This window comes from Crocuta crocuta, unplaced genomic scaffold (genome assembly GCF_008692635.1).
Source record: "Crocuta crocuta isolate KB4526 unplaced genomic scaffold, BGI_CrCroc_1.0 scaffold31, whole genome shotgun sequence".
NCBI classification, from domain to species: domain Eukaryota; kingdom Metazoa; phylum Chordata; class Mammalia; order Carnivora; family Hyaenidae; genus Crocuta; species Crocuta crocuta.
The window spans coordinates 2,253,759-2,325,847 of NW_027528362.1; positions in this window are offsets into that span (position 1 = coordinate 2,253,759).

Here is a 72,089-nt window from a genome sequence, read left to right on the forward strand (position 1 = left end):
CCACTTCTGTCACTAAAATGTAAGCTCCCTGAAGCCATGTTTTACCTATTTTTGAATTCACAGTGTCTAGCCTGTGCTGGGCAAGGGTCGGGGGGGGAGCTCAGTAAGCGTTTATGGACCAAGTAAGCAAATCAACAGAGGAGTAAGAATAGATCTTATAAACAAAGTGCATCTCCTACAGCTTTGCAGATGCTTACTCAGACCAAATGGACAGCCAAGGAGTTGCAAAAACTGTAGACCTACTTACCTCGACTGTGTGCTGAATTGGGCTTAGGAGGTTTAGCATGAATAGAAATCATCGTGGATGGGTTTATTTAGCATACTTTTCTATTGATTTAATACCACATCCACGCACAATTCTCCTAGTACACAGGCTACGAATCAGCAAATCCAAAGACCACAATTTGGTAAGACGTTGAATAAGTAACCATATTAACCTACCAGTACCAAGGTAGCTCAATAAGCTATCAATTAATGCAACAAAAGACATTTTTTGGACAGGTATTTCCTATAATTGATTTAGATATTTGTAAGTTTTACCAAGTACCTAATATGCACTTGACTCACTAGTAGGCCCTTTTGTGTCTATTGAATTATCACAGCAAACAGACGATTCCGTACCATCCCAATATCATAGGCAAGGAAACAGGTTCAAATAGGCCACCTCCCTAGTTATTCAAAGTCCACACACACTGCCTAGGAAGCCAGAAGCCAAGGGTTAAGATGCAAAGCCTCTGGCTCCAAGCCCAGTGCATGGCTCAGGACACTGCAGTCGCCCGAAGTGGCACGCTGCATGCCCTATGACCGTTTCCACCTGCTTTAGTGTGTGCATCACTGTGTGGACGTGACCCTTCCAAGAAACACAGGGTTGGTCAGACACTCCCACCTGCATACAGGGTTGGTGCTAAATGTCAGTGTTTCCAAGACATGAAATCAATAGTTAGATGAATGGTAAACACACACACACACACACACACACACACACACACACACACACACACCAGGAGAAAGCATTTCTGTGCAAAATAATGCAGAAGAACAATTCTGTCTCCTCTTCTAATCAGTGAGATTTGTAAGAAAAATTACTTCTAGAGGTGCTTGACTGGCTCAGTCGGTGGAGTGAGACACTCTTAATTTGGGGGTTGTAGGTTCAAGCCCTATGTTGGGTGTAGAGATTCTTACAAATAAAATCTTACAGAAAGAAAGGAAGGAAGGAAGGAAGGAAAGAAAGAACGAACGAACGAGAAAGATTACTTCTAGTTTGAATAATGAAAATGGATTCTAAGGTCTGCCGATTTCCGCTTGCTTATTTCCTGGTCACCAGGAAGAGAGATTACATTTAAGAACTGGTACTTAACAACAGTGATGTCAAGGATTTCAGGGTTTTTAAAAAATTTTTTGCTTTTGTTTTGTTTTCACTAAATCTTTTCAATGCTGTACTAGAGGCAGAAAAATGTTTTTGTTTTGTTTTGTTTTTAAGAATCATGAATGGGGTGCCTGGATGACTCCGTCAGTTGAGTGTCTAACTCTTGATTTTGGCTCAGGTCATGATTCCAGGGTTGTGGGATTGAGCCCCATGTCAGTTTCCACATTGAGAATGAAGTCTGCTTAAGGTTCTGTTTTTCTCCCCCTCTGCCCCTTTCCACCACTTGTGCACTCACTTGCTATAAAATAAAAAATAATTAGGGGTACCTGGGTGGTTCAGTCAGTTGAGTGTCTGACTTTGACTCAGGTCATGATCTCACAGTTTGTGAGTTCAAGCCCCACGCCAGACTCTGCTGACAGTTCAGAGCCTGGAGCCTGCTTCATATTCTGTGTCTCCGTCTTCTCTCTGCCCCTCCCCGCTCACGCTCCATCTCTCTGTCTCTCAAAAATAAATAAACATTAAAAAAAATTAAAACAAATAAAATTAAAATTAAACAAAAGAATCATAAACATCCAGAAAGTTAGTTGTTGGCAACAAAAGTTGATTGGTGGAATTTTGTAGGGATAAAATCTGATTTCTTACAATAGGTTTTACCTCACTGAATATTCATAGTGGTATAGTGGATCCCCCAAAATAGTTGTTTTTCTTCTGGAGTTCAAGAATTACAATTGGCATTATAATTTTAATTGTGTGAAAATATATCTATATGAGGTTCATTATATCACGTGGAATTACAATTAGTGAAACTGTGCAATCCTGACCTAAGTAAGGTTTAAGTACAAATGCAAGTTTTCCACCAAGGATGATCATGTCTTTTTTTTCACCTTCATATCATCCCTCTTCACCATGGGTAGACCAAGTCTGGGGAAGGTGTTCCTGGTTGCTGTTGTTCTAGGACACCCAATGTCATTCCCCTGAGGGTGCATGGCCAGTGCTTTCCATGATGCAACACCTCCAAGGGGCAGTTTCCCCTGGCTCCCTGCTGGGCAGATTCTCATTAAATTCCACCAGTGTGAAACCTTAGTAAACTTCACCACATCCAGCCGCATGGCCATGGCCATACCGTCTTCCACAAGGTCTGTATCTCAGCCTTTGCTGGGGAGGTTGGAAAGTAAGGGGGTGGCTTTCAGTTTTCTTGCTTTTCTATAAAACTTTTTTACATTTATTTATTTTTGAGAGACAGAGAGAGACCAAGCACAAGTGGGGGAGAGACAGAGAGAGAGAGGGAGACACAGAATCTGAAGCAGGCTCCAGGCTCCCAGCTGTCAGCACAGAGCCCGACGCAGGGCTCAAACTCATAAACCAGGAGATCATGACCTAAGCCGAAGTCGGATGCTTAACCGACTGAGCCACCCAGGTGCCCCAGGTTTCTTCCTTTTTTAGATGACCTACCTCCCCGCTGGACGTAGTGACTGTCCCCTACACTTTCTTATCCTGTATTCTTTGGTGTTCTCTCTACCTCTTAGTAGGTAATCCCCCATTATGGTTAATAATTCTTTATATTCAACTCGCCCTGTTCAGTGTGGTTTCTTTCCCCTGAACGGACCCTGATGGACACAGTGAGCTCTTCCTATAATAACTGACAATAAAGTCTACCATTTGTTGAGTGTTTCCAAAGCAGAAGACTCTGTATTAAGCATGTTGCAAACATTATCTGCCCGAATCCTTCCAATCATGCCACGATGTCAATATCATTATCTCCACTTTGAGATGAAGAAATTAATGTTTGGTGTTGCTTAGGTAAGAAATGACAAGCCTGGTCTAGTGGACTCAAAGCCTATGCTATGAGGAAGCGCAATTAAGAAAACAACACGATCTGATGTAAGTAAGACATAGGTGCCTTCCACATTCAGCCACAGCTGAAATCACAAGGTTTCTTGGAAAACCCATAAATAACTAAACTTGTCTTGCCTTGTAAGTATGTCCATCTGCTCCAGGGCAAAATGCTTCCTTGATAGTTTTCAGCTTTCCAACGTCTCCAAAGACAACAGAATAAGAGCAATCTCTGGTCCACAGATGGTCTGCAAGTTTTTACTTTCATAAACCTCGCCCTGACTTTTCCCAGTGACGTTTGATTTACAGATAATTGATTTCCCTTGTACACAAGTTAGGTTTCAGCTGGGCTTTTAACTGTAGTCATTTTTCTGAATTACTGTTGACAGTAATTTCTGGAGATCCCAATGAGATCTGCTCATCGCAATGTACCCGCCGGAGCCTGTAGAAGCCCGCAGCTGGTGTGTGCCTCTCATCTGGACCCCTTGAGTCCTGGCTTGCCCTGTCTCTGTCCCTCTGGTGAGTGTAGGTGTGTGCCAGTTAGGTTCTTCAGCTCTTGAGTATCAGTTATACTTTGGCTGTGCCCGTGGCTATTGTGTGTGGGGGGAAAGGGGGGACAGATGAACTGCCAGACAGATCACACAGTGACAATTCCCTGGGAATGTGGCGTTTCTGGGGAGCTCCATCGCCATTCTTCTCCCTCAAGTGGCTGACAGGCTGCTATTCCACACTGACTGATTCCAAGACTATTGGGTTAAAAAGGCTACCATGGAGTTTCAGAAAGGGGATGTGCAACGGGGCAAATGAAAATGCCGTTGTTCCAGGGCGTCTGGTTCAGTCGGTGAAGGGCCAACTTCAGCTCAGGTCACGATCTCGCGGTTCATGAGTTTGAGCTCCGCGTCCAGCTCTATGCTGACTGCTCAGAGCCTGGAGCCTGCTTTGGATTCTGTGTCTCCCTCTCTCTCTCTCTCTGCCCTTCCCCTGCTTGTGCTCTCTCTCTCTCTCTCTCAAAAATAAATGAACATTTAAAAAAAAGAAATAATTAAAAATAAATAAATAAAATGAAATGCTGTTGTTCCTACCAAGATTCAATCAAGCCTTTAGATTACTGCAAGCCTTTGGTTAATTTCCAGACTGCTGAAAAAGTTGATTTTGACTATTTTTGCTGGTGTTTTTGTTGCTTTAATGGAAGACTGGATTTTCAGAGGTTCCTACTCACTCGTTCTAGAAGTGCTTGGATAACAAAGTTTAAATAAACCATAAATGTGAGCCCTTAATGTGACTGACATGCTTTCTAAGCAAGTACAACGGGAAATGGCACAAAATGAAATAGCAGGAATCAGCTACAAATACCTCCAGAGCTACCTTATTTGGCCGGAAAAGCTTCTTCCATCCTGTGGATCTGGAGAGATTTCTAAATGGGCTTTGTATCTGGCTACTTTTGGAGGAAGTTAATAAATTGGACTATAAAAATCTCTTACATTAAAAGACTACCTATTCTGACTGATTTGTAGAGCTGGATAAAAATGTGTACACTTTATCAAGTATTTAAGCTTTTCCAGAGGACTAGCATGTGAAGTTAAAATTTATTTCTTCTCTAAGTATTCTCAAATTATGCAATCTTGATTTATACAAGCATTTGTTAATCTCCATAAATTAAATTATTGGCCTTGGTTGTTAAATTATAAGATAAAAAGCAAGACAAATTTAAGTTGTTACCAGGCATAAAAAGAGAGAACATACTAAGAAAATGTCAGAGAGATTCAACAAAATGTAAAGGTTTTTAGAATTTAGGTACAAAATACAGAAAAATTATACAAGAGTAAGTACCTGAAATATTACTAAACATGATTAATCTTTGGAAAAATTAGGGGCGCCTGGGTGGCTTAGTCGGTTGAGCGTCTGACTTTCACTTAGGTCATGATCTCGCGGTTCGTGGGTTCAAGCCCCACGTTGGGCTCTGTGCTGACTGCCAGCTCAGAGCCTGGAGCCTATTTCAGAGTCTGTATCTCCCTCTCTCTCTGACCCTCCCCTGCTCACGCTGTCCCTCTCTCTCTCCTAGAAATAAATAAAAAAAACATTAAAAAAAATCTTTGGAAAAATTATACTGCTTTCATATGTCTTATTTTAGATGAACTGTGTCTTCTCCCTGATTTTGTAACAGTATAAAAAAAAGTTCCCCTCATATTCTAGCTGATGTAAGACCTGTTTATTTTCACACAGAAAGCTTAATTAATTTCAACTTCTTATATTTCCTATTCTGTTTTTAACAGTCAATAATACTTTCACTAAGTGTTTATCTTCCAAAAGAATTTACTGTTATACATTTCACGTAATACTACAAGTTATACAAATTTTATGTTTCCATTTGCATTGTGTATATAAAATTTTTGATGCCATATTTCTCTTATGTACCTTTTCTTCAGAAAAATATATTATTGTCTGTACCCCACTCCATCACATGGTTTTATCATACTTAGCCATTATCCAACAAATGGATATCACTGATCCCAGTTTTTCCTATTTCCCTATTAAGGAAAGCTAAAAATACCCTTAATCTCTGACTACTTACTAAAGGTGAGATTTTTAAATGTTTATTTATTTTTGAGAGAGAGAGAGATCATGAGCAGGGGAGAGACAGAGAGAGGGGGAGAGAGAGAGAGAATCCCAAGCAGGCTCCCCACTGTCGGTGCAGAGCCTGACATGGAGCTTGAACTCACGAACCGCAAGATCTGAGCCGAAATCAAGAGTCCGAGGTTTAACCAACTGAGGCACCTGGGGTGGGGGGGCCCAACTTGGCGCAGTATTTTCCTCCATGTTATAGCTTGTGTCTGTACTCTCCTTTCCTCTTTATGGATGAACAATGTTCTGTTCGATGGTCAAACCACATTTTCATTCCTCACTTCATGATCACATTGATATTTTCAATAGATTTTTATATAATTTTGAAAGTCCATTTTACCAAGGAATGACTTACATGTAGTAAATTCACTCTGCTTAGTTCTACGAGTTTTAACAAATATATATAGTTCTGGAACTACCAGTCATCCGCATAAATTCCCCAGTGTTCCTCTGAAGTCAATATCTTCCCCATCCCTCGCTCCCCAAGAAAACCACCAATCAGTTCTCTGTTCCTATAGTTTACTTTTTCTAGAACGTCACGTTAATGAATTCACAGTATATATCCTCTTGAGATGGGCTATTTTCACTTAGCTTAACAAATTTGAAAAACTTGATCAGCTCTTCTCAGTCATAGATATTTTCTGATCCCTGTTAGTGATGCTCTACACACCCTGACTCCCACCTCCTTGTCCTCCCTGAGAGCCCCTGGCAGGATACCCCCCAATATTAGCATGTTCTCCCTCAGGACATCATGAGTCACAAAGCCCATTACGGTTTGCACACTGACAGCTGTGCAAATACCAATGTGAAAAGTGTTTACAGGCTGAAGTCCAAGCAGTTTGTGGGACATCAAACTTGAAGTGTGAGTGCCATGTCCATTTTGCTGCTCTTTCTATTTGTGAACGCTTCGAATTTTTTTTTTAATAGTTTTATTTGTACTTATTTTCAATTTTAACTCCAATGATGCATGAACAGAACTGTTCACTGTTGAATAGTATATAACGCTTGTGATGAGAAGCAGTAGTTCCCGAGCCTGCTTACCCCTGCCAAGCTCTTGTTCTCTGGGATCACTACTTTTATTTCGTTTAACTGGTTTTTTCCTCCATCTCTTTACATAGCACATTTATATTGATCTTTCTTGATTTTTCCACATTAGGCAGTACATACTGACTTCCTGCTATGGAATATGATGACTGAGCTCTTTCTTACAGCCCTGTACCTCCATCTGCCTCATACGGCAATATTATAATTAGGTTAGAACAGTATTTAGTGTTCTGTTTCTGGAGCCACAGAAATGCCGCTGACAGGGGAGCTATGCAATGTGCTCTGCTTCTTTTTTTTCCCTATACAACTTTTTGTTTTCTTTGAAGATGATAATGGTTGTTTATAATAACTTAGGTTTTCTATATTCTCATCACCGATTTACCTCCAAATTTTCCCCAGTTTGTGTAAATCACCTCTCAACATTCTCTATTTTTTAATGATTTTTAATTTTTTTAAGTTTATTTATTTATTTTGAGAGGGGAGAGGGGTAGAGAGAGAGGGAGAGAATCCCAAGCAGGCTCTGCACAGAGCCCAATGTGCAGCTTGAATTCACAAACTGTGAGATCATGACCTGATCCTCAAGAGTTGGATGCTCAGCCAACTGAGCCACCCAAGCACCCCATTACTTTTTACTTTTATTAAATTTTATTTTATTTATTCTTCATGACCAGCATGGAGCCCAATGTGGGGCTTAAACTCAGGACCTTGAGATCAAGACCTAAGCCAAGGTCAAGAGTTGGACACTTAGTGGACTGAGGCACCCAGGCATCCAACCTCCCAATATTTGCATACACATGAGGTTTCTTCTTATTAAAAAATCTCACCATTGACCTATGTGTCTGTTTTTGTGTCAGTACCATACTTTCTTGATGATTACAGCTTTGTAATACAGCTTGAAGTCTGGAATTGTGATGCCTCCAGTTTTGGTTTTCTTCTTTAACATTATTTTGGCTATTTGGGGTCTTTTCTTGTTCCATACAAATTTTAGAATTGTTTGTTCTAGCTCTGTGAAGAAGGCTGGTATTATTTTAATAGGGATTGCATTGAATACATAGATTGCCTTGGGTACTATCAACATTTGAACAATATTTGTTCTTCCAATCCATGAGCATGGAATATTTTCCCATTTTTTTGTGTCTTCTTCAATTTCCTTCATAAGCTTTCTATAGTTTCTAGCGTATAGATCTTTAATCTCTTTGGTTAAGTCTATTCCTAGATATATTTTAGTAACCCAGTAATGCACCCACAAATGTATGGCCAACTAATCATTGACAAAGCAGGGAAGAATATCCAGTGGAAAAAAGACGGTCCCTTCAGCATCTGGTGTTGGGAAAACTGGACAGCAACAATGCACAGTGAGGGACACTATCAACAAAACTAAGAGGCAACCATTGGAATAGGAGAAGATATTTGCAAATGACATATTGGATAAAGGGTTAGTATCTAAAATCTACAAAGAACTTATCAAACTCAACAAGCAAAAAAGTTATAATCCAGTGAAGAAATGGGATAAAGACATGAACAGGCACTTTTCAAAAGAAGACATCCAGATGGCTGACACATGAAAAGATGCTCAACACACTCATCATCAGGAAGATGCAAATCAAAACCAGAATGAGATACCCTTCACACCTGTCAGAATGGCTACAATTAACAACTCAGGAAATGACAGATGTTGGTGAGGATGCCGAGAAAGGGGAACCCTTTTGCACTGATGGCGGGAATGCAAACTGGTGCAGCCTCTCTGGAAAACAGTGTGGAGGTTCCTCAAAAAAATTAAAAATAGAACTACCTTATGACACAGCAATTGCAATACTAGGTATTCACCCAAAGTATATATAAATGCTGATTCAAAAGGGCACACGTACCCCAATGTTTACAACAGCATTATCAACGATAGCCAAATTGTGGAAATTATGGAAAGATCCCAAATATCTATTGACTGGCAAATGGATAAAGAAGATATGATATAGTATATATATAGTGGAATGTTACTCAGCCATCACAAAGAATAAAATCTTGCCATTTGCAACAATGTGGATGGAACTAGAGTGCATTATGCTAAGCAAAATAAGTCAATCAGAGTAAGATAAATTTCATAGGATTTCCCTCATGTGGAATTGAAGAAACAAAACAGATTGACATGGGGAAGAGAAGAAACAATTAGATAAAAATAGAGAAACAGGCAAACCATAAGAGACTCTTAAATACAGAGAACAAAATGAAGGTTGCTGAAGGGGCGTTGGGTGGGGGGATGGGCTACCTGGGTGACAGGTGTTAAGGACACTTATTGGGTTGAGCACCGGGTGTTATGTGTAATGAATCACTAACTTCTACTCCCGAAATCATTATTACACTATATGTTAACTAATTCAGACTTAAATTAAATCATAAACAAATAGATAAATAAAAATGAGAAGGTCTCATCATGGTCCTTCTAACCTGCTCCCAACAAGACAGGCCTACCTCTGGGCCAGCTACACAGCTGCCTAGCTAGACCCTCTTGTCCTGAGAATTCCCTTAATTTCTCTTGGTTGAAAGTCTCATGTTTTTAATTGTTTGCTTAACTATTGTTTCAGGAGAATGCATCTTTCCATAGCTTCCTGAATAAGGTACATGAAGGTATATTATTTTAAGCCTTAAAAATTCTTGATTCTGTCCTCCTACTGGCCTGGTAGTTGGGCTAGAATGAGTTTCTAAGTAGGATGTCATCTTCCCTTTAGATTCTTATTTTTATTTTTTTAATATNATCCCTATTTATTAACTTTTTAAGTAAGCTCTACGCCCAACATGGGGCTCGAACTCAAGAGTCATATGTTCCACCAACTGAGCCAGCCAGGCGCCCCCTACCCCTCACTTTTTAACTCAGAGCCCTAATTGGCCTTAAGTCCCCAGCAAAATCAAGAATCCTTGTGAAAGTACCTTATGACCTTTAGCTATGTTTAATGATGCCTTTTTAAAATTACAGAATTGGAATACTTTTTGTAATATTTATGTGATAAATAATTCCGTCTAATAGCAATTACAATTAGTTCCCTAAACCAGTTACTAACTCCGGCTCACCACTGTAGAGAAAGATATTTTAATACTTACTTGTACGTGGTGTATCACAAAAGCAGTGTACAAGTTGCTGTTTTGCCTGTGATAATACCCAGTGGAAACCTAAATGTGATCGACAGCCTTCTAATTTCTGGGCTGTGATAGATCATAGATGAATCGGTCCTGCCTCCAGGGTCCCATAGGAGAAAGGCATTAGTGGCTTCTATACTCGCTAGAGAGCATTCAAAGCTATTAATGAATGAGCCGCCTGAATTATGTGACAATTGGGCAGTTGAAAATTGTTTCAAATTGACAACTAATCCAAAAAGTTTCCTGGGAGTTATGGAATCAGATTGTAGTAAGGGATCTCGAGTCTGCTGGTGTAGGCATTCCTGAATAGAACTGGTCACCAGAATCATCTGGGGGTCATTTGTTGTTGTGGTTCTTAATACAGATTGCTGGGTCCTCCCTAAAAATTCAGTAGCTCTGGGATGGGACCCCAAAATTTGCGATCTATCACCACTTATTTCTGCAGCTCAGCCAAGTTTGTAGATCACTGATGTGATTTATCCTAATCTATTTTCCTACAGAGTTTTGACTCATCTAATTGTGCTTTTGTGAACTAGCCAAAAAATGACGAAATGCCTTCTGACACATTTAAAGATACATCGAGCTGCATTTATACGGACTGTGTGAGTTATGATACATAAAACAATAACTCATATGTGTGCAGCTTTTTATAGTTAATAAAAGGCATTTGCAGATATTGTAATGGAGGCAATGACATGTAGTGGTCAAGAATAGAGTTCAGGGTCAGACTTGACTTAGCTTCTGAAGGAGATCAGGATCTTCATCCCAAAAGATGCCACTTTGGGATAAGGATTATTTTGAGATGAAGGCAATTGAGAATCAACAGAGGCAGGAAGTGTTTTCTGCCTGCCTTTATCTGCCTAAAAGCAGGGCATAAATTTCCCCTTGTGAACATATCTCCACCCTGCTTCATTCTAGACAAAAAACAACTCTTTTATTATTGAGATACAATTAATAGGCAATATTATATTAGTGTCAATCACACAATATATTGAGTGGACAAGTCTATATATTACTCAGTGCTCTCCATGATGTTTAGTCCCTATACAAAGTTATTATAATAATATTGACTATGTTCCCTAGGGTGTACTTTTCATCTTGGTGACTTATTACTTTATGGCTGGAGGTTTGTACCTCTTAATCCCCTTTATCTATTTTACCTCCTGCCCACCTCCCCTCTGGCAACCACCAGTTTGTTCTCTGCACTTACAAGTCCATTTTTTGTTTGTCTGCTTTATTTTTTATACTCCACATGTAAGTGAAATCATATGGTATTTGTCTTTCTCTGCCTGACTTATTTCACTTTATGATACCCTCTAGGTCTATCTATATTGTTGCAAATGGCAAGATCTCATTCTTTTTTATGGCTGAGTAATACCTTATCACATCTCTGTCTCTGTCTCTGTCTCTGTCTCTGTCTCTCTCTCTCTCTCTATATATATATATATCTTTATCCATTCATCTATTGATGGATACTTGGACTACTTCCATATCTTGACTATTGTAAATAATATGACTATAAACATAGGGGTATATATATCTTTATGATTTAGTGTCTTCATTTTCTTGGGGTAAATATCCAGTAGTGGAATTACTGGATCATATGCTAATTCTATTTTTAATATCTGCATACTGTTTTTCCCAGTGGCTGCACAGTGCACGAGGGTTCCTTTTTCTCCACATCTTCGCCAACACTTGTTTCCTGTGTTTTTGATTTCAGCCATTCTGACAGCTGTGAGGTGCTATCTCACTGTGGTTTTGATTTGCATTATCCCTGATGATGAGTGATATTGAGCATTTTTTCATGTGTCTGTGGGCCATCTGTATGTCTTGTTTAGAGAAATACCTGCTCATGTCTTCTGCCCATTTTAATTGGATTATTTGGGGGATTTTTTTGGTGTGTGCTGAGTTGTATAAGTTCTTTAGATATTTTGCACATGAATCCCTTATCAAATATATCATTTGCAAATATCTTTCCCCATTCACTACGTTGCCTTTTTGTTTTATTGATCATTTCCTTTGCTGTGCTAAAGCTTTTCATTTTGGAGAAGTCCCAATAGTTTAATCTTGCTTTGTTTCCCTCGCCCGAGGAGACGTATTCATAAATCTGTTGCAAAGGGTGACATCCAAAAGATTACTACCTCTGTTTTCTTTTGGGAGTTTGTGGTTTCAGGTCTCTTATCCTTAGTGACTTTATTTTTGTTTTTGATGTGTTTGAAAGAGTGTGACCTGGTTTCATTCTTCTGTGTGCAGGTGTCCAATTTTCCCAACACCGTGTACCAAAGAGACTGTCTTTTCCCCATGGAATATTCAAGAATGGAGACAGAACTCACACCAAGACAAGTTTGCATAAACAGATCTTACTAAAAATAATGCTTCTTGGGGCATCTGGGTGGCTCAGTCATTAAGTGTCTGAATTTGGCTCAGGTCATGATCTAGTGGTTCCTGGGTTCAAGCCCTGCGTCGGGCTCTGTGCTGACAGCTCGGAACCTGGAGCCTGCTTCAGATTACGTGTCTCCCTCTCTTTCTGCCCCTTCCCTGATTACACTTTGTCTGTCTGTCTCTCTCTCCCCCCAACATAAATTTTAAAAATAATAATAATAAAATAAAAATAATACTTCCCTTCCTTCAATTCTTTCAAATATCTCTTCCCTCTTCCCCATGATTTCTCCCTCTTCAAAGCCCAAGTCTCCTTTCTTTTGTTAAAATGGTAGATTAGACCACAAGTCCGCTTTTTTGAGTTTTGATTCTTCATTGTAAACTCTCATGTATATAAATGTCATTAAAAACTTGCATCCTTTTTCTCCTGTTAAGCTATCTGTTGTTAGTTTAACTTGTAGGCCCTCAGTGTTTAAACATAAGACAATAAAGGAAACGTTTTCCTCCCTTCCCTTCAAATCTCAGTTCTCCAATTTCCTATCTATGTGACTTTAGACTGGTTTTCTTTTTTTAATCTTCTATGTGCCTCGTTTTCTTTATCTACAAAATGATGATAATAATAGCCCTCTCATGGGGTTGTGAAATTTGAATGAGTTAATACTTTTAAGCCCTTAGATCAAAGTCTGGTATTTAGAATGACTTGGCAGATATTAACTGTTATTTTACGTGATCTTCAAAAAGTATAATAACTGCAATTTTATGATTGTGGAAATTGAAGTTTGGAGAGTTTATATTACTTGCCCCAGGCCAGATGAAAAATAGTGGATCTGAAAACCAGATCTTCTGACTCCAGATTTTATGCTGTGTCTGGCTTTTAAGTATTTATTATTTAACATCATAGAGTTGTTTATAACTTTGATTCTTGCCAAGAGGATTGGGGGTGAAGATTTAATATGATTGACCAGAGGACTCTAGAAATATAAAAAAAAAAAATGGAAAGACATAAAACAGCAGAGAGAACTCACGTCAAAAACAGCTATCAATACTGAATAGGAGAGGCTTTAGACAACAATGAATAAATGACATATGTAAGGGCAAGTAGGGGTATGAATTTGAATTAGAAAAGTGAAATTATAAGAAAAATAAAAGATCACGTTTCCTTTTGCCAAATCCACTATAAATGAGGTTAATGGCAAAGAGCAGACGAGAGGAAGTGAATGAATACCTTTTCACAGTGGCTGCTCCCTATGTATCGTTCACTGGAGTCAGAAACTCTGCCTAGACCATTACTGAAATACTGTCAAGATACAGCCCACTCAACAACGCGGTGGATTTTAGCTCCACACAGGGATGAAATTGAACAGAGAGCCAACAAGTGTTATTGGTCACGTGGAAACAGAAAATTATAAAGCCCATATTCTTTCATGCACACTTGATAAGAGATTATAACTAAAGCCAGAAACTACAGGCCCTGGTTGGCAATTTAATTTTCTTTAAATGATAAGAAGATGGCACCTGAGTGGCTCTGTCAGTTAAGCCTCTGACTCTGACCTTTGGCTCAGGTCATGCCCTCACAGGTAGGTGAGTTCAAGCCCCACATCGGGCTCTGTGCTGACAGTGCGGAGGCTGCTTGGGATTCCCTCTCTGTCCTTCTCTCTCTGCTCCTCACCCGCTCTCTCTCTCTCAACAGAAATAAATAAAACTTTTTAAAAACTTATAAAAATGGGGCAGCTGATAGAAGTTCTTTGGGATGACAAGTTCTCAGCCAGCCACTTGCCTCTTTAAATAGACAAGGAGGAGTTACCAGTTTTTCCAAGCCTGTTATCATAAAACCTAAGTTAAATCTGTATTTATTATGTATCTTGTTACCTTAACATTGTACTTCTAAATTGTTCGTTAAGAATCACAAAGGTTAAGGGGCGCCTGGGTGGCTTAGTCGGTTAAGCGTCCGACTTTCGCTTAGGTCATGATCTCGCGGTTCGTGGGTTCGAGCCCCGCGTCGGGCTCTGTGCTGACTGCCAGCTCAGAGCCTGGAGCCTGTTTCAGTCCGTGACTCCCTCTCTCTCTGACCCTCCCCTGCTCACGCTGTCTCTCTATCCTAGAAATAAATAAAACATTTAAAAAAAATTAAAAAAAAAAAATCACCGAAGAAGTAGCCCACGAACATTTCCCAGACTACAGAATCTAAGTTTTCAGATTGAAAGGTGCTCCCCAGGACGCAGGAGAGTAGAGAAAACTAGACCTACACTAAGTCACTGGGGACAAGGAGAAGATCCTAAAAACTTCCTGCAGGGGCGAATAAGGTTACTACCAGAGATAAAGGGTCAGAAGAGCAGACCTTCTGAAGGGCAACACTGGAACTTTGAGACAGTAACGAAATGCCATCAGAATCCTAAGGGAGGGGCTCCTGGGGGGCTCAGTCGGTTAACCCTCAGACTTTGGCTCAGGTCATGATCTTGCAGTTCATGGGTTCGAGCCCCATATCGGGCTCTGTGCTGACACCGAGCTCAGAGCCTGGAGCCTGCTTCGGATCCTGTGTCTCCCTCTCTCTCTCTCTGCCCCTCCCCTGCTCATGCTGTCTCTCCCTCTCTCAGAAATAAACATTAAAAGAAAAGATGAAGCACTCTTTTATATATATTTTTATATAGTTTTATATAATTATATAAAATTTTATATAAATAAAAATTATATTAAAAAAATAAAAATAAGAATCTAAAGGGAAGATGACATCCTACTTAGAAACTCATTCTAGCCCAACTACCAGGCCAGTAGGAGGACAGAATCAAGAATTTTTAAGGCTTAAAATAATATACCTTCNAAGGTATTTTTAGTAGATTTAAGGGATAGTCACTTGTGATCTAGAATTTAAACATCTGTTATATGAAACTTGGTTTGCTAGAATTTTTGGTTGAGAAACCTGTTTCTTCTCTTCAAGTTTATAGTTGATATGAAGTTCACGATTGGAGCAGACCTTCATTTGACCTACCACCTTTATAATAACGTCCTAAGTCCTCACTAATCTATCTCTATTAAACTAAAGATCTGTGCAAACTCTCTTAAACTGAGAAGCAGAAAGCATTTAGTACTTGTAAAATTCTGGGTTTTCACAAATATAAATAAAAAGCTGAGTAAAAATCTTGACATGTGCCTCAGTGACTAGTCAGACATCACCTGGAAGTCTTGGCTGGAATTTGAAACGCCCGTGTTTGGGTACTGAAATCAGTGCAAGAGAAGGACAGGGGGACACTTGGGGTCAGGGAGGCGACGTCCTGGCGATGAGGCTGCTAGAAAATTCCGCGCAGTCTCAGGCCAGATCACCAGATGTGAGCAGAGTGGGTGAAGCAGGCAATAGCTTGCTCTCCTTTTCATCGCCCCTGAGTCGCAGCTTAAGACTCAGGACCCTATTTCGGGAGGGCCCATGAGGGCATAGGTTGTGCCCCATGTGGCAGCCATGGGGTACACAGCCGGCATCTCCCTTCAAGGAAAACTGGCCATCACTGTGCAGCAGCAGGGAATGCAGGTAACCTTCAGATTCTGCTCTGCTTTCTGACCGAAGCCACTCTGCCCAGGCAGCCCTCCAGCCCCCCACTGAGCTCAGTGGGGGTCCAGGCGCCTGGTGGGGTCTGCCTGGAGCAGGACTGGCCTCTTGCACAAGCTTTGAGCTCCTGGTTGGGTGGGCAAGACTCTGTGGCTGGCAGCATGGTCTGAGCTCCCTGCACAATCTTGCCTGTTTTCTCACTCCTTCCCCAGGGGTCAGATGAGCATTGGGGGCAGGGGAGGGGGGGTTCCTCGGAAGCTTCCCCAGCCTCATGCTCATCCCTCCCCCTTATCCCTCAGGCATGACTCCCACCCCACCCCCAATGCCTTGCTGACACTCCTCAGCGCCATCTTGGCCTTTGCTTCCTGAGTCCAAATGAAGGACCAGGTCACCACTTCTTAATACTTACACCCTCCAGTCACTCTATCAAAGGACCAGGTTACAGCAAGACAGAAACCAAAATTCCATTGTTGTTGTTCTTGTTTTTTAAGAAGGCTGTTTACGTGTTGGCGGCCTCCTTATTAGACTTTGATGGTTGATACAAAAACCATAGGTCTCGCCTACCGCCTTTACGTACCAGCAGAGGGATGTGAGCCTCTGGTGAGCCCCGCTACCGCACCTCTTCAAGCACTTTCTAGCTTTAAAGTTCTTTGGTTCTGTGAAAAATTGAACATTTTCACATAAAGGTGGAAGCTGATTTCTTCTGGATTGTTCTAACAAGCAGAAATAAAAGTAGTTCAAGGAGGAGGATTTTGTACCATAGAGAGAAAATTTCAACCACTGGAAGAGGCCAAAAATGGGGTGTATTGTCATGAGAAGGTGTAGACTCCTGTATTACTTTGCTGGGGCCACCATAACAAAGGACCACAGACTGGGTGGCTTGAACATCATATTTATTTTCTCACAGTCCTGGAGGCTGAAGTCCAAGATCAAGGGGTCAGCAGCTTTGGTGTCTTCTGAGGCCTCTCTCCTTGTAGATGGCCGCCATATTGCTGTGTCCTCATGTGGTCTCTCCTCTGTGCCCATGCAGGTGAAGCATGTCTCCGTTCAAAAATTCCCTTTTCCTGGGGCGCCTCCCCTGCTCATGCTCTGTCTCTCTTGGTCTTTCAAAAATAAACATTAAAAAAAAATTTTTTTTAATTTCCTCTTCCTATCAGGACACCAGTCATGTCCTATTAGATTAGAGCCTTCCCACCTAATGACCTCTTAGAATTTAATTACCTCTTTATTTATTTTTTTTTAATGGTTTTTTTTTAATGTTTTTTTTCTCTCTCTCTAGGAGAGAGAGAGAGAGACAGTTTGAGCAGGGGAGGGTCAGAGAGAGAGGGAGTCACAGACTGAAACAGGCTCCAGGCTCTGAGCTGGCAGTCAGCACAGAGCCCGACGCGGGGCTCGAACCCACGAACCGCGAGATCATGACCGAAGCGAAAGTCGGACGCTTAACCGACTAAGCCACCCAGGCGCCCCTTTAATTACCTCTTTAAAGATGCTGTCTCTAAATACAGTTACGTTCTGAGGTACTGAGGGTTAGGGATCCAACATATAAATGTTGGGAGTCACAACAGCCTCTCCAAGGACATTTTTTTAAGTTAATTTACATTTTTTTTTTCTTGAGAGAGAGTGCATGTGCACAAGCATGGGAGGGGCAGAGAGAGAGGGAGACACAGAATCCGAAGCAGGCTCCAGACTCTGAGCTGTCAGCACAGAGCCTGACACGGGGCTCGAACCCACGAGCTGTGAGATCATGACCTGAGCCAAAGCTGGATGCTCAACCGACTGAGCCACCCAGGCGCTCCCAAAGACATTTTCAATTAGAGTCCTGGTATGACTATCACAAAGGTATAGACTGAATGTGTCACTACACCGGCATGCCACTAGCCTGTCCCAGGTGTGCTTGTCTTACGTAGGGTCCCCCGGAAACAGGCCCTTCCTTAGACAAGGATTCACGTACAAGTAGTTTATTGGGGAGGTGGTTCTAGGAAATATTGGTGGGGTGAGGAGTGGCAAAATGAAGCCAATCAAAAGTGTTTTTTTAAACCAGTTGTCACTGTGGGAAACTGAGGCCCACGCCTGCTGGGTACAGTGCAGAGATGCACCTCAGAGGCAGAGAAAGGGCTGGAGCATTCGTCCACTGCTTCCACCACTGAGGACCGCTTTCTGGGGACATTCACTCCCTGGCACGTCAATACTGCGCAGGCACAGAAAGGTGCTGAAGCCCAAGAGCCTCCTGGTAAAGAGTTGCAGGTGCTAACGGTTGGAAGGCAAACATTTTTGCAAATGGTTCCCGCCGAGGAGACACAGGCACGGCTCTGAGGCCTCTCCCACAGAGTAAGCTTTATTTTAGCCATGCCTGTGGTGATTCATAGCAGAGAGAATGTGCAGGAAGCCAGTCACCACTTGGTCGAGAATGGGCATTGCCTGCCCTAAGTAGGAGGTGAGAGGCAGAGCACAAGAGTATAAAAAGAACATTTGTTTCTTGGAACAAGCCAGAACTTTCCTTCAAGAATGTGAAGGAGAGGGGTGCCTGGGTGGCTTAGTCAGTTAAGCGTCCGACTTTCGCTTAGGTCATGATCTCGCGGTTCGTGGGTTCGAGCCCCGCGTCGGGCTCTGTGCTGACAGCCAGCTCAGAGCCTGGAGCCTGTTTCAGTCTGTGACTCCCTCTCTCTCTGACCCTCCCCTGCTCACGCTGTGTCTCTCTCTCTCCTGGAAATAAATAAAAAAAACATGAAACTCATGAAGTTTGCAGCAAAAAGCCCACCAAATCCCGTTCTCCTCAAAGTGGCCATGATGAATCCCCACTCATGTGGCATTGGAACTGGGGGGAAATGAAATGGGAAGAAATGTTTTTCTTTCACCCTACACATTTTTTTATATAAACAAATTTTTTTATTGTGGTAAAATATACATGACAAAATTTCTCAGCATACACCTCAGTGGCGTTAAGCACATCCATACCATTGTACAACCTTCACCACCACCCGTCTCCAGGACTCTTTTCATCTTTCCAAACTGAAACGCCATGCACATTACACAAAAACTCCCCTTCACCTTCTCCCCCAGCCTGGTGACCACCATTCTCTTTTCTGTCTCTGTGAACTTGACCACCCCAGGTACCTCATGTAAATGACACCAGACAACATTGGAACTTTTGATTCTGGCTTTTTTATTCCACTTGGCATAGTGTCTTCAAGGTTCATATTGAAGCATGTGTTAGAACTTCATTCCTTTTTAAGGTTGAATAAATACTCTATTGTCTATATATACCACCTTCTGTCTATCCAACCATTCATCACTGAACACTTGAGCTGCTTCTACCTCTTGGCTATTGTGAATAATACTGCTATGAACGTGGGTGTGCCAAAGTCTGTTTAGGACCCAGCTTTCAATTCTTTGGGTGCATCCTCAGAGTGGAGTTGCTGGATCATATGGCAATGCTATGTTCTACTTTTGAAGAAACACCATACTGTTTTCTCTTACTCCGTATCTCTTTAACCCCACCTGCAAATCCTATTTTTAAAAACTATTAAAAATTATTAAGCATACTTAAACACAAAAGGAAGGAGAACGCACAGAAAATGGATAAAACAACCTAAGTTTTCTCCTGTGACTTGTCTTAGAGGCGCTGCATGGTTTGGGACTTACAGGGGTGCGTGGTGTATCCCTTGTCTCTGGATGTCAATCTTCCTCTCTTGGTCTCTTCCTTCTGTAACGTACTCGAGTAAGCACTGCCGTGTGGCCATCATTGATGCTCCCAATTCAGCTACCCGGCTATTCCGGCTCTGTCTCTCCTTCTAGTCTCTAAGCTTTCCTTTGATCTGATCTTCTCAGAGTTCTGGTTCCTTCCCCTCCCCCAGCAATTTCATCTTTTTGCAAAGGGCTGCTTTGCACATACACTCTGTCAACCAGAGGACTCCTGTGCTTCCTTGGGATGCACTGGTCCATTACAGTCCATCAACGGAAGTTCTGGATCTTCAGTACTTCGGTGCTGCGTTCACTTAATGTCTTGTTGGAGCTGCGGCTCCATGTGTGGCTACCCAGGATAAATCCAGAAGAGTCGCAGCTAACTAGCTAGCTATACATGGTTTTGCCTTATACGACACAGCTCTAAAGCCTCAACTTCCCATAGGTATACTGAATCTCAAATAAATATGAGTCCATTCTGGTCATGATGGCGGGCCATGATAAAAGATGAAAAGGAATTTCAATAACTACGAAATATTTATTCCAGAGGACGGTAGCAATCTGCTCCAAGGCTCACCATAAGGTGAACGTAGTCACCCTCAAAAACACTCACTGCTCTTGGCTCTACTTCCACGCTTCTTGAGCCACCTTCTGGTTACTCGCGGGCTTTCCAAGAACTTAAGTGCCTGGAAATGAGTACTCAGGCTGGTAAGCCTTCTCGGGGCATAAGAAAAGGGATGGCAACAAATTGCGCTAATTATCACCAGAAACCAAACAGTGGCATTCTGATTTCTATATTGCTTGTCTCTTCTAAATGTGGTCGGCACCAATCTGACCAACTGTGACACCTGACAGCATTGTGCTCTAAATGTATATACAATGGAGCGCAGGACTCGAGATCCTTGGTGGTGACGAATTACTAAGATGATGCGCAATATACATGCAAACTTCTGGGGGCAGTCCCCACCTCCCCCTGAGGGTTCAAGATATGGCAAATATTTCACCTGTCTCTCTCCTTCTGTGAGAAGGCCAGGGTTCATGCAACTTACACGCCAAATCCTAAATCCCAAGTTCCTTTAGGTAACATTCATAGGACTTCTCAAACTCACACAGTAAAAGTAATATTCCACAAACATCTGGGACACGGTCCGAATTTCTAATGTTATTCCTCAAGAGGAAGTTTGTCCTTCATTATTCTGCATATCAAAAATCATTGGATTTTATGTAACATCTAGGAGTATTAATTCGAAGTCAGAGGAAACGCTGGCTTGTATCTCTACCCTCTGCTTATTTATATAAGTATATGCTGCACAGAACATGATTCTAATATGAACATTTGTTCAAGTTTTCCCCAAACATCAAATGTCTTAAAAGGCCCCCTAACTACTGACTAGCCTATTCCCATTTTCATTTAAATTGGGTAAGTGAGCTACATTATAGAAAATAGGTAGTAATAAACATTTGAATTCTATTAAAACTGTTACAAAATAAAAACGTTATTGAAGAAAGCTAGTTTCAATGCATCATCATAATCTAATTATTCTGAAAGAGGGAATCTGACCTAGAAGAATAATTAAACCATTTTCAAAAGGGCCTTGCACCCCCTGTTAAATCTCAGCCCCTGGAAATTTTTTGCTGCGTCTTACTTCAGGGAAAATTGCGCAGGGTTCATTTCTATGAAGGGAAAGCAGCCGCATTCGGTCTCTCTGATTCTCACTGTTGCTCATTGTCCCCTGTCATTTGTAGTTTCTCCAGAGACAAATGAACTCTTAACAAGCTGAGGTGTTTCCAGTCAGCTGGTTATTCCTCCAAGCTTCTGGAATATTCTGGAGAGCCCAAGAATGTTTTAGTAGAACCCGGCCTTCAGATTATTATGAAGGAGTATTTGTCAAGGTAGCAGGCTAGGACATGTTTAACTTGGCACTTTGTTAGCATAGCTTTCACTCTGCAGGGTTTCGGTCCTGTGGACTGTGGGCTTGCAGGTGTATCGCTCTCATCTCTGCCATCATTTTCTTTCTTTCTTTTTTTTTTTTTAAATATTTTTATTTATTTCTAGGAGAGAGAAAGAGAGACAGCATGAGCAGGGGAGGGTCAGAGAGAGAGGGAGATACAGTCTCTGAAACAGGCTCCAGGCTCTGAGCTGGCAGTCAGCACAGAGCCCGACGCGGGTCTCGAACCCACGAACCGCGAGATCATGACCTAAGCGAAAGTCGGACGCTTAACCGACTAAGCCACCCAGGCGCCCCTCTGCCATCGTTTTCATATGGCTTTTTTTCTTCTTTAAGTCTACAAGGGTGGACATAACAAAATACCACAGACTGGGTGGCTTAAACAACAGAAGTTTATTTTCTCACAGCTCCAGAGGCGATAGGTCCAAGATCGAGGTGTTACCAGCGTTGGTTTCTGTTAAGAAACCTGATTTGCCAGTGGCCACTTTCTTGCTGTGCCCTCACATGACCTTTTATCTGTGTGCACCCAGAGAGAAGGGGAGCTCTCTGGGGTCTCTTCCCCTTCTTTTAAGGACACCAACCTGATTAGATTCGGACCCCCACCCTTCTGACCTAATTTAACCTTATTACCTCCTGAAAGATCTCCAAAAGCAGTCACCCTGGGATTTAACACATGAATTTGCTGGAGGTACAATTCAGTCCATAACAATTCTGTGTCTTTCTGCTCTTCTGTAAAGTCACCAGCCCTATTAGATTTGGGCCCAGGCTACTCCAGTACAAATGACCACATCTTAACATAATTACATCTGCAAAGACCTATTTCCATATAAGGCCACACTCATAGGGCCCCGGGGTTAGGACTGCAGCACCTGTTTTAATCCTATGAATGTCAATAAGTGTTCATGTTATGTTGGATGACTCAGCCCTCCTTCCAACCCATGCTAAGCTGGGATTCTGTGGTGTCTTCAGGAAATGGTCTACACTGGCGATGGCTGCTGAGTGGCCTTCAGGGTTGTGCCTTTTAGCAGGTATACCCGCACAGTGATCTTCGGGACTGTAAGGCTGGGTTTGTCTGCTCAGTGAGGACGGAGACCAGGGTGGTACACAGTGTACAGACTTGTGCTGGGTAATTGCTTTCCTAGCCTCGCCTCCTGTCCCGTGATTCCTGGTGTAACAGAGAAAGATTCAGCTCACAGCCTGACTCTGGGGTTTGGGTCGGTTTTGCCAGCAACTAAATGTACGGCCTTAGGCAACATATATACCAGTGGTTTTCAAACTGCCATGGGCAGATTCCCCGGGGGAGGGGGGAACTTGAAATAACAGACTGGGGGCGGGGGAGGCACCTCTGAGCTAGGAGGCCTGAGGCTGGCTCAGGTATTTGCATCTTTTTAAGAAATATTTTTTGTGATGTTTATTTATTTTTGAAGGAGAGAGAGAGACAGAGGGTGAGCAGGGGAGGGGCAGAGAGAGGAGACACAGAATCCAAAGCAGGCTCCAGGCTCTGAGCTGTCAGCGCAGAGCCCGCTGCAGGGCTTGAACTCACAAACTGTGAGGTTAAGACCTGAGCCGAAGCCGGAGGCCCAGCCCCCCAGGTGCCCCCCAGGCATCCTTAACAAGTTTGCTGGTGGTTCTGATAATGCTGGCCTGGGGATTACACTCGGGGACCATCATTACATGCCACTGCCTACAAATGAAAATCCAGTCAATCAACAGCTTTAAAGTAATTTTATCATTGAAAAAAAATTAAATATAACAAAGTAGAGCAAAGAGCAGGACGGATCCTTGTGGAGCACCCTGTGGCAGGGCCAGCCTCATGGGTGCGGGAACTGTGTGCACGGGGCTCTGTGCTCAGAGGGACCCCAGGCTTTGGTTAATGCTCTGCTCTTGCTGTCTGGGAATTCTTCATAATTTCTTAACAGGGGAACTTGCATTTTCACTTTGCACTGGGCCCTGTAAATTATGTAGCCGGCCCAGGCCCCTGGACTCAAGTGCCATGAATATTTCACCAAACGTAACAACATTTTATTGAAGACCACCACAACGTGCTAACTACTGTGACCAGCTAGTGGGGATCAAAAACAAGGCAGGATCCTGGCTTTTGAGGGTCTGCGGATCTAGTAGAGATAAAGCTGCTAGATTTAGCAAACAGAAATACAGGATACCCAGTTAAACAAGGCCTTAGTTTAAGTACGCCCCACATATAAATTTTTGGTCTCCATATTTTTTAATTAATTAATTTTTTAATTTACATCCAAGTCAGTTAGCATCTAGTGCAACAATGTTTTCAGGAGGATTCCTTAATGCCCCTCACCCACTTAGCCCATCCCCCCTCCCACAAGCCCTCCAGTCACCCTCTGTTCTCCATATTTAAGTCTCTTATGTTTTGTCCCCCTCCCTGTTTTTATATTATGTTTGCTTCCCTTCCCTTATGTTCATCTGTTTTGTATCTTAAAGTCTCCATGAGAGTGAAGTTATGTGATATGTGTCTTTCTCTGACTAATTTCACTTAGCATGATACCCTTCTAGTTCCATCCATGTAGTTGCAAATGGCAAGATTTCATTCTTTTTGATTGCCAAGTAATACTCCACTGTATATATATACACCACATCTTCTTTATCCATTCATCCGTTGATGGACATTTGGGCTCTTTCCATACTTTGGCTATTGTCGATAGTGCCGCTATAAACATTGGGGTGCATGTGCCCCTTCAAAACAGCACACCTGTATCCCTTGGGTAAATACCTAATAGTGCAATTATTGCTGGGTCATAGGATAGTTCTATTTTTAATTTTTTTGAGGAACCTCCATACTCTTTTCCAGAGTGGCTGCACTACTCTGCATTCCCACCAGCAGTGCAAAAGAGTTCCTCTTTCTCCACATCCTCGCCAGCATTTGTTGTTGCCTGAGTTGTTGATTTTCGTCGTTCTGACGTGTGTGAGGTGACATCTCATTGTGGTTTTGATCTGTATTTCCCTACTGATGAGTGATATTGAGCATCTTTTCATGTGTCAGTTGGCCATCTGAATGTCTTCTTTGCATAAGTGTCTATTCATGTCTTTAGCCCATTTCTTCTCTGGATTATTTGTTTTTTGGGTGTTGAGTTTGCTAAGTTCTTTATAGATTTTGGCTACTAGCCTTTTATCTGATATGTCATTTGCAAATATCTTCTCCCATTCCGTCAGTTGCCTTTTGGTTTTGCTGATTGTCTCCCTCGCTGTGCAGAAGATTTTTGTCTTGATGAGGTCCCAATAGTTCATGTTTGCTTTTGTTTCCCTTGCCTCCAGAGACGTGTTGAGTAAGAAGTTGCTGTGGCCATGGTCAAAGAGGTGGTCTCCATATTTGTTTGATGTAAAGTTCGGGAACATGTACTCAACAATGATCATTTATTTATACATTGTCCTCATGTACTGCTATTGTTAGCCAATATCTTAAGGCAAGAGTCATTTTAACCTCGAGAGAGGCAGGAGGTATATTGGTTAAGGGCCAGGAGTCTGGAGTTGACTCTGCTGAGTTCAACTCTCTCGTCCCTATGCCGCGTATCTGCTCCATGCCTCTATAAACTATTAACAACAATGATGGATGTTCCACGGGGTCGGTACAGGGCTCCCACGTTAATGCAGCACTGACCGCTGGGTGTGGCACGTGGTGATGACTCAGGAAGTGCCATAGTGTCTCAGGAGCCACTAGGAGAGTTGATAATATATGGTTTGACAGGTATGATAGAGCAGTTTAAACAGTTATGACTCCAGCCAACTGTCATCATTCAGGGTATGATCATTCAGACATCTCTTTCTCTTGGTTGTGTGAATTGTACACATTATTATTCTTTTAACTGTAGTAAAATACACAGGACAGAAAATGTACTATTGTAACTATTTTTAAGTGTACAGTTCAGTCCTAAGTACAGTCACAGTGTTGTATAACCCAGCTCTGAGCCTTTTTTAGCTCCCCAAACTGAAACTCAGTACCCGTTGAACAATAACCGCCCCCCACTTCTTCCTCTCCTAGCCTCTGGCAATCACCATTTTCCTTTCTGTCTCTATGAGTCTGACTACTTTAAAGATCCTGTATAAGGAGAATCAAATAGTATTGTCTTTTAAAAATGTTTTTAAACATCTATTTAGTGTTGAGAGACAGAGAGAGAGCGCAAGCAGGGGAGAGGCAAGAGAAAGAGGGAGACACAGAATCCCAAGCAGGCTCCAGGCTCCGAGCTGTCAGCACAGAGCCCGACACGGGGCTCGATCCCACAAACTACGAGATCATGACCTGAGCCAAAGTTGGATGCTTAACTGACTGAGCCACCCTGGTGTCCCATGTATTTGTCTTTTTGTGGCTGGCTTATGTCACTGAACATAATGTGCTCAAGGTCCGTCTATGTTGTAACAGGTGACAGGATGTCTTTCCATTTCAAGATTGAATAATGCTCCAATGTGTGGATAGACCACATTGTGTTTATCCAATTCATCTGTTGATGGACACTTGAGTTGCTTTTACTTACCGACTACTGTGAATAACACTGCTAGGAACATTATTTTTCATCAGTTTCTTCTACAATTACCAATAGCCTTAGCCACAATCATTTAATTATTTGCATAGCTCAGACTTATACAACTACAAACTATAAGAGAAACACCTAAACCCTCGGACACAGCCATCTGATATATGGGTCTCCTGAAATCTGTCTGGCGCCTGCCTACAATAAATATATTGTTGAACAGAGAAATCTGGAAAGAAGACAGATTCATGCCTATATTAAGTAGATGGAATTCTTTTGTTTATTTTGGGGGTTTTCTTTTCAAGTTGATTTATTTTGAAAGAGAGAGAGGGAGAGAGAGAATGAGGCAAGGGAGAAGCACAGAGACAGAGAGAGAGAGAGAGAGAGAATCCCAAGAAGGCTCCACACTGTCAATGCTGAGTCCCACACGAGGCTTGAACCCATGAGCCATGATTTTGTGACCTGAGCTGAAATGAAGAGTCAGACACCTAACTGACTGAGCCACCCAGGCGCCCCAAGAAGATGTTTGTAGGCTCAAATGAGATAATGCACTTTGAAAATGGTAAAGGTCTATATAAAAATATAGATGTTGCTGGGGTGCCCAAGTGGCTCAGTCCGTTAAGTGTGGGACTCTTGATTTCAGCACAGGTCATGATCTCATGGTTTGTGGGATCAAGCCCCAAGAGGGCTCTATAGATGTGGCTATCAGTTATTACTGTGGCCTCTTCTGGCCTAGATTTCCTTCTGTTCATCTGCTCTCACTGTCCCTAGCAAATGAAGGAAGGGGAAAACATTCCTGTAGCCCGCAGCCCCCTCTTTCTAGGATTTTCTTCATTTTGGTATTTCGTGCATCTCTAATTTCCTGCCTGCTTTCCTTGTGGGATGAAAGCAGCCAGTCCCAATGGGCTGTGCATGATTTCTGCACTTTCCCACGGCCAGGCTCAGGGCTACTGCCTGGCTTTCCTTAATCACTGCTCGACTGGGGGCTCCCCCAAGAAGTTCAAGATGCAGGAAGCCTGTCTCCCAGGAGGTGGAGTGGGGAATCATGAGTGGCTGCCTATGAATTATTAATGCATTATCAATGCATAATTTGCTATGAGGTTTCAGGACTAATTAATTATCCCCTTAATAAAGGTCTGCTCATCTTTCTGCAGCCACCTTTGGGATGGCTCCTCAAAGCCTCTGGGTGCCCAGGTTTTGCGGGCTGCATGCTCGGTGCCTCACTGAGGTCAGCGTCCCCTCTGGCTCTGGCTCCCAGAGGTTCTGAGCACCCAGCTGGAAGTAGAGAATGCTAATGAATTCCTTTAGGTGGCTTGCAGCAGTTGTCAGATTACTGGGTGATAGAAAAGTCAGCAAAGAACGTTCTCCATTGTCTTACTATTCGTGCTTAGTAGATGTCCTCTGGCAGGATGCAAGAGCATCTTTCTTCCACGGCACCCCCGCCCCCACTTTAACAGAGAGACTTAGGAGCTGTGGGGCTCAGCTGTCCTGTCGCATGTGACCACTTGAATAAAGGGGGGGACGGCTGACTGTCCAAGTGAGAAGACTCCGTGCAGCCCCACACGGGGGTTGGGGGGGATGGGAAGCCTGCAACAGTTGGGAGTCAGGGGTCACATTTTCTCATGTGAGCTGGGCTTCCGGCCGCGCCGCACACTATCCTTGGGAAACTGAACTTTGGATTTTCTCATTCTGAAGGTCCTTGCTTTTCCCTAATGCATTTCCGCATTGTGCCACATTTGAAAACCCTTTCTTCCTGTCCCTTTTCTGGTCATCCTGTTATTTTTCACCATTGTGTCTTTAATAGGAAAGTTGCTTTTACAGTTGTGTTGCAGCGTCCTAAAGCTTTCGGATGAAGGAGACCATGTCCCACGTCAAATGTGTTAAAATTCATGAGTCCATATTGCAGCTATTTTTTTAAAGTTTATTTATTTTGAGGGGGGAGGGGCAGAGAGAATCCCAAGCAGGCTCCATCCTGTCAGTGCAGAGTCAGTGTGGGATTCAAACTCATGAACGGTGAGGTCACAACCTGAGCTGCTTAACTGAGCCCCCCAGGCACCCCTGTATTGCAGCTTTTAGAAAAACCCAACTCGCTAGTCCTAAGAAGCCCTTAGAACCAACTGACTATTTCAAAACCTAGTTTGAGGAAAGAATGAATCCTTTGGTGTGCCTTTCCCATATGAACTGTACTCTAGACGTTTCTCATCCTAGAATATTTCCGCTTCTATAAATAAATAAGAAATAATAGAACTAGAATATCTGTAGATATTTCAGTATGTATCTCTAAAAGATAATAGCTCACTTTCAACACATAACCATGATTTAATTACTGCATCTAAAAATATCCAGTCAGTGTCCAAGTGCGTGCAAATGAAATGAAGAATTTAAGCAAGAATTTAAGCAATGGGCACAAACCACATAAAAAGAGACAATCATATATAATGGGCCTCCTGTTGGAAGTTTACAATATTTGCAAATAAAGTATTCCTTAAAAAAAAAAAAGAGTAACTCAATTGGATCAAGTCTTTAACTCTAACTACCAGTTACAGGATATATTGGGGTCAGGGGGACATATTAATACCACAAAGATGTCGTCAGCAAAATCTGGAATGTGGAAAACTATATAAGGCAAATGACCTGATTCCTTCAACAACAAAAAATTGCAGAGAGACAGAAAAAAGAAAAAGCAAACAGCAGGAGGGAGGACCTACATTAAAAAGAGATTTAAGAGACATGTTGACAAAATGCAATGTGCAGCCTTGGTTTTGACCCTGTGTCGGGCAAAACAAGTGTACAAGTATTTATGAGACACCTGGGGAAATGTGAATGTGAATATTTTTGGTGAAGGTAATGGTATTGTGATCATATCTAAAAATAGTCACACACACACACACACACACACACACACACCCATACGTGTACATTATAGGCTGAAACATTTACAGATGAAGTTAGATGATATGTAGAATTTGCTTCAAAACAATACCTGATTGTGCATATCGATGGGTGTTGGGGGACGTGAATTATGAATGAAACAAGATTGGCCAAGAGTTGGGAAATGTTGAAGTTAGCCAATGGACGTTCACTATGGTATCCTCTCCACTTCTGTGTGTGCGGAAATCCTCCATAATGAAGAGTAGAATGAATGATGCATGAGCGAATACATGAGTAAACAAACAACGCCCCCCCCCCATCATCTAAGGATGATTCTATTGCTTCTGTGTTCAGAGTCCTCCTGCCCCCTCCCGCCCCTTCCCTGTAACCTCTCCCAAACCACAGAAAGCTTGAGACAGCAAAGCCTTGACATTCATCTTTCCATTCTAAGTCACTTAGAACAAACACCTGGATTGATTCAACTCCCACCAACCTTTGAAAGCAATTCATTATAAATTTCATGAGGCAGAATCAATCCACACACAAATATCACCTGGATCTTAAACATTTCCTTTTTCTTTTCTCTCTGGGTCTTAAACACATCCATGGTTTTCAGCATGGCTCACTTAATGTAGATATTGTGTGTGGTATCCTGGGTGTTATTCAACATTTGTACTATCAACCCTCCTTGAAATTAGGTCAGCATTTATATTTCAAGGGTGGATTTTTGTTCTTCCTTGTTTTCCTCATGCCGATGCCTTTGGCCTGGTTAGTGTTTAACGCTGCTCTCTCCTTCAGCCCAGTTGTGGGGCTCCCGTGAATTACTGGCACTGAAACTCTACCTGTGATTCCTCTGGCTTCCTTCACAAGACCCAGCAGCTACTCCCAAAGTCTGCTGTCCCCTCATTTTACAATAACAAGGAGAAAGGCACATGTTTGGGATCAGGAGAAGTGGTTGTTAATTTTTAAGAGCAATCAGAACTTGAGAATTTTTTTTGATGGAAAGAATGCCAGAGTTCTTGCTTTGAGATCCTTTTTGATATTTCTTTGTTGTGCTGAGGAAAAAAAAAATATAGCCCCAAATGCAATAAAACCACATAAAAGCATGGAATGGTCAGAGTATAATCATTTCTTTTTTAATCAAAGTAAAGTAGCTAGTTCCTAGCCTCTAAATTAAAAAGAAAAATGAACTCCCGGGTCCTTTCAGAGACTAATTTTATTTTAAAAGCAGCATTCATTGCTTTAATAAAAACATGCATTAGTTTAATACTTTCCATATTCTAATTTAAGAAACGTTCATGGGAAATGTTAAAATATTCCACTCTGTTTGAAGTGGGAGTAGAGGCTAAAAAAAAATTCAGATAACTTTTTAAAAACAGTTTTGCTTCTAATTATATATTTCTCAGTTTTAATTTTTCGTTCTTTCCTCTGCTCCTCACTGTGGGCAATTCATGGTTTTGATACTAATGAGGGCCCTGAATCCACTAATTTTAACATATTGGGAATCTTATGTCATGACTCCCCGCTAATTACAGCTTTGCTGTGAATGAGTGCCACTGCCATCATTCATCCCCAATTTCCCATACATTCTATCAACAACGTTTGAGCTTTTGTGGCGCAAACAAGTGATGAGTCTGTTACAGCAAAAAGTGCCCCATTTTTTTTAAAGGATAAGATGAAATTTTAGAACCTATAGACTAATATGTTTGGGAAAGATTTCTCACAAGCATTTTTAAAATAACATGATCACTGGAAGACCATATGGATCAAGTGAACATAAGTCATAGAAACTCTCATCCGGTTTCCTTTTTTGGAAGTTGACTCTAGGTTGAGAAGGAAGGTGATTCTGTTCTTAACTTCACCAGGCAACTAACCTCAGCTGCCAACTTGTGCGTGGAGAAACGTCAGGCTGGTGATGAGGAGGTTTTAGAGAAGTGAAAATAAGTTGACCCTGAGCCTCAGTTATGCAACAGTGGTGCATGAACTTGGGGGGTCTTTATGGGAGTATCACACACAGGACATGGCTCGTGACTCTGCTTAGTGATGTCATGTGAGATGAACCTGAACATGCAGGAGACATTTAGCAACTCTGCAGATAGCACAGGGATGAGAAGGACGCATATAGTGATAGAAGACAACCCAAGAGTTTCAAGTGATGGAGACAACCCAGAACACTGGTCCAGGGCTAACAGGTAGAAAATTAGTTAAGATCAGTGTAAACTTATGGGGCGCCTGGGTGGCTCAGTCAGATAGTCAGTTAAGCCTCTGACTTCAGCTCAGGTGATGATCTCACAGTTTGTGTGTTCAAGCCCCGCGTTGGGTTCTGTGCTGATAGTATAGAGCCTGCTTGGGATTCTCGCTCTTCCCCTCTCTTTCTGCCCCTCTCCTCTTGTGCCTTCTCTCAAAAATAATAAATAAACTTAAAAAAAAAATTCAATGTAAAAAATGTACCTGCTACTTGTTTTAATTAGGTGTGGTAAGACATAGAGACACAGAAATGATTGTCATAAAGGCAGAAGCTTTTTATTATTCTCAACCTTTCCTAGAAACAGGAGGCACAGCATAGCATGCAGGGCCCCATGGGGAAGCAGAGGGAACAGGAGAAAATGTGGGCAAAGGCAAGGCAGGAGGGGCCTTTTTTTTAATGTTTTATTTGTTTCTGAGAGAGAGAGAGAGAGACAGTGTGAGCAGGGGAAGGTCAGAGGGAGAGAGAGACACAGAATCTGAAACAGGCCCCAGGCTCTGAGCTAGCTGTCAGCACAGAGCCTGACACGGGGCTCAAACTCACGAGGTGTGAGACCATGACCTGAGCCAAAGTTGGATGCTTAACCGACTGAGCCAGCCAGGCGCCCCCAGCCTTCTCTAGTTTAAATAATTCCAGGGGGCTCTGGGATATAGGAGCTCTGTCCCTGGTTGTCCAGCACGTGGCCCTGGGGTGATTAAGACAGCGGGTAGTGGCCCAGGATGGGAGAGCCCAACAGAGGAGGTGGTGGAGGGTGTGGGCTCTGGATTGGTTGGCATTTGAAAGGTGAACTTGTAGGCAAATTTAATATCTCTAGAAATTGGCCATCCCTGAGAGATGCCATCCCTCCAGGGTCGACAAGGGCCCAGGATGTCAAAGCGTCAGACACAAAAACTAAAAAAATCTGGTTGTTACATAAATGCAATGCATGAATCTCAGGCTGAGGAAAGAAGAGGCAGATCAGGTTTAATTCATGTGATAAAATCTGGGGTTCGGTTTTGTTTTGTTTGATAATGGTTTAGTGAATCAGCAGGGTGATACTATGCTCTTCACGTAGCCGTTTGCCATCACTCAGGTCCCTGCTTAATAGTCCTCTCCTCAGAGATGCCCTGCCTGACCACCCTGTCCTGTACTGCTTCCCATTTCTGGTCACTCCCCATGACATCTGACTGTTTCATGTCCCCCTGACACTTTATAGCTGAAACTCTCCGAGGCCCTTACCTGTCTGCCTGTGTAACATCCGTCTCCCCTACTAGAATGTAAGCTGTGTTCACCTCTTTATACCCAGTATCTAGAGCAGTCACTGGTGCATAGTAGGGCCTCAATAAATATTTTCCAAGTGAACACACACAGAACAAAATAAAACCCAGCTGCATTTTTACTTGAGTAGGCATCTAGTAATTGATCTCAGAAAATAATAATTCCTCCGATTTTTTTCGTAAACTCAGAGCGATTTATATTGGATTTTTGAGTGCCACACATTTTAAGAAAAATACTGACAAACTAAAGAGACCAGAGCCAAGATAAGTATACACAAAATGGTCTAAGTGTCATCTTATGGAATTATGGAGGAGCGTGGGCATTTAACCAGTGGCTACCGTGTGCCAAGAGCGTGTTAGGTTGTGAAGCAACTAACTTCCAGTTGCTACGTGTGGGTAACTTGCCTCTGAATTCAACCGGCTGGGTGGAGAGGTGCGTGTACGGATAGGAAACAGGTCCCCTAGACCTTCAAGGGTAAAGCCTCTTCTACATCAGTGGCTAGGGCTTAGTTAGCTCCAGCTGAGACCTGGTTCCTCGGGAGGCTCTTGCCTTCAGCAGAAGTCAGATGTGGAGGGAAACCTCGGGTGAAATACAGAGTGCCTAGGACCCTGGAGGCACTTGACTCTAATCATCTAAAGAAGGTTTTGGTCAAAGGCCGGGCCTGGACGGCACTCTTGGGCTCAGCCCTTGACCAGCCCAGTTTCACCAGATTGTACCATAATCCACTGGCCTCCTGGGATACATGGAGACCAGCTCCTCCGGCTCGCTCACAACGATGGTCCCATCTGTGATGGTTACTTACATGTGTCAACTTGATTAGGCTATAGTTATTCACCCAAAGCTGTTTTTTAACGACCTACGGATCTAGATGCTACTGTACAAGTATTTTATAGATGTGGCCAACATCTCTAACCAGCTGATTTAGAGTAGAGATCACCCTTGATCATCTGGGGGAGCCTCATGCAATCAGTTGAAGGTTAACAAAAATGAGAATCTTCCTGAGGAAGGAGTCCTATCTCAGGACGGCAGCATCAGCTCCAGCTGGAAAATTCCCAGCCTGCTCACCTGCCCTACAATCACATAAGCCAGTTCCTTGAAACAAACTCCTTAACACATACCTATGTTCTGTTTCTTTGAAGAACCCTGACTGATATGCTGCCCCTGGCCTTTGAGGAGCCTTTGAGGTATATCCTCAGGTTTGCTCTTTTTTCTGGACCCCGGCTTCAGAAGAAACTGTCTTTCCTATTCTTGCCTGAGTAAATCCCATGCATTCATGTAGGGTCTCAGCCTAATGGACACTCACGGGGGTATGCCATCCCTGACCCCCTTTGCCATGTTCAGCCCCACTTTGTGGTTGTACAGCTTCATTCCCATGGGAGGAGGGATGGAGTCTGTCTTACCCCCCATGAGAATACCTAGCTGCCCGACTTCCTACAGTGCTAGCAGATGGTAAGTGCTCATAAGTATCTGTTGAATGCTTACGGGGTTGCAAATTCACACACACTCTTCAGATATACAAAGAAATGCAGCTTCTTTAATTTACTACAACCAATCCGATCTTCCTGTGACCACTCCACTCTGCTGAGTCGTCAAAGGAAAAAACATTAAACTCCACTGTGTCATTTTCTTCTTGTTTAAATAGTCTCTTTCAGGGGGAAAATTAATATACAAGAATTAACAACAAATGTTTCTAGGGGCAAGAACATGATAAAAATACTTCCCCTTTTTCCTATAACACAATAGTGTAGATTTTTGTAGCTCTGTAATTTCTGGCTACTTTGTCTTCCCTGGATGTTAGAAATGTTATTTATAAGTAAATGATCCAAACAAAATGATTTAGAAGCAACTTATAACCTTGCACACTGGTTTAAAAGACATCCTTTGGTCTTTTAAAAGACTTCATTGTTGTTAATTCCCATGAAGTTCATATGGTTCCCGTTATGTTTTCCTAATGTGTCAACTATCAGAACATGAAAATTCTGCTTATATTCTTGGTTGGACATTTTCTAAAATTCTGACTTTTAAGATTTCTAGGAAAAGTGCTATAAGCAATTGTGTGTTGACACTGAAGAATGCATTTTATTTTTTAAAGTTTATTTTCTTTATCTTGAGAAAGAGAGCATGTGTGTGAAAGTAGGGGAGAGGCAGAGAGAGAGGAAGAGAGAATCCGAAGCACACTCCACACTGTCAGCACAGAGCTTGATCCCACAAACCGTGAGATCATGACCTTCACCGAAGTCAAGAGTCGGACACTCACCTACTGAGCCACCCAGGTACCCTGAGGACTACATTTTAAAATCACTAAAAGTGGGGGGGCACCTGGGTGGCTCAGTCGGTTAAGCGTCTGACTTCAGCTCAGGTCATGAACTCACGGTTCATGGGTTTGAGCCCCGTGTCAGGCTCTGTGCTGACTGCCAGCTTAGAGCCTGGAGACTGTTTCAGATTCTATATCTCCCTCTCTATGACCCTCCCCTTCTCACGCTCTCTCTCTCTCTCTCTCTCTCTCTCAGAAATAAATAAAACATTAAAAAAAATTTTTTTTTAAATCACTAAAAGTGGGACACCTGGGTGGCTCAGTTGGTTAAGCATCCAACTGTTGATCTCAGCTCAGGTCTTGATCTCAGGGTTGTGACTTCAAGCCCCAAACTGGGCTCTGTGGTGGGTGTGAAGCCTACTTTAAAAAGAAAAAAGGGTAAAAGCACTAAAATTGAAGCTTCCATTGGGGGACTTTTAAAATAGATTTTATGGACTTTTGATGCTTAATAAAGGCTATTTTTGTAAAAAGAAAGTTACCTTTTTAAATTACTTGATTTCTTTGGGATAAATGCTCATAGTTTTCAGCGTTTTAAACTATGTGAATTCAATGTCGGCTTCCTCCTTTACTTCCTGCTTTACTGGCATCTGGGGTAGAAGTGGTATCTTAGCTTGGGCTCCATAACAGAATAGCAGAGATGGGGGCGGGGAGAGGAGGGTTCACACACATTTATCTTCTCGCAGTTCTGGAGGCTACGAGTCAGGGTTCCCACATGAGAGCCCTCTTTCTGGCTTACAGGTAGCCATTTTCTTGCTGTGGCCTCACATGGGGAGCCATCGAGGTAGAGAGAGCTCTTGCTCTTCTTACAAGGGCACTCGTCCCATCATGAGGGTCCCACCCTCAGGGCCCCTTCCAAATCTAATGACCTCCCGCAGATCCCGCCTCCAAACACCATCACACTGGGTGTTAGGACTTCAACATACGAATGGGGCGGGGGGCTGTTCTAGGGGCTTTACCTGACCCCATGGTGGCAGGATTGGAAGGGACCTGAGAATTATACCCTGTCCTCTAGGTATGTGCTGGTTCCTGCTGTGATTACCTGGTGTTCGTGAGTCCCTGTGCTAGGAAACCACTGAAATGTGGCTGGCCCCCTCTGACCTTCTGGGATGACACGCTGGCACCCGGCAGTGGACCTTAGCAGGTGGCTACCTCCTTCGGTTCTTCCCCGGGTCTCTACCGGCCAACGGGTGGTCTCAGAAGCTCCCCATCCCAGCAGACCCCGAGCACCTAGGGACCTCCTGCAAGCACGCCTGGGCCACGGGGACGTGGGTGCCCCTCCCTTCCCAGCGCGGGCTACTCACTCACGGGCTTTTCTTCTGGAAGGCTGGGATTTAGAGACGAGCCAGGTGTCCGGCAGAAGGGACTTGTGATCAGCCGCCTGTAAAAGCCCTGGGCACTGAGTCTGTAATGAGTTCTCCTGGTAGATGGCACTTCACACGTGTTATCACAACTTGCTTGGGAAATGGACCGTGTCCTGTGTGACCCCACAGACAGGGGACTCTGGACGCGTGCGCCTGGCTTTCCTGACTTTGCCCCAAGCACCTTTTTGTCTTTGCCGATTTTGCTTTGGATGTAAGAAATCGTAGCCATGAGTACGATTATATGCTGAGTCTGCGGGCCCTCCTATGAACCACTTGAACCTGGGGTGGATTTGGGGATGCCCAACACACCCCACCTCGTCTAGACCAGGCTCCTTTCTTTTTAATTTTTTTTAATGTTTATTTTTGAGAGAGAGAGAGAGGGAGAGAGCAGGCGAAGGGCAGAGCAAGAGGGAGACAGAGGACCCGAAGCAGGCTCTGCACTGTCAGCACAGACCCCGATCCCGGGTTCGAACTCACACACCACGAGATCATGACCCGAGCCACAGTCAGACGCTCAACCAACTGAGCCACCCAGGCGTCCCAGTCCAGGTACCTTTCCAACCTCATCACCTAGTGCCCCACCCCACTACTGTCGCTAGACGCATGAACACATGCTGTTCCTTCTTTCTGGAACGTTCTCCCCAGAACTGGCTTCCACATAGCCCCGGCCTCTGCTCTGATGCCACGCATCGGGAGAGCACGCCTTGACTGTCATACTGTAAAATTGCACGCACCCTATCATTTTCTGTGCCCTCACCCCACTTATTTGTCTCATTAGCACTTACCACCCCCCGATAACGTTTATATTTCTTAGTTTCTTGACTCCCTGGCTGCCCCAGATGCCTGCACCAGAATGAAACCTCTATAAAGCAGTGATTTTTTTTTATTTCCTTCTTATTTGGAGCAAACCACCCAAATGGATGCCTGGGTGAACTAACATGATGTCTGGGATTTGCTTTAAACTCTTTCATTAAATAAAAAAATGTGCTGCCATGCCCAAGAGCACCAGGAACTCACTTAAGAAACTATCTAATGTAAAATGTATGTTTGAGTTTATGCGATTATCACAAGATAAAGACAGGGTATCATGTGCTAACTCTACAGGTATTTTATTTATACGTATTTTCTAAATTTACCATGAAAAATTTAAAACAAAAGTATAAAGGATAGAGGAATAAATTTCCATAAAAACAAAATGTAGAGTAAGTTATCACCAAGGTTTTATCACATGTAGTCTCTCTCTCTCTCCTTTGCTGCAATATTTTAAAGCACATTTCAGATTTCATGCCATTTTACTCTTACCTACTTCATAATGTGTCTCTAAGAATGATGGACATCTTCTTATATAACCACAGGCCAGTTATCACACCTAACAAAATTTACAATAATTCTTGGAATTGTCATACCCAGACCATGATAAAAACTCCCTGGTTGTATTAATAAGCCCTTCTAGATTTGTTTTGCTGGAATCAGAATCCAAACAAATTCCACACATGTTCTTTGTTCTGTCTCGTTTGTTAATCTAAAACAGTCCCCTTTCATTTCTTGTTCATGCCATTTTTTGCATAATATGTTTTTTTCAACTAAAATGTTTATTTCAGAAGCACAGATTAGAACAAACGGGGAACAAAAATGAAATCTGCATGTACAGTAGAAATACGGCCTTGTGAAAAGCCCATAGAAATGCAGAATTCGGGAGTCATAATCTCACTGGCTTCTTGCACAGAGCTTACTGTGTGGGACTTTGACTGAATTAGTCTGCTTTCTGCTTCTCTCTCTCTCTCTCTTTTTAAAAAATGTTTATATATTTTTGAGGGAGAGAGAGAGACAGAGAGGGAGGGAGAGAACACAAGCAGGGGAGGAGCAAAGAGGGAAGGAGGCACAGAATCTGAAGTGGGCTCCAGGCTCTGTGGTCAGCACAGAGCCCGACACGGGGCTTGAACTCACAGCCCTCGCAAACTGTGAGATCATGACCTGAGCCAAAGTCCGAGGCTTAACTGACTGAGCTCCCCATGTGCCCCTGCTTTCTGCTTTTCTAAAGATAATAGCGATTTTAACTGACATACTTCGTTAGGTGCTGGCGGTGGTCTCTGTCTGTGGAACATTTAATTTAGTGCCTGGTACATGGGAGGCTCTCTGTAGACAGCTGAAAAATCAGACAATTTCATCAACTTATACTTTAAAACGTTACAGCAATATTTTTGCCCTAACATTGAATACGATCGTCTGAATCAATCACAAGGTATGGTGAAGCGGGTGGAGAGGACTTCCCATCTCTTGTTTGCTGCGTTGGCCATGGCCCTTGGGCAAATCAGTAATCTCTTCAGCTCTCAGCGTCCTCCTCCGTAATGCTTTACAAACATAAAATTTATGGGGTCACCTGGGTGGCTCAGTCAGTTGAGCATCTGACTCCGGCTCAGCTCATGATCTCATGGTTCGTGGGTTTGAGCCCTGCATCGGGCTCTGTGCTGACAGCTCAGAGCCTGGAGCCTGCTTCGGATTCCGTGTCTCCCTCTCTCTTCGCCCCTCCCCCCCGCTCATTCTCTCTCTCTGTCTCAAAAATCAAAAAACATTGAAACAAAAATATTTTTAAAAAAACAAATAAAATTGCAAGTACAACTGTCTTTGTTTCTTTGTTGTGAATTTTTTCCTGAGACCCCACTTTGTACTATATGGTTTGGAAAATGCTCTCTGTGGATGTCATGTGACTTTACTCTCAGAAGAGGCCATTGGGGCAGAAACCTGCATTTTGTTAGTTACATTGTTTTCCTGTTTGACCCTCCTCTACCCTTTCGGCATTTAGTGAAAAATTTAAAAGCTGCGGCACGTCTCAGGTGTGAAAAGAGGAAACAATAACGGAGTCGGAACATGCCTAGCACATTAATGAGGACTCTCCGGCGATAAATAGCACAGCTCGGCTCTCCCTCTGTCACAGCTCCTGTGACAGTGGGCTTTGTTACTCGGGTATTGCAAGGACTGCAAAGACCAGCATTCAGCCAGCCTTAGAAATGCGACCAGGGCTGCTGAGCAGTGGAGAATCCAAGAACCCCTGTTTTGGATTGAATTGTGTTCCCCAAAAGATCGACTAGACACCTGACTCCTGGGGTCTGTGAACATGACCATGTTGGAAATAGGGTCTCTGCAGATGTAATCAAGCTAAGCTGAGGACGTACGGGGTGGGGGTGGGGGGTCAATCTAATGTGGCTGGCGTCGTTATAAGTAAGGGGGAAGGAAAGATGAACAGACACAGAGTGAGGAAGGCCACGTGAAGATGGGAGATAGATTGGAATGATGTGTTTAGAAACCAAGAAACAGCTAGGATTGCCAATAAACACTGGAAGCGAAGAGAAAGGCGTGGAACAGACTCGCCTTAGATCCTTCAGTGGGAGCATGGCCCTGATGACACTTGCCTTCCAGCTTCGAGCTTCCAGAACTGGGACACAATACATTTTTGATGTTTTCAGCCATCCCAGTCGAAGACGCTTGGTTATGGCCACTCTGGGAAAGGAATACATGTTTCTGCCTCTTGCGTTTGCCTCCCTGGGAGTATTTATGTCTCAGGGAGACATAAATTCAAATTCTCAGGGAAGAGACTCAGGGTCCGCTTGGGATTGAGTGCCCATCTCAGGCCCATCAAGTGCTTCCTGGTGGGTCAAGATTGGGTCAGGAATGCATCCGAGGAGGAGGGAGGGTCTGTTGGTCAAAGAAACCAACAGATGTCCACCAGACACATGGGTTCAGTGGAGGAGAGGCGGGAGGCCACATGCCACTTGAGTGTCCCTACGAGATCACTCCCTGAAGTGTGAAAACCGCAAGGAGGCACATATAACCAACCAGGTCAGGCACCACTGCCCAGAAATTTCTCTTTCACCCCACCCCCACCTCTGCTTCATTTTTATTTTTCTTTTTTTAATGTTTTATTTATTTTTGAGAGCGCAAGCAAGGGAGGGGCAGAGAGAGAGGGACAGAAGATCTGAAGTGGGCTCTGTGCTGACAGCAGAGAGCTTCATGTGGGGCCTGAACTCACAAACCACAAGATCATGACCTGAGCTGAAGTCAGGTGCCTCAACCGACTGAGCCACCCAGGTGCCCCACCTGCCTTTTTTTTTTTCAAGCGAAGGATGCTTTAGTTGTATGGTTTTATTTAATTCTCCCAAAAGCCATGTGAGAAAGCGATTTTCATCTCCACAAATGCAGCAACAAAGGCTATGAAAAATGAAGTTAGATGTTCAAGGTTACATTGCTAGTATGTAACTGAGCCAAGATAGCACATAAATAAACAAAAAATTCTGGCAAATGATGGGAAGTTGGACAGCATAAATTCTGTGGTCTATTAAAAAACTCTACAAGTTCTGAGAACTTTGATCCATACCCTGGTAACACTACTTACTTTCATGTAGTACCATTTTTATAAATACCTTAAAGTATTTCTCATGTATTCCCATTTGAGTTTGTATATTATCCTAAGATAATTCAATATAATACAAAAAACATTTTTTAAAAGACAAAATAATATCCACATTCTGATCTCCCAGAACTACTGGTTTTAATAGGCATGGATCTCTTTCAGTATTTCCACTATTCTATCTTTTAAATATCGAGATTTCAAATTGCAGTACATTAGAGAGTATCTACTTTAAAGATCTCTGGTATCTTACCACTTCCATCAAAGCATGGAGATTTCTGCCTATTTTTTTCAGCAAGGGTTAAATAGGTTGAGGGCAGATTTTGGATTTCATTTTCTTTTGTTTTTCTACCATTTGCTTTGTGATTTCCATTTTGTTCCCATGTCATTCTCCTTGGCTGTTTTCTCAGATTTCTTAAAAATGTATAGTTGTGTGTGTGTGTGTGTGTGCGTGCATGCGTGCACACACGCATCCCACGTGTAGTTTTCAGCACAAAGCATTGTCCTCCATTTATGGCCCCTCTTCGATGTTTTAGTGCCTTAATCCCTCTATGCTCTAAATATTCTGCTTTAGCAAAAAAAAAAAAAAAAAAAAAAAAAAAAACANAAAAAATCAGTTTAGGGACCCAAAAGGCAAAGGCCAATGTCTTCATTTACCAAGAAAGAGGTGATGAGATCAAGGGGCCAAGCAACATGCCCAGTTCGTTACTAAACCTCACCCACCTTAAGTGTCTTCATCGCCAGACTGGTGCTTCTGCAGTGTCCTTGTCCATCCGCCCAGCATGGCTCTCCCCTGTGAAGGCAGAGCAAGGGAATATGATGATGGCCACAAAAGTCCTGTGGCAGGATTTTGCCACCGTGTCATTAAGGAAAAGCCAAGAGGTGACATCTGCAAGTCATAACCTCTTCTGATACTTGTCAAGTCATCTCAGCCCACTGGGTGTCCGCTAGCCTTTGAACAATATGCCCAAGAAGCTACCAGCCAAGTCAACGGTCACTCAAGTGGACCCTGCGCTGTCCCTAGAAGACAGGGTCTCTACCAGGCAGGACTGGACACTGAGGGGTCTAGGGTGCCTCAGCCTCTGTCACAGATGGGGCGAGAAGTTACATGAGCACAAAGGCTAAAGGAAAGCTCATTTACTTCTTAAAGCAGTGTTAGGAGCCTGGTGGTGTCTCCCTAAAATTCATATGTTGAAGTCATAAACCCCAGCACCTCAGAATGCAACTGCTTAGAGGTGGAGTTTTTAGATATTTTTTTAATTTATTTTTTTTAAATTTACATCCAAGTCAGTTAGCATCTAGTGCAACAATGACTTCAGGAGGAGATTCCTTAGTGCCCCTCACCCATTGAGCCCTTTCCCCTCCCACAGCCCCTCCAGCAACCCTCTGTCTGTTCTCCATATTTAAGAGTCTCTTATGTTTTGTCCCCCTCCATGTTTTTATATTGTTTTTGCTTCCCTTCCTTTATGTTCATCTGTTCTGTGTCTTAATGTTCTCATATGAGTGAAGTCATATGAAATTTGCCTTTCTCTAACTAACTTCGCTTAGCATGATACTCTCAAGTTCCATCTATGTAGTTGCAAATGGTAAGATTTCATTCTTTTTGATTGCTGAGTAATACTCCATTGTATATATACACCACATCTTTTTATCCACTCATCCATTGATGGGCATTTGGGCTCTTTCCATACTTTGGCTATTGTCGATAGCGCTGCTATAAACATTGGGGTGCATGTGCCCCTTCAAAACAGCACACCTGTATCCCTTGAATAGTGCAATTGCTGGGTCATAGGGTAGTTCTATTTTTAATTTTTAGGAACCTCCATACTGTTTTCCAGAGTGGTTGCACCAGTCTGCATTCCCACCAACAGTGCAACAGAGATCCTCTTTCTCTGCATCCTCGCCAACATCTGTTGTTGTCTGAGTTATTAATGTTAGCCATCCTGACAGATGTGAGGTGGTCTCTCATTGTGGTTTTGATTTGTATTTCCCTGATGATGAGTGATGTTGAGCATTTTTTTATGTGTCAGTTGGCCATCTGGATGTCTTCTTTGGAGAAGTGTCTATTCATGTCTTTTGCCCATTTCTTCACTGGATTATTTGTGTTTTGGGTGTTGAGTTTGACAAGTTCTTTAGAGATTTTGGATTCTAACCCTTTATCTGATATGTCATTTGCAAATATCTTCTCCCATTCCCTCAGTTGCCTTTTAGTTTTGCTGATTATTTCCTTTGCTGTGCAGAAGCTTTTTATCTTGATGAGGTCCCAATCGTTCATTTTTGCTTTTGTTTCCCTTGCCTCTGGAGATGTGTTGAGTAAGAAGTTGCTACAGTGAAGGTCAAAGAGGTTTTTGCCTGCTTTCCCTTTGAGGATTTTGATGGCTTCCTGTATCACATTTAAGTCTTTCATGCATTTTGAGTTTATTTTTGTGCATGGTGTAAGAAAGTAGTCTAGGTTCATTCTTCTGCATGTCACTGTCCAGTTTTCCCAGCACCACTTGCTGAAGAGACTGTCTTTATTCCATTGGATATTCTTTCCTGCTTTGTCAAAGATTAGTTGGCCATACATTTGTGGGTCCATTTCTGGGTTCTCTATTCTGTTCCATTGATCTGAGTGTCTGTTTTTGTGCCATTAAATATATTTTTTAAGTTTATATTCTGAGAGAGAGAGAGCACACATGAGCAGGGGAAGAGCAGAGAGACGGGGAGAGAGAGAATCTCTGTGTCTCCAGCACAGAGCCTGAAGTGAGAGTTGATCATGACCTGAGCCAAAACCAAGAGTCAGATGCCCAACCGACCAAGCCACCCAGGTGCCCCAAGAGATGGAGTTTTTAAAGGGGTAATTAAGTTTTAATGAGATCATTAAGGTGGACCCTAATCAAATAACACTGGTGTCCTCATAAGAAGAGATTTGGACACAAACACATGCAGAGGTAAAATGATGTGAAGATACAGGAAGGGGGGGGCCTGGGGGGCTCAGTCGGTTGGGCGGCCGACTTTGGCTCAGGTCATGATCTCGCGGTCCATGGGTTCGAGCCCCACGTCAGGCTCCGTGCTGTCAGTTCGGAGCCTGGAGCCTGCTTCAGATTCTGTGATTCCCTCTCTTTCTGCCCCTCCTCCGCTCAAGCTCTATCTCTCTGTCTCAAAAATAAAATAAACATTAAAAAATTTAAAAAAAAGATACAGGAAGGAAATGGCCATCTGTGGGGCACCTGAGTGGCTCAGTCGGTTGGGTGTCTGACTTCGGCTCAGGTCATGATCCACAGCTTATGGGTTCAAGCCTCATATCAGGCTCTGTGCTGACAGCTTGGAGCCTGAACCTGCTTCCAGTTCTGTGTCTCCTTCTTTTTCTGCTCCTCTCCTGCTCGAGCTCTGTCTGTCTCTCTCTCAATCTCAAAAATGAAAATAAATTAAAAAAAAAAAAGGAAATAGCCATGTGCAAACTAAGGAGAGAAGCCTCAAAGGAAACCAAGCCTGCTAACATCTTCAGTCTGCAGACCTGCAGCCTCCAGACTGTAAGAAGATTAATTTCTGTTGTTTGAGCCCCTAGTCTGCAGGCTTTGTTCGAGCAGCCTAAGCAAACTCACACAGAAAGGTGGCTCTCACATTTGAGGATGCTAAAATTAGCATCAAATTGGAAATTTGGGGTTGACAATATTGTCTGTCACCGTGTCCTTTTTTCCTTCCATATGGCATAGATGCTACTTCCTGTAGGTGACTTAGTAGCATGAAAATCAGAGAAACCCATTCCTCATTTTCCTGACTATGAGCCACAGGAGGCCCAAGCCTCAGTCCTTGGATGTCTAGCGTCACTCACTCTCTCGGTGAGCCCATCTGGTCCTTGGCTTTACGTGTCATCTAGATGATTTTAACTTCTAAGTCAGCTCAGGCTGCCATAACAAAGTACCACAGACTGGATGATGTAAACAGCAGACATTTGTTTCCACCATTCTGGAGGTGAGCAGTCCAGTGTCAAGGTGCTGGCCAATTCATTTCCTGCTGAGAGCTCTCTGTCTGGCTTGTAGATGGCCTCCTTCCTGCTGTGTCCTCACATGGACTTTCCTTGGTTCCTGTGTATGGAGAGAGGGAGATCTCTCTCTCTCTCTCTCTCTTCCTTTTCTTATGAGGGCATTAATCCTATCATGGCAGCTCACCCTCGTGACCTCATCTAACCCTAATCACCGGCCTAATCTGGAGCCCCATCTCCAAATATGGTTATATTGGGGACTAGGGTTTCAAAACATGACCCTGTAGGGGACATAAACTTTCGGTCCGTAACAGCTTCTAAGCTTTTAACTCTAGACTGGACCTCTCCCCTGAGACTTTATGTCCAGCTGCCTCTTGGTGTCTCTTCTTGGATACTTAGTGGACAACCTAAACTCAGCATGCTCAACATGGAACCCATCTGTCCCCCAAACCTCCTCCCCTAGTCATCCCCAACTCAATAAATGGCAACTCCACTCTTCCAGTTGCCAAACAACCTGGAGTTGTCCTTGATCCCCGCCTCTCCCCATCTCCCTCACACCCACATGTGGTCTGTCAGTGAATCCTATTGGCACTGCCAGACTCCCATCTCCTCCATCGTTACCCCTTGGTCTATACCACCATTATCTCCTGCCCTACTACTGTTTCTAGCCCTTTGTCAACTCTCGATACAACAACCAGAGAGATCCTGTACAATGAGTTGGGTGGGGTCCCTCCTCTGCTTAAACTCTCTAACCACCGCCCATCTCACCCTGAGTCAAAGCCAAAGTCATGTCATTGCCTCTTGTTCTGTTTCCTTTACCTCTGTGTCCCCAAGCCTGTGAGTCCCTGACTCCTTCTGTCCCAGCCACACCAGCCTCCTTGCTATTCTTCAGATTTTATACCAGGCACCTTTCTGTGGCTCTTCCCTCTGCCTAGACTGCTTCCCCCAACCTAATATCCATATGGATACTTCTTGTATTTCTTACAGATGGATGTTTCTCATATATCTCCTTCACTGTATTCTGATCTTTTCTGGAATTTCCCCTTCTCATAAGACCTTCCTGGCCACCTTATCCAAAATCTCAAGCCCTGAATGGACTCACTTCCTCCGTCCTGTATTACTGTTTATTCTCCTTAGAATTCTCTAACATCTCAATTACTACAGATTTTGTATACATACTATGCATATTCTGTCTTCACCAGTACCAGAATTTGAACTCCCTGAGATGAAGAATTTTTATGTTTTATTCTCTACTCCCAGTGTTTAAAACAATAGCTAGCACATAGTAGGTGCTAAATGTTCAGGGAATGACTGAGTCATAATTTTCTGTCTCTCGTTCTCTGGAGATGGACAGTTGAGGAGATGATGGGTGTGGCAGGAACAAAAATGACCCCCCAGCCCCACAAAGATGTCCATGTGCTGATCTCTAGGACCTGTGCTTATGTTGCATCACATGGTAAAAGAGGCTTCGCAGATATGATTAATTTAGGGATCTGGAGATCAAGAGATTATCCTGAGTTAAAATATAATCACAAGGGTCCTTATCAAAGGCGGGCAGGAGAGTCATAGTGGAGGAGGAGGTATGACCAAGGAAGTGTGATGTTGCGGTCATGTGCCCAGGAACGCAGGCATCCTCTTGAGTCTATAAAAGGAAGGAAACAGATTCTCCCCTAGAGCCTTCAGAGAACATAAGCCCTGTTGACACCACCTCCTCCTCTCCTCCCAGGCTTTATTGAGATATACATGACAAATACCAATTGTATGTATTTAGGGTGTACAACATGATGATTCAATACATGTATATATTGTGCAATGATTTCCAGAATCAGGCTGATGAACGTATCCATCACCTCTCATAGTTACTTTCTCCTGTATGTGGTGAGAATTTGTCTTGGCAAATTTCAGGTTGGCGGTCCAGTATTATTAATTGTAGTCACCATGCTGGACATTAGATCCCCACATTTTTTCATCTTTTAAGTGGCAGTTTCTACTCTATACCTAGAAGTGAGGCTGCTGGGCCATATGGTAGCTCTATTTTTAATTTTTTGAGGAAGAGAACACCGTCTGTTTTTCCTAGTGGCTGTGCTGGTTTACATTTCCCCCAGCAGTGTACAAGGATATTCTCCATATCCTAACACTTCTTAACTCTTCTTTTTTTGATAATAGTTATTCTAATGGGTAGGAGGTGACATCTCACTGTGGTTTTGATGTACATTTTCCCAATTAGTGATGTTGAGCACCTGTTCATATACCTGTTGGCCATTTGTATGTCTTCTTTGGAAAATTCTCTATTCAAGTCCTCTGACCAATTCTTAATTCGGTTATTTGGTTTTTTGTTATTCCGTTGTATGAATCTCCCATATATTTTGGATATTAACCCTTTACTGGATATATCAGGGATCCTGATACATGGTCCTACATGCAAGTCCCTTGAGCCCCATCATGGGTCACTTTTGTGCCCTCAAGTCTCTGCTTTGACCCCCTCCTCACATATACCTGCCTCTCTACCGAGGTCCTGCCAACCCTCATAATGAACATGATGACAGTCCAGTCTCCTCTAACCTTCCCTGTCTCCTGCACACTTTGAAGTCTCAGACATCAATCCACAGCTTTTCCCTTTGGCCCAATTACAGGGACCCCAAAGTCCAAGCATTGAGTTTGGGTCTAGTGTATTCTGGCCTTCCCAGTGAGGGACAGGGGTGAGCTTGCTCCTGAGAATAGAGCATTGGGAGGAAGTTGGGAACTGGGGGTGCAAGCTTTAGCTAGTCATCTCCTAGTCAACTAACACCAACCCTCCTTCCCCATGCAGGAATCATTTTCCTTGAAAATTCTCCACTCCATCTACACACCCCTCCCCCAGCCTACCTGGCCCACTAGAGAGATCCATATCCCTTGAATTAACATAATTTTAATGCCAGATCTGCTGAAAAGATGCTGGCTTTATTTTGCTAAGAGAGCATCTGTCTCTCCTCCCCCCAACACACTCTTCTGGGTTACATGATAGAACCTTTTGGGTAAATTGACAATAAATTGTGTCATTCCCAAATCAGCCCTTTGTAATTCCTGTGATTTTGGACAATAGAGAAGACTCAGCCTGTCCATCACGAAAATGCTATAAAGTAAATGACCAGGCTAAGTCACCTAAGTAACAATAGATGAACTCTTCAATCTAATGTTATCCATCAATGTGGTTTGGATCCAACTTTTTTCAGGGGTTAAGTAATACAAGAGAAAGACAAATAATAGGAGGAGTTTAGTTGTATCTTATACTAACTATACCCCCATAAGACGCACAAAAGTTTGAGACAGGTTATCTTTTAGTTTTAGGAGAGATGGCTCTAAGAACAAACTAATTGATGTCCCATCTAGTTAGACGGCACTTTAAAAATATTAAGTAGGAAATAACATATATTCTTATGTTAGAAAACACCTGAAAAGTTTCAATGGGACAGAAAGGAGGGTCTGCTAAACCTGAGACTTTCTTGGAGACACTTGCGAGCAAGAGCTGAGATAACTCAAGTATAATTAATTTCACGAATATTTGAGTAAAGGGTATTGAAAAGAGCCATTTGTGGAATAAAATCTGCTGGGGCCATCTCTTCCGCTGCTGGCCCAGTCGCTACCTGTTTGTTACCCCTTCCCTCCCAGCTCTGGTCCCTCCCCCCTAGAAGGCTTCCTTTGCCTTCTCCATCTGGGTGCCCTTTCTGCTGGGTCCCCAGGGCCATTTTTGTAGTGCTTACCTTGCAGTAAGTATAGTGCTTGCTGCTAATGACCAGGTCTCCCTGTCTGCACCAAGGGCTTTTACTGGGCAGGGTCCTCCTCACACACATCCTGACACGCATCTGTCGTGTTTGAGGAATAAATAAATGGATGGTGGAAATTTGTTTGAGATATTCAGATTTTCAAATGCTGAAACCCCAGTCAATGTTCTGTGGCAGCAAGAGAGAGAGAGGTAGTGCCCCCGAAAGAAATGAGAAAAGAAAAGGGATTTCCTCCAAGCTAAAAAGGCAAGAGGAGTCTGTGGTCCCACAGGCAGTGGGGGCCCTGTGTCACCTGTGGTCCCCGGCTTTGCCAACAGTGCCTCTGCCCCTCAGCAGGGCGTAGAGGCACCAGAACTGCAGCCCAGCACAGGAATGTGCTCTCCAGAGGCTCCCCGAACATCTGAGCTCCTGGAACCCTACTATCCCCTAAGAGGTATGGAGGAGGGAGGGTGGTCAGCACACACATTACCTCCCCCANCCTGCCTGGTGGGATGAAGTTTGGAATAGAAATTGATTTAGGAGATATTTTTTGCATGCCTGAATTTAGAAGCAAATATACAGTTGTTTCTACCATGGAAGAAAATCAAAGTCTGTTAATTCTACTACGGAAGGAATCAAAGTCACAAGTTAATTACAGCGTGGATCGTTTTGATGACTGATTTGTGAGAAATGGAGAAAAATAGAGGAGTGATCAGCATCAAATTACGTTAGGAGGGTCCATGAGATCATTTTGAGGCACTAGCTGGTGGAAAGTTATTTCCATGACGAGATCACAAACACTGGAATCAGACAATTTTTGAGAAAATGCAGAATCATTCCTTGGAAATGCTTTAAAAGAAGAAATTGATATCCTCTGTCCTGCAAGAAGCCAGTGGATTGACTAGATGCCATTACAAAGTCCTTAGTGGGTCTTCTAATTTACACTCAAGGAAACCAAACTAAATAAGAGGGAAGATACACATAACGTTCCCAAGTCAAAAAAGGCTTTGGGGAAACAATAAAGCGTAAATCAGATATTTTGTGCTTTTAGGTTTGCAGACAAAATGCTGAGAGAGTAAAGGTTGCATAGAATAGAAGCATCGTTTCAAATTTTTGGATAATTAGCTCTGTTTGGAGTAGCTTAACGTCAAGAAAATGCGGAAAGTACAAAATGGTAGTTTAATTACAGCTACTGATGGTATAATGGCGCATCAATACTCCTAAAAAGAAATGCAGAAATATTGGTGGAAAGAGGTCTACAGTGAGAAGATCATTTTGAGCTGTGCCTCCTAATTCCTCTGTCTTTCATCTTTCATCCTTTGGATATGCTTTGCATATAGTAAGCATTTAATGGATATTATAGGAATGAATGAATGATAGTGTATAATCACCACTCGGGCACATAAACAACATGAGCCCCTCTTGTTGGGGACAGAGAGCTTCTTCTTCTCTGTTTGTCCATCTGTCCACCTGCCTCCCTGTTCCTCCCCGGATAATCGCTAACTAAATGGGTTGTGTGGACAGCGAGCGAAACCTTATGCTCTGAGAGGTTACTTTTCTTCTGTGGTGCCAGTGGGGTCACAACGGATATGAGTAAGCAGTCACCGAGAAGGCGTGACAGAAGGATTTTAAATATAGGAAAAGGCATATTAGGTCACGAGAAGAAAGACAAGCAAACCAAAATACACTGCATGTCATTTTTCATTCCTATCAGGGAGGAAAATAGTTAAATAGAGTGGGGCCCCGCACTCTGCTGAGGCGGGTGGGGGGGGACCCTCACACACGTTGCTGGTCCGAGAGTAAATTGCAACAACCCTCAGGAGGGCAATCTCACAATGTCTGTCAAAATTATAAAGACACAGCCCTCTGACCCAGCAATTCTGCTCCTCGGGATTTGTCCTATGGCTGTATTTCTGCTTGGGCAACACGGCACAGACAGGGTTATTCGTGAGAGCACTGCCTGTAATACAAGATAGGAAACGACTTAAATGCCTGTCAATAAATAAATTTAAAAATAATTTCTGGGGCGCCTGAGGGGCTCTGTCGGTGAAGCATCTGACTTGGGCTCAGGTCAGGTCTCACAGTTTGTGAGTTCGAGTCTGCATCTGGCGAGCATGAGCCCTGCTTTGGGTGAAAAAAAACAACAACCATGAGCCTCACTTCAGGGGAGCCCTACTTCTCTTTCTCTCTCTCTCTGCTCCTTGCTCACTTGTGCTCTCTCTCTCTCTCAAAAAAAAAAAAAATTCCAATGCATCCACGTAATGGAATACCATATGTAAAAATGTGAGGAAGCTCTTTAAGTATTGAGATAAACTTATTTCCAAGATTTTCCCAGAAAAAATGGCATAAAGTTCTAAATTTTCTTTTTGTTCAATGTTTATTTTAGAGACAGAGAGTGAGAGCGCAAGCGGGGGAGGGGCAGAGAGAGAAGGAGACAGAGGATCCCAAGCAGGCTCTGCGCTGACAAGCAGAGAGCCCAATGTGGGGCTCAGACTCACGAACCCGTGAGGTCATGACCTGAGCCGAAGCTGGACCCTCAAGCAAATGAGCCACCTGGTGCCCCAAGTTCTAGATTTTCTGTTTTTTAAAAAAAGGAGGAAAAAAGAACATATATCTGGATTGGTTTGAATTCTCTAGAAAGATACAGAAGAAACCATTACCAGCCGTGCCTCTTTGGGGTTGGGAGATGGGATGAGAATTGATCAGGGGGTTTAGGGGAAGAGGAAGCTTGGTATGAAATGCCTTTATTTATATGTGCTTTTTTAGAGAGAGAGTGAGAGAGCACAATTTGGAGAGAGAAAGAGAGAGAGAGAGACAGAAAGAGAGAGACTCTCAAGCAGGCTCCGTATGCAGGGCTCAATCCCACAACCCTGGGATCATGACCTGCGCTCAAAGCAAGAGTCGGCCACTCAACTCGCTGATCCACCCAGGCGCCCCACGAAATGCCTTTTTCAAATAGAGTTTGACTTGGGATCATGTAATGTGTTCTCTTTTGAAAAATTAAAAGAGGATGATGGCATCACACTCAGTCACCCTTGCTGAGGGTTCTTGTATCTTGGGGCCACCAAGGGAGGGGTTCTCGAGATTCCACCATTTGGATTTAGATTCTGAGCTAAGCCTCTGCTCCAGCCTGGCTCCCCCAGAGCTCACAGTCAGTCCTAGGTTAGAAAATTACTACCTGACTGCACATTAGAGTCCCCTTGGGAGCTTTGAAAACTTCAGCTTGCACACTGCACCTCAGACCAATTACAGCTGGACCTTTGCGGGGGGAAGAAGTGTCAGTGATTTTTTTAAAAAGCCCCCCGGTAATTCCAAGATGCACCCAAGTTTGAGAACCAGTGGCCTATGTAAATAACAACTTCCTTGTTTCACACATACTCATTCCCTGGGTCTCTCTGTCCCTCTGGGACTTCACAGGTACCTGGGGTGACCAGCAGAGAGTGTTCAGGCATTTCTTATTCCCTTGCCTGAGACATCTGTCACTAGGAATTGTTAAAAACAAACAAAAAACAGGGGCACCTGGGTGGCTCAGTCCGTTAAGCATCCGACTTCAGCTCAGGTCATGATCTCGCGGTTTGTGGGTTCGAGCCCCACGTCGGGCTCTGTGCTGACAGCTCAGAGCCTGGAGCCTGTTTCGGATTCTGTGTCTCCCTCTCTCTCTGCCCCTCCTCTGTTCACACTGTCTGTCTCTCTCTCAGAAATAAATAAAACAGGGGTGCCTGGGTGGCTGAGTTGGTTAAGCGTCCAACTTCGGCTCAGGTCATGATTTCACGGTTCGTGGGTTTGAGCCTGGCATCGCACTCTACGCTGACAGCTAGCTCAGAGTCTGGAGCCTGCTTCAGATTCTGTATCTCCCTCTCTCTCTGACCCTCCCCTGCTCATGCTGCCTCTCCCTCTCTCTCAGAAATAAATAAAACATTAAAATTTTTTTTACAAGAGAAATAAATAAAACATTTAAAAACAAAAAACAAACCCCAAAACCATCTGCTTTAGAATATTAGGGTCCTCCAGTTAGAATTAGCTTGACATGGAGGAGAGCACTTGTTGGGATGAGCACCTGGTGTTATATGGAAACCAACCTGACAATAAACAATGAAAGAAAAAAAAGAATTAGCTTGACATGGAGGAGAGCACTTGTTGGGATGAGCACCTGGTGTTATATGGAAACCAACCTGACAATAAACAATGAAAGAAAAAAAAGAATTAGCTTGACAAATCAAATATTAATACCAAGTTCATATGTTCCACAAATTTAGAAATTCCTCTCTAAGAAATTTATATTAAAAGAATACAGGGGTACCTGGGTGGCTCAGTTGGTTAAGTGTCCAACTTTGGCTCAGGTCATGATCTCACAGTTCATGGATTCAAGCCCCAGGTCAGGCTCTGTGCTGAACGTGTGCTTGGAGCCTGGAGCCTGCTTCTTATTTTGGATTCTGTGTCTCCTTCTCTCTCTGCCCCTCCCATACTTGTGCTCTGTCTCACTCTGTCTCTCAAAAATAAATAAATGTAATAAAAAATTTTTAAAAATACATATTAGAGAGGTGCCTGGGTGCTTAGTTGGTTAAGTGTCCAGCTCTTGATTTTGGCTCAGGACATGATCTCATGGTTTGTGAGACTGAGCCCTGCATCGGGCTCTGCACTGACAGCATGGAGCCTGCTTGGGATTCCCTCTCTCCCTTGCTACCTGCCCCTCCCCCACTTGCTTGCAGGCTCGCTCTCTAAAAAAATTTAAAAAAAGTTTAAAATTTTAAAAATACATATTAGAACATATGAACATTAAAAAATTAAAAATACATATTAAAGCATATGACAAGGGTGTTTTCACACAAAGCAAGAGATCTGTAGTTAATCAGGCAATTAATCATACGAAAACAGGATTGATTCTAATAATTTTTTCAAGTATTCTATTCTTTATAGCTTTAAAAAAATTTTTTAATGCTTATTTATTTTTGAGAGACAGAGCATGAGCAGGGGAGGAGCATAGAAAGAGAGAGGCACAGAATCCGAAGCAGGCTCCAGGCTCTGGGCTGTCGGCACAGAGCCTGATGCGGAGCTCGAACCCATGAACTGTGAGATCATGACCTGAGCCGAAGCTAGATGCCCAGCTGACTGAGCCACCCAGGTGCCCCTCTTTATAAGAGCTTTATTGAATTATAAATCATATATCATACAATGTACCCATTTAAAATGTACAATGTGATGGCTGTTAATACATTTACAGAGTTTCACAATTATCTCCACAATCAGAACATTTCATCACCCCCAAAAGAACCCCCCACCCCTTAACATTCCATCTCCATTTCCCTCAAATTCCTTCAGCCTGAGGCAACCTCTGATCTTTCTGTCTCCATAGATTCTAAAGCTTTCCCAGAAATCCAATCATATAAAATGTGGTCTACCAGCTCCTTTCATTTGGCACCATGTTTTCAAGATACACGGATATGGTGGTGTGTGTCAGTGCCTCATTTCTTTCTGTTGCCAAACAATATTCCATTTACAGATATGTCACATTAGGTTTAGCCATTCATCACCTGATGGGCATTCAGGTTGTTTCTACTTTTTGGCTGTTACGCATACGCTCATACAAACACTTAGGTGTAAGTTTTTATGTGGCATATGTTTTTTTTTTATATAGTTTACTGTCAAGTTGGGGTTTCCGTATAACACCCAGCGCTCATCCCCACAAGTGCCCTCCTCCATGCCCATCACCTCTCTGCCCCTCCCCCCCCATCAGCCCTCAGTTTGTTCTCAGTATTCAAGAGTCTGTCATGGTTTGCCTCCCTCCCTCTCCCCAACTATTTTTTCCCCTTCTCCTTCCCCCATGGTCCTCTGTTAAGCTTCTCCTGTTCCACTTAAAAATGAAAACATATGGTATCTGTCCTTCTCTGCCTGACTTATTTCACTCAAGATAACACCCTCGAGTTCCATCCATGTTGCTACACGTGGCCAGATTTCATTCTTTCTCACTGCCATGTAGTATTCCATGGTATAGATAAACCACATCTTCTTGATCCATTCGTCAGTTGATGGACACTTAGGCTCTTTCCATGATTTGGCTATTGTGGAGAGTGCTGCTATGAACATTGGGGTACATGTGCCCCTATGCATCAGCATTTCTGTGTCCCTTGGGTAAATTTCTAGTAGTGCTATTGCTGGGTCCTAGGGGAGTTCTAGTGTTAATTTTTAGAGGAACCTCCACACTGTTTTCCAGAGTGGCCGCACCAGTTTACATTCCCACTAACAGTGTAGGAGGGTGTATGTGAAATATGCTTTCATTTCTCTTGGGTATATACGCAGGAGTACAATTCGTCATTTTATCATACGGATTTCAAGCATACGAGTTGAAAAAATTTCATCGTGAACATGCTTCTAGCCACCACCAAGCTTCTATAATTAACATCTTATTCTCCTTTCTCCAGCACCTATCCATCTAGCTCTCTCTCTACCCACCCATCAACTGACCTTTTTATATCTATTTCAAGGTAAATGGCATAAGTTCTCTTCCTCCTAAGTACTTCAGCATTAATAGCACTCACTAGAGCTCAGTGTTTGCTCTGTTTCGTTTCCTTTGAGGTAATGTTGACATACAGTGAAATGCACAAATCTCAAAGTTTATATTCACTAGATTTTCACAACGTCATCCATGTAACCCAAACTTCGGTCAGGAAAGGTACATTATCATCACTCCAGAACGCTTTCTCATGATGTTCGCCCAGCCAATCTCCACCCTCCACCTTTCCAAGACAACCTCCATTCTGACTTTTCCCTGTGCATTTGCTTCCCCTACCGTAAAGCATCATGCCAAAGGAAAGGTACAATATGTGCTTTTGTGTGTGAAGTTCCATCCTCAGCAAAATGTTTTTGAGTTTCACCCATGTTGTCAATAGTTTATTCCTTTTTATTGTTGAATTATAAATCCATTGCGTATGAATACACCATGCCTTACTTTTCCATTCTCCTGTAGATGGGCATCACTTTCCCCCTCCACCCCCATTTTTTTTTTTTTTAGTTTTATGAATAAAGCTGCTGTGAACATTTTTGTACAAGTCTTTCTGTGGACATATGTTCTTGTTTTTCCTGGCTACATGCATAGGAGTGGAATTACTTGGTTTCCCAGTGAGTGCATGTTTAACTTTATGAGGAACTGCCAGACTTTCTCCCAAAACGGTTGTGCCATTTTACATTTTCATCAGCAATATAGGAGCTCTAGCTCCTGTCTCGTCGTCACATTTTGATGTTGGTCGTCTTTTTAACTTGAGCAGCCCTAGCGGAAGAATAGTGTGTCTCCTCTTTGTGGTTTGCAGATGGAGAAGGAGCTCTTACATCACTGGCTCTTCATATACCCCCTTCTGTTCAGTGTTCAAATCTTTTGATCATTTTTAGAAGCTTTACCCTCTTCGGGTGCCTGGGTGGCTCAGTCAGTTAAGCGCCTGACTTCGGCTCCCATCACGATCTCACGTTCTTGAGTTCAAACCCCACATGGGGCTCTGCACAGACCCTGTGGAGCCTCCTTGGGATTCTCTCTCTCTCTGCCCCTCCCCCACTCGCGCTCTCTCTTTCAAAACTAAATAAATAAATATGAAAAGAAATTTTGCTCTCTTGAATTATAGAGCAGTCCTGAAGAACCACTGATAATCTACAAACCTGCTCTATTTTTACACATTTCCAGGAAAGGAAAATTTTCTTTCTCTCCTCAATCCTCCCCCCCTTTTTTGGTATTGCATGCATTCTAACTGCAAGAACTTAATTGACTTCAGATTACTGTCATTTAAGTGTAGTCCTCTAGGTTTAACTCCTTCAGGGTGAAAACGGTGATATTTAGAGATAATTTGTGATTAGGCATTGCCTACTTATGTAGGCTATGCCTGGATGTGTAACGGGGATCTTAATTTGTTAAAGAATAAAACTGGCTTCATGGATAATTCCTCCTTAGGCTTCCCTTCCTCTTATTCTTAATCTGTATGAATGGTCAGAGGAATAATTCAACTAAGTACCAGCTTATTGCTCTGGGTGTCCTCCTTCGCCTCTGTTCCTGATGAGCTGGAGACCTGCTCTTGCTGGGAACAGCAACATCCCACTGCTTAGGATGAAGGTGCAGTTGGATTTCAGATTTACTTTCTCTTCAAGGATTAAGAACTGTATTTAAGCAGCCCTGATCCAATGCAGGAGGATAAAGAAGCTGCCTAAAGCCCAATTTGTGAGAAAATTCCCCCGACAGAGTTGGTGGTAATCTGAGGGTTAAGGGGACCCACTGTGCTCAGCTGTGCTGCGGGGAGAGTATGGCGGGGAGATGGGTCTGTGCGCCAACCGTCCCTCTTCCTATCCAGGTGGGGCAAGTAGGTGACTTATTTTTTGTTTTATATTTAAAGTTTATGTATTTATTTTGAGGGGGGGTGCAGAGAGAGGGAGAGAGATTCCCAAGCAGGTTGCGCACTGTCGACTCTGAGCCCAACGTGGGGCTCGAACTCATGAACCGTGGGATCGTGACCTGAGCCAAAATCAAAGGTCAGTCACTTAACCCACCGAGCTACCCAGGTGCCCCATCCTCCTTATGATCCTTATGGTTCTTCAGCAGCAGTTGTTGAGGGGGAAATGAACACTTTTATTTTTGCCTTAAAATGTGTGAAGGTCCTATTTAAATAAGGGGATAATTATGCAATACGTATGGAAGGCCTGCCACAGGTTACTAAACATCAGAGTTATGTTGCATTGGCCGTCATACATGAGATCAATGAGACAGAGGTTTGCTAGATTGATTATGGGCATACACGCATGTATGTGCACACAGATACATGGGGATAGAGATATATAATAGAGATTCCCTCCCCAACCCCATTCCTATTTCAGTTCTCGGTGCATTTTGAACAGCGAAAATGCTTCAAGGAATCATCAACAATGATACACTATCCCCTTATTTCTTGTTTCATTCTTTGAGACTCAAAAGGCGACTCATAGTCCAGATTCCAAATCATTGCACTCTGTGACCTTCCTCTGGTTTCCTCCTAAATTTCTCCTTTTGAAAGTGAACTGGAAAATAGAGCACAAAGAGCACTTACTTTTTATCCTCTTCCATTTTCTATCCTAAAAGAGGTATGTTTTTAATATTTTTCTCCAGCTGTCCCTGATTTATGAATATAGAGGCGCAATGCAGCATCATAGCGAAGTAGAGCATCGTCTCGGAGGCCTGACTACCTGAGTTTGAATTCCCTTCTCTGCCGTGTACTAGCTTGTGAGCTTGAGTAAGTTACTTAGCCACTCTGTGCTTCTGTTTCCTCATTTGTAAAATGGGGATAACACAGCTCCTACTTCCTAAGGTTGATGTGTCAGTTAAATGGGCTAATATTCACAAATAGCCATATGTTTGGGCTATTACTATCTTTATAAATAGAAAAAAACCCTGTAGTTAAAGGTAAGAATTTCCCAGTGATTCTTATCAAGGTACAATATGATTTTTTTTTTCGAACCAGCCAAAATGATACTAAAATTCATCTGGAAAATAAATATGTAAACCTACCCAGGAAACCTTTGAAATTATGGGGTATAAGTTCTATCACACAGTAAAATATAGTCTGAAGCTATGAACACAAACATTTGTTCCTGGGACAGGAGTAGGCAGAGGAGAAAAGAATACAGACTCTGCTATAAGACAGAATTGGCGTTTCAAACAAGTGTAGAAGAGATGATGATTATTATCTGGGTTTTTACTGTCTGTGTGATTATTTTTATTGTTATTCAAATGGTGTTTGGCAGTTTGGAAAAAAGAAAAGTTGGTTCTATGTCCTATTTCTTATGCCAAAATAAATACTAGATAGATCAATTTTACAAAGATAAACTGTTAAAGTGTGAAAATATAGTGATTTTTTAAAAAGCTGGGAAAAACCTTTTCAAGCATGATGCACACATGTAAAATCATAACGGCAAACAACGGTCAGGGGGCCTGGCTGGCTCGGTCGGTGAAGCATACGACTTCTGATCTCGGGGTCCTGAGTTGGAACCCTAAGTTGGGCATATAGTTAACTTAAAAAAAAACAAAAAGAAAAGCAACCAATGATAAATCTGACAATATAAAAATGAAGAATGTCTTGTTGCAAAAACAGTATCTTAAACAAATAGAAACACGATATCCGTGATATGATAGCAAAGGGCTAATTTCCTTCACCTATGAAGGTATTATGAACCAACAAGAAAAAGACAGACAACCCAACGGCTAAATGAGCAAAGGATATAAAGTCAATTCATGGATGAAGAAATGTCCCTGGATAATTAAAAAAGAATGGATCCCATCGTATGTACAAGATTGATGAATATTAAGAGTTTGCTGCTACTCACTGTCAAAGTGTAAGTAGAAAGCATTCTCAAGGACAGTGAGTGGGATATCTTCTGCTTGATAGCAAGCCCTGCGAAGTTTCATGGCATAAAATACCATTTTATCAGAGATTTTGTGGATTGGGAATTTGGAAAGGGCACAATGGGGATAGATCATCCCTGTTTCACAGCATCCTTAGCTCATATGACCCAAAGCCTGGAGTGGGGGAAAGGCTTGGGACAGGCTCAGTGGGGCTGAAGAAGCCACTCTTACTCCTTTCCCCATACCTGGGCTGAAATGGTGAAAGACGGCTCCTCTGGGACTTTCAGTTGGAGCACTGCTATGTGGCCTCTTGATTATGGTGGTCTTGGGATCATTGGGACTTTAAAAAAAATGTTTTTTTACACTTACTCATTTTTGAGAGACAAAGAGAGACAGAGCATGAGTGGGGGAAGGGCAGAGAGAGGGAGACACAGAATCTGAAGCAGGCTGCAGGCTCTGAGCTGTCAGCACAGAGCCCGACGTGGGGTTCAAACTCACAAACCAGGAGATCATGACCTGAGCGGAAGTCGGATGCCCAACTGACTGAGCCACCTGGGCGCCCCAGGATAGTTGGGACTTTTTACATGGCGGCTCAGGGCTCCAAGAGCAAGTATATGCAGAGAAGAAGCTAGAGGCTGTATGGCTTTTCCTGACCAAGTCACATAGTATCACCTCCACTCTTCCAACCAAGTCACAAGCTTGTCCAGATTCAGAGGTTGCAGACATGGATACCACTTCTTCATGAGAGGAGTGTCAGTGAATCTGTGGCCATGTTCTGAAATTCTGGCACCATCTTTGGAGGGGAATTTTGAATATCTACCAAGATTTAACATGCAACTACCCTTTGAACCAAAAGTGTCCTGTATGGATAGTGGCTTGGTCCCTATTCTCTACCTTCCCTCCGCAGTCTTTCCTTAACACTTTCTCTATCTGGTTTCTGCCCCCACCACTGCGATCCCTTCCCTTCCTACATCTAGAACCTACTCTGCAACATAACTAAGTCTTTATCTCTAGAACCCTTCTTGGATTCTATAGGTATTACGGTCTCATGTGTCCATTTTCTGTCCATTTTTGCCTCTGCAATTCAGCATCTGCTGATTCCACAGAAGGGAAACAGCTCTGAGCACGTGGTAACTCTGGCCCCATGGGTAGCAGAGCTCCAGAAAGAGTAGGACTCCGTTCTGCCAAAATAAATGACAGCTAGATATCCCAAGATTGTGTTTCCTCTCTGTTACAAGAGACATCTGTGTTCTCCCTACTGACTTACCTTTGGACCTGCTTGCTCTAACTCGACTACTCTTACTATGTTTTGCTATGTTTTTTAGTTCTCCATTGCTGCATAACAAATTACTCTAAAACTCGGTGGCTTAAACAATGACATTTATCATCTCCTACTTTCTCTGGGTCAAGAGTCTAGGCATGGCTTAGCTGGGTCCTTTGGCTCTGGATTTCTCACAATGCTGCAATCTTTTCAAGGCTTGACTGGGAAGGATCCCCTTCCTAGCACCCTCTTGAGATTGTCACAGGATTCAGTGCCTCAAGGGCCGAAATAAAGCCTCATTTCTTCACCAGATCCCTTTGTTCCTTGCCACATGGGTTTTTCATATGACACCTCCCAAAACGGCGCTGGTTTCATCAAAGGCAGGCAAGAGAGAGTGACTTTTGTAAGCCAATCATGGAAGTGACATCATTTACATACATTTATTGTAACAAAACCCAGTTGAAATTAACAAAGGGAAAAGTTAAGAACAGGGTAACCACTTAATTCAGAAAGATTTCTTGGGGCACCCGGGTGGCTCAGTCAGTCAAGTGTTGGACTCTTGAGTTTGGCTCAGGTCATGACCTTATGGTTTGTGAGTTCAAACCCCACATCCGGCTCTTTGAGAAGCCCATTTGGGATTCTCTCTCTGCCCTCCCCCTGCTCTTTCTCACTCAAAATAAATAAATAAAGCTAGAAAAAAGAAAGGTTTCTCAAGGTTTATTTATTTATTTTGAAAGAGAGAGAGTACGAGAGAGTGTGCGTGTGCACACGTGTGCCCCAGTGGGGGAAGGGCAGAGAGAGAGGGAAAGCGAATCCCAAGCAGGCTCCTCACTGTCAGTGCAGTGTCCTACGAGGGGCTTGTCACCGGGCTTGATCTCATGAACCATGACATCGTGGCCTGAGCCGAAATCAAGAGTCCAATGCTTAACTGAGCCACCCAGGTGCCTCTGGAGAGATTTCTAAATAACCCCATGTCACGGGATAAACTAGATAAATCTAGTTGTAGTTACAGATGTGTATAGTCCGCAAGGGACGCACCCACAAAAAATAACAAGTGAACGCGTCCATTTTTCACGGGTTGATTGTCCCGGTGCCAGGTTTTGCAGGCCAGGTGTCCCTGGCTTTTCAGGTGGAGGAATTTAAAAAGCGCTTTCAACAAGATGAAGTACAAAGCACAGAATGTTCTAAAGAGCTAGAAGGAAGCTAGGGGTGGGGTGGGGGGGGGGGGAAGTTCCCCAGCCTCTCCCAGTTGGAGCCGTCATCCTGCTCTCCTCTCTGTCTTCCTGTATTAACTCTCCGCAAATCTGCAGACACGTTCAGATCGCTTCTATGACAAGTCACCTTGCCCCCCCAAATGCTGGTAGTTTTAAGACAATATAACAACATTCCATGTAGGGTGACCCGACACGTGCTAAGAGCAAACAACACAAACCTTATCTCAGACCGAGAAAGAAGATGAAAGAGACCTGTGTCTGCCAAAGAGAATGACTGGGAAGAGGTCACTTTTCTAGTGTTCAGATTTCTATAGTTTTTTGGTTTAGTTGTGAGCTACTGCATAGCGCCTTGCTTGCCACTCAGTGCGCTAATCCCTTGACTTAAAAAACAGAGAGCTTGTTAGAAATAGTGTCCCAAACTAGGGGTGTGTGGGCGGCACAGTTGGTGAAGCCACCAACTCTTGATCTCGGCTCAGGTCAGGATCTGGCGGTTTGTGAAATCCAGCCCCATGCTGGTCTCTGTGCTGACAGTGTGGAGCCTGCTTGGGATTCTCTCTCTGCTCCTCCCCAATGTGCACTCTCTCTCAAAAGAAATAAATAAACTTAAAGAGAAAAAAAGAGAGGGGCGCCTGGGTGGCTCAGTCGGTTAAGCATCTGACTTTGCTCAGGTCATGATATCACAGTTCGTGAATTCCAGCTCCGCATCCGACTCAGCTGGGAACCTAGAGCCTGCTTCGGATTCTGTTTCCTTCTCGCTCTCTGCCCCTCCCCCACTCATGCTCTGTCCCTATCTTTTTAAAAATTTTTAAAAAATGTTTTATTTATTTCTGAGAGGGAGAGAGACACAGCATGAGCAGGGGAGGGTCAGAGAGACAGGGAGATACAGAATCCGAAGTAGGATCCTGGCTCTGAGCTGTCAGCAGCACAGAGCCTGATGCGGGGGTCGAACCCATGAAGCGTGAGGTCATGACCTGAGCTGAAGTCGGATGCTTAACCGACTGAGCCACCCAGGCACCCCTGTCCCTATCTGTCTAAAAAAAAAAAGAAAAGAAAAGAAATAGTGTCTCACACTTAACCCAGAATCTGCGTTTTAACAAGATCTCCAGGTGATTCATGTAAACCTTACCTGGCTTCACATTGGAATCAGCCACAGAACTAGAAAAATCCTGAGGCCTGGGTCCCGACCTCACAGACCCTGATGTACTTGTCTGAGGTAAAGCCTCGGTGAGAAACTGTTTTTAATCTCAGGTGGTTCCAGGACTCCAGACCATTATGCTGACACAGGGGTGGGAGTGTGGGCCCAGAATACCCGTTAAAGGAATGCAAGTTCGCAGCCCCGCCCCAGACCTACAGAATCAGCCTGGCGATCTCTCTGAGTTAGCCCTCCAGGTGATTGGAGAATCTAAGGTAGGCCTGGCTTGCAGCCCTTTCTCGATGTTTCTGATGTTTCCTGGTGTCGCTGCTGCAGGTGTGAGAGCCACACTTAGAAGCACCTGTAAACCCTCTGATTTATGGTTTATCCAAGGCCACCCAGCTGCTGAGAACCCGCTACTTCTTCTTTTCAGCCCATCTGCTGTTTCTTCTTAGGTCTGAGGCCTACAATGCACTCTCTCTCTTTTTTTTTAAGTTTGTTTATTTTGAGAGCGAGAGCCTGACCAGAGGAGGAGCAGAAAGCGAGAGGGAGGCAGAGGATCCCCAGCAGGCTCCTGGATGTCAGCGCAAAGCCAGATGTGGGGCTTGATCTCATAGCGGAAATCAAGAGTCGGACCCCCCCAGATGCCTCTGCTCTTTACTTCCACTTTCATCAAATATGCAAGGGTTAAAAAAAATACGGGGCGGGGGGCACCTCGGTGGCTTAGTCGGTTAAGCGTCCGACTTTCGCTTAGGTCATGATCTCGCGGTTCGTGGGTTCCAGCCCCGCGTCGGGCTCTGTGCTGGCTACCAGCTCAGAGCCTGGAGCCTGTTTCAGTCTGTGACTCCCTCTCTCTCTCTGACCCTCCCCTGCTCACGCTGTCTCTCTCTCTCTCTCTCCTAGAAATAAATAAAAACATTAAAATTTTTAGAAAAAAAAATACAGGGGGGCACTTGGGTGTCATAGTCAGTTGGGCATCCGGCTCTTGATTGCAGCTCGGGTCTTGATCCCGGGATGGTGGGATGGAGCCCAGCCTCTGCGTTTGCACGGAGTGTGGAGCCTGCTTAAGATTCTTTCTCTGCCTCTCCCTTGCTGGCGGGCTCTCTCTCTCTCTCTCTGGGGGGTGGGGGAGGGAGGAAGCCTTTGGCTATAAAAAAAATACAGGTCAGTACCGTATACTCAAAATACGTCTCCTTGCTCCTCTCCAGGAACTACTCACACCTGCTGCGGCAGGCTCTCCCTGCACTTCTTGTGCCCACGCTCACTGCGGGGCCCCTGCCCGCTGCTCAGCGGCTTCTCCGGTGAAACCTGTCCATCTGGTTTGAGGCCCGTGAACTCCTCAAAGGCACAAAATGACCGGGATTCCAGAGCCAGCGGCCTTCGGAGGCGGGTGCTCCCGGCCTCGCGACCTAGCAGAGGGCTGCTCTGGGCTCTAAGCCGCCGCCCGCCCTTTCCCCTCCACGAGTACAGCGAGCAGAAGGCGACGCGAGGGGCTCGGGAAGGGGGAGACAGAGACGGTAAAGCGGGGCTCTCTGCTGGAGGGTGGGGCCCCTCCCCCCGCCCTAGGTCCCAGCCTCCTCGGTCCNTAAGTCGCTCGCAGCCCAGGGTGGTGCCGGAAGCCCGCTCGTGTGGCTTGGGAGGGGAGTGCTCGTGCGCCCCTGCAAAGGCCGCTTCCCGCGCAACTACGTCAAGTCCCAGGTGGGCACACAGGCACCCCCCCCCCCCCCCTNGGGTCTGCGCCGCCGCCCGCCCTGCAGCAGCTGCTGGTTAAGCCCGTGCGCTCGTCTCCCGCTCTCCTTACATCGCTTTCAACCACAGCAGCGCGACTGGCGTCTCCCTGGTGGCGCAGCGCTCGCCTCAGCGCTTCCTGCGCTCGGTTCGGTGGCGCAGCGCAGAGACTCGGGCTCTGGCTGTAGGACCAAGTCAGGCACAGATCCGAGGTGGGCTCTCGGGGCCGGGGAGGGGCGCTCCGGGCTGGGGCCACCCTCCCCCCCTCCTCCCCGGGCGCACCTGCCCCCCAGGGCGGAGCGGGGCGGGGCGCGCTGGCGCGCAGGTCGCCGGCCCGGACGCTGGAGGGGGCTGTGGCTCTCCCGCTGTCCCCGCGGCCCCCGCGGCGCCCNTTTTTTTTTTTCTTTCCAGCAAAGGACACAGATTTTTGTGGCGTGCATTTCCAAACCAGAACTTCTGATTGTGGTTTTACGATTTAAGTTCCGGAAACTTTAGCTGTGTGATCCGGCCAGACTCTTGAGAGTGTGTGTGTGTGTGTGTGTGTGTGTGTGTGTGTGTGAGATTTGAGGAGAGTGGAGGGGGGATGAGTTCCCCGTAATCGTTCTGGGTTTCGTTCTTGGCGTTTGGGGCCCCGCTGCTGCTGGGATGGGTGCCGGACCCCAGAAAAGAGGGAGGTGAGGCTTACAAAAGAATTGAGGACGCTGCTATCAGCTCAGCCCCGTGAGCTGTGGAGAGATCGCCTCTCATCTGGAGGAGTTTAGCGGTCTCAGCCTGTCTCTGAGCCTTCTGGAAAAACCCTGGTGGCCTCTGGCTGTTTCATTTTATTATTGTGGTTAATGCCTTCCTCTTAGCTTCCCAGGTTGGACTTGCTCCGCCCAGACCTGCCCTGTTTCCCCCGATTTCTCCTGAGCCATGACTTTTGTGGACCCCCATCTCTCCGCCCGGGGAGCAGTTTTGGGAGAGCCCACCCTCGTGGGTCATGTTTAATGTGTTCTGCACGTGGTGACTGCCCAGCCCATTCCAGAACGTCCTTTTAGCATTGTCTCGCTTTTCTCATTCAGTCTAAGGAGAGGAGGTAAAGGCCTTTTTGGTGCTGAGAGCTTGGAGGGAGTTGCCTTAAAAATTGCCCTCTGGTTCCCATGGGGTGAGCCTTTCTGGTGTCTCCTGGCTTTCGCTTTCTTCCCTCATCTCACAGCCTTCCGGCTGGGGGCTTACCCTCGGCCTTTCCAAAGGGTTGGTCTTCTGCTGTGACAGTTTCTGAGGATGGCTTCCTCGGTGGGTTCAGCATCCACATGGCTCACTTTATATTCCGGCACCATCGTTCTGCAGCAAGGCACCAATATTGGAGTTCCTCCAAGCGCAACAAAACGTTTGTGTTTTTAGAATGTCTGGTTAATAGATCTGCCTCTGGGTAAAATAAATAGACATTATTGGCCAGGGGCTGGCTCACTCGCTGGGGGAAGCGTTGGTGGAGATACTGAGCTGATGCCTCCCTTACTGCAGGGCTTCCCGGAATCTCCTGTTTCTTTGAGGCGGGCAGGAAACTTGAAATAGTTGGGGATGATGTAGTTGTGCCCCATAAGGTCACAGATTCTGTGGCACACCCCTTGTGAGTTGGTGCGTGGTTGCACATTGAAGGAGTCTGTCCCTATGGAAATCCTGGAGTTAGGTTTATAATGCCCCTTTTCACATTGATAGTCTCTTCCTGGAATTTGTATAGCGATTGAATTCCTTGGGTCATAATAGAACAGTAATGCTACTCTGTAGCCAAATTTACCAAAAGGAGATTTCAAAATCTATCCGAGACAGTTTTCTTCTGGTGTGTTGCATTCAGTTTGTAATTATTTTCATACAAAAGGACAGCTGGGTGAATGTTTTTGTTTTGTACTTCATTACAGAAAGTTAAGAATTAAATACAGGATCAAAGCGGTTCGTTCCTTGAAAAGTGGAATTCGCCCTATAATCCTCGATGCGCAGAGCCGGGTTTAATTCATTTGGAAAAACGATACAACTTTTAAAGAAGGGTGCTTGGGATAACCAGCAAAACAGAAAAGCTTTTTCCATCCTAGAAGAGGTTAGAGAACCCTGGAGAGAAGTCAAGAGCCCACTCTTTGTCGGCTGAACACCCTTTAGGAAAGACATTGTGACCTTTCCCGGAGGGCGGGACAAGTTTTGTGGATTTGTAGGTGCCCAGCTCTGATCTCGTAGCACAGAGAACTGGCATTTGAAACACACCCTTTATAACTGGCCTTGCTTATTGTAGAGAACTGCCTAGGCTTCTTGAGAAATGCCCTATCCCTGGTAACGGAAAATGCTACAGAAAAGAGAGGTGCCGCCGTGATCCCCCAGATAGAGTCGCTGGCTTCAGTCCTTTCCACTTTGGGTGCGCAAGTATTCTAGGTATTGGCTGGGAAGGGAAGGGGCAGGCTTTTAGGTCCCGTGGCTGCCCTCTCTTAATCTTGGGTACCTTCAATGGAAAAGGCAGGCTCTTCGAGCAAGGCTATTGGATGGGAAGGTAGGTCAAGTTCTTTTTCTTGCTTTTTAATGGGTTGAGTTTCTGCTGCGGCCTGTTTCCTCCAGGTCACTGCGTTAACCTCTTCCACATGTCCAGGAAGATCAGAGCCCAACGGTTTCCATTCAAATGACGTGAAATACTGATTTCCCCAGTCTTTTTAATGCCAAACGCTGCCTTTGTTTTTAATCAAGAAGCCCCCAGAAAATGTTTATTTTAAAGCAGAGAAACTGGGTTTTTTCCGGCTCACCTTGTCCTGGTCGAAGGCAGGAAAAAAATGTTTTGCCAAGTGGATACTTGAAGCAAAAGTGGGCACTTGATAGATTTTAAATATGGTGCTCTAAGCTTTTGATATCTCTGAAATAAGCCAGGGACCGTCCAATACAACGTGATTAACACTAGCGCTCGCTCAGCGTTGGCTAGGAATCGGCAGTTTTCTTCTTATAATGTGGGACGGAAATAATAGACAAACTGTAAGATTGGCAAATAAATGATGTGAGAATTCATCATTTACACTGAATTAATTTCATGTGTAAAATTGTCATATTTGTGCATACATTTTCAAACAAAGGAGCCACCAGCCAAACCAGATTGCTTTTAACTCTATTATGCTAATATTTCTTGTCACAAGGGTAATGCCACTCTACACACAGACTTCGGCTTCCCGTAAGAGTATCTTCTACAAGAAAACTAACAAAGCCAAGATTATGGTGATTTTCATTTTTTTGTTCTCATCCTGTTAACTCAGGATCTAGTATATGCCTGGCACATAGCAATCCCTTGATAAATAAATGCTGGGAATAAATAAAACCTAGTTTTTGATGTCCTTTCCAGGTAATCTTTAATGTTTTTAAGGTTGCTGTTCTGGGAATTGGAAGATTTGATATTGATTTTGTTCCCATGTTGTGCTAATTTAACAATTTAAATTAACCTTGAAAGCTGGGTAATATTGTAAAAAGGTACAGCCTCGTTAAAAAGAAACTTAGGTCTAAAAGCATGAAGTTTCGTTAGTGAGCCTCTCTTTGGTGGTAACCTCCATTTTTGTGTGCCTTTAGGTATCTTTGTTCTGGAATGATAAATGCCCTGGGTGTGCAATTCCAGACTGATGTTGTTGTATTCATCAACTACCTTCTGGTTCCTTTGTGGCAGCTGTAATGTCAGCCATCAGGCTGGTTGTTACTTGTGAGTAGTCTTGTCTTTTCTTTCCGCTGTCTTTTTTTTTTTTTTAAGCTTATTTATTTATTTTGAGACAGAGCACGTGAGCAGGGGAAGGGTAGAGAGAGAGCGGGAGAGAGACAGAGCCCGTTGCGGGGCTTGAACTGACAAACTGTGAGATCATGACCTGAGCCTAAAATCAAGAGTCACACCGACTGAGGCACTCAGGTGCCCCCGGCTCCTTTTAAGGTTCTTTGGAGTTCTGCAGTTTCACTATGTCTAGGTATAGTTTCTTTTCTCCTTGACTTTGAATACCCCTTTCTTTGTACCTCTTATACCTTCTCACCCTCCCCTTCTTCCCTTTCTGTACTCGTCCCTCCCATCTTCTTACCAGTCTCTTTCTTTCTGTCTCCCAGTACCATTTCAGGGCTCCTCTGGCCGTTTGGTCTGGGCTCTGATGCCTGTGAACACTTGTGAACAAGTCTTTGTGTAAAGATTTGTTTTTAATTTTATCTCTGGGTCTTATAAGTATATGCTTAACTTTATAAGAAGCTACCATCTGTTTTCCCAAGTATTTGTGCCATTTTACAATCCCACCGATGACACCTGAGCATTCCAGTTACTGTAATCCTCAGTAACTCTTGAAATTGTCAGTCTTTTTCATTTTAGCTATTCCGGTGGGGTGTTGCGGTATCTTATAGCGGTTTCATTGTATATTTCCCTGATGGCTAGCGATCACTTTTCATGTGCTCGTTGGCCATTTGTAGATCTTTGTGTATTAAAACTTTTGTGTTTTTAATTATGTTTTTGTCTGATCCTTTTATATAGCTTTTGAGCGTAATTAACACATAATAAACTACACATACTTTTAATGTCATCTTATTTTACTGTGGGGATTCTTTATATATTCTGGATACAAGTTCTTTGTTAGATCTGTGTGTTGTGAATATTTTCACCAGTCTAATTTTTAACCTTTCTATTTTTTGATGGTATCTCTTCAAAAGCAAAAATTGTTAGGAAAGCAATATATACATGATCTAATTATTGAACTTAGTAAAGGTCAAGGAATTTATTCACTTTTGGAAAAATAACACCTTTTTATGTATGAGGCTTAGGAAGTATTGCTCTGTTCAGTTGGTCAGCCTCCATTTTTGAGGCTGAAGGAGCAGTTTTGTTCTTTCCTACCTAAAACTGAGTTGACGTGGCTTAAAAATGAAAGAGAAGGGGCGCCTGGGTGGCTCTGTCCGTTAAGCATCCGACTTCGGCTCAGGTCATGATCTCATGGTCCGTGGGTTCGAGCCCCGCATCGGGCTCTGTTCTGGCGGCCAGCTCAGAGCCTGGAGCCTGCTTCAGATTCTCTGTCTCCCTCTCTCTTTGACTCTCCCAAGCTCATGCTGTCTCTCTCTCTCTCTCTCTCTCTCAGAAATAAATAAAAACATTTAAAAAATTAAAAAAAAAGAAAGAGAAAAATACCTGCTTATTTTGAAAATCTGAGGAAACAATTATGTTCAAGATTATGATCAAATAAACAGATTTCTAAAATTCAAAGTGGAGCTCTATTTGTTCTTCAGCACACAGAAAGATGATGGGAAAGATACTTTTGAAAGCAATACAGAAATGAAGCCTTGGGTAATAGCAAGGTGTAACATTTTATTTAATTTTAACTTTTTAAAGTTTATTTATTTATTTTGAAAGAGAGCATGCATGAGTGGGTATGGGATAGAAAGAGAGGGAGAGAGAGAGAGAGAGACAGAATCCCAAGGAGGCTCCACACGGCACAGAGCTGCATGTAGGGCTCGATCCCGCAAACCATGAGATCATGACCCGAGCTGAAACCAAGACGCTTGACCGACTGAGGCCCCCAGGCGCCCCAAGATGTAACATTTTAAAAAGAGGTCAGAGCAGCACATGTGGCTAGTTATGAAATGCCTTAAGTTCCTCTTTATTTTGGCAGGAATTCTATCTTGCTGTCTATCTTCACTCCTCGTTTTCTGAACCAGATAATAAGCATTATTAGGGTCAGAAAGTATGTTTTCCTAATTTTTGTTTCTCCTGCCTGGAGGAGGTAAATAAATATTGGTTGATCTGAATTAAAATTTGTGTAATGAACATTTTGACAATCCGGAGGTAGAGGGCTGACTCAGAGGCAGCAAGCATTGGGAGCGTAGGCACCAGAACCAGACAGGTCTGCCCTTCCTCGCAGGCCATGTTTGTGATGTTGGGCAAGTTACGGGTGTGCTTTTCCCTCCGACTTCAAGGGACCCTGTACGAGTACTTTAGTCATAAAATGGTAGAAGGTCTGACTCACTGCAGTTTCAGCCATCAAACTTTGAGTTGGCTCAAGTAATAATAAGGGGTTCACAGTTTGGTGTCTTGGCTCACAAGATCATCGGGGACCCAGGCTCTTTCTGTCTGTCCGCCTGCCACCCCTGCGTGTGGGTCTTCATACTTAGGCTCGTTGCCTAGCGGTTAATTAGACTGTTGCCGCCGAATTAGCTGTTATGACTAATGGCGGCTGCGACTGTGTCCTCTCACTCATGTGTTGGTGGGTTAATGGCACAGCCTTCTTCAGGCTCCTTTCGTCATCGAGCCAAACCCTTTCCAGAAGACTCCAATGTCTGGGGGGGTCTAGGAAGGGGTATCCAGGGAACGTTTCTGTGCTCTTAAAAAAAAGACACCCAAAGGTCAGACCGAATGTGATGCCTGGAACCACAGCAGCCATATTGTGATTCACCTTGGGATGATGGAGCTGAGAGATGGAACCGGAGACCTTTTTTTTTTTTTTTTTTTTTTTTTTTTTTTTGAGAGAGAGAGAAATTGGAGCAGAGGGAGAAAGAGAATCTTAAGCAGGCTCCATGCCTCAGTCTCATGACTGTGAGATCATGACCTGAGCTGAAATCAAGAGTCGGTCGTTCAACCCACTGAGCCGCCCAGGTGCCCTGGGACCAGAGTCCCTGTGAGTGTCATCGAGTCACTGATCTTCTGCACGTGGAGCTGACTATACTAAAGAATAGTGCATTTTGTGTACTAAATAATACAAACCTGGGCTTCGTGTACTCAGTAATTTTAATTACTTTCTAGCTCTTACTGCCATTCAAAGCATCTTGCCTGATACATTAGTCAGAAGACTGTATCTTTCTTTCGCCATGTACCATCATCTGTGACAAAACATGCTTCTCTCTATTGATTATGTGGAAAGTGACTTAGTGGTCATATCGGATCTCTGTGAGAGATGAACTGTTTTTCAGGACTTTAGGTATTTGATATTGTGTGTAAATCTTGTGGCTAAACCAACATGAATTTCGCCTTTCCTCTTAAGGCAATCTTGTAGGACCTTCATTTAGAATTGATCATTTGGCAGTTTGGATTACGGGACATATTTGAGAATAATATTTCTTGAAGAAAAAATGATGGCGGTACCCTCATTTTTGTCAACCTAGAGCGACATTTCTCTGCACGTGTGATAACTGCTTAGGAGATTTGCGAGGACATTATTAATCAGAGATGAACATCTTCCTTTATAACCTTACCAGAGCTTTTGGTTCTCTGGTGTCCGATCTTATTGAGGGCCAATGTTATTAGGGGAGCGAGCTCGTTGAAAATGTCAGGATTTGGGTCAACCAGAGGTTTACCAAATGGAAGAACTAGACACAGATATTTGTAAGGAAAAGTTAAATGATTTCATAATAACCTTCATATTAATTTAAACAAATAAATTGAAGGCAAAATATACAGGGGAGCAAAATGCAGAACAGAGAGCAATAATAGTTCTAGCTTCAGTTAATTGATACAACTTTTAAAAAGAGGTCTGATCAGCCCCTCCCCCCTCCCATTACTATGATGGTGGCGACCTGACCAGGGTCATTTCATTATTCACTGGGCTGCTTTATTTTTACTTTAGTGTATGTCAGAGCCTGTCAAGGCAGTGGATATTTATGAATTAGTTTGTTGAATAGTCTAGATACCAGTGGTGCCACAAAATAGGGCTGAGTCCTTGCTCGCAAAGTGTGGCATCCAGGGTGGGTGGAGAAAGGTCTAGGTGATTATAGTAAAGGGTGAAATATGACAAGAGCCTTGCACAAGGGATAGAAACGGTGCACGTGTTGGGGACAGTGAGACAGTGGGTTCTGATCGGGAGAATGACATTTGAGTGAAGCTTTAATTTAAAGAAGCATGATTTCGTTGATTCATTTTAGTGTGCACTTTGTAGTGTGTTTATTGTGACAGGATTAGAAAAAGTATTCACACATAAAAGAGAAAGTAAAAATTCCTTGCGATCCTGCCATTTAATGATTATGAAAATTAAAAATCGGTTGATTTCCATTTAACCTTTGGCCATATTTGGTATATTTCCAGTATTTTTACCTATGTAGGCGTACATTTTTATTAAAACTTGAGAGAATGATGCATGCACATTGAGAAGCCACTTTTTCCCCCTTTAACATGGTCTAAGTGTTTTCCATATCGAGTTTTCTTTGAAATGAAACTGTTTGATGCCTTTGTGATGTTACTGTTATGTGACTGTACATAACGTAACTGACATTG